Source organism: Scyliorhinus torazame, chromosome 3 (assembly GCF_047496885.1).
Source record: "Scyliorhinus torazame isolate Kashiwa2021f chromosome 3, sScyTor2.1, whole genome shotgun sequence".
NCBI lineage: Eukaryota > Metazoa > Chordata > Chondrichthyes > Carcharhiniformes > Scyliorhinidae > Scyliorhinus > Scyliorhinus torazame.
In genome coordinates this window covers 320081980-320154068 of record NC_092709.1, presented here as the reverse complement: position 1 = coordinate 320154068, position 72089 = coordinate 320081980, and positions in this window count along the sequence as shown.

Below are 72089 nucleotides of genomic sequence, written 5' to 3'. Positions count from 1 at the left end.
CTTTTTAATTGCATACTGTACCTGCATACCGACTTTCTGCGATTCATGAACAAAGACACCCAGATCCCTCTGCCCTGATGCATTTGAATCTGCTTTCCATTTAGAATATAAATAGCCTTTCTATTTTTTGGCCAAAATGGATAACATCACACTTATCCACATTAACTGCACCTGCCAAATTTTGCCCATTCGCCAACCTATCTACAACCTTCTGTACATCCTTTATCTCCTCTTCATTGCCTGCTTTCCCACCCATTTTACTATCATCCACAAATTGTGCTTTGTTACATTCTGTCCCTGCTTGCAGATCATTTATATAGACTGTAAACAGTTGAGGCCCATGGACTGACCCCTGTGGCACCCCACTAGTACCAGCCAGAGAACACATTTATCCTGACCCTCTGCTTTCTATCAGTCTGCCAATCCACAATCCAATCTAGTACTCTACCCCTAATCCCCTGCCATCTCACCTTCTGGATCAGTCTTTCATGCAGCACCTTCTGGAAATCTGGATATACCACATCCACAGGTTCTCCATTATCCACCTTGCTGATTACGTCCTCAGAGAACTCAAAAAAGTTTATCAAGCATGACTCACCCTTCAGAAAACTATGCTGATAATGGTGGATTGGACTTTGCCTTTCCAAACGTCATCTCCTCCTTAATGATTGATTCCAGCACCTTCCCCACTACAGCGAGCCATCGGATCCCAGAAACTTATCTGCCTTTAGTCCCAACAGTTTATTCAATACCTTCTCCCTCGTAATGGTTATTGCACCAAGTTTCTCTTCATTAAGTGCAGCTCTTGGAAAAAATGTATTATCCTCTCCTGTGAAGACAGAGGCAAAATATTGGTTTAGTGCCTCTGCCATCTCTGTGTTACCTCACCAATATTGTCGTCTAAAGGGCCAACATTTAATTTAGCTATCCTCTACTGCTTTATACACTTATAGAAGCTCGGTATCAGTATTTATGTTTTCTGCTAGGAAGTAAATAGATACTCACCCAGTATCCACTGTGGGCAGACCTCAGGACCCATGTCCTTGAAATGGACATGAAAAGCAAATTGAACCTATTTGAACTATCATTCGAACACACTTCATATTGAAATTACAAGAGGGAATGTCCTCAAAACACCCCTGAAGAGATCAAGCACCCCTATCCACTCATGGGAGTCCCAAGCCTGTGACTGACCATAATGGATGGATTTGGACACTTTGAGAGACGATGTCAGGAACGAGCAGAGGCAAAGCTCAGGCATTGGAGGGTGCACACGAACCTCCAAACAATTCATCCACCCAACCCTTCAACCACTACCTGCCACACTTTGGATACTTTGGGGGGGGGGGGACTTACCAGGGGTAAGCCATGGGGTACGGGCCTCTGGCACGGAGTCTGTCCCTGTTGCTCAGAAGGGAAGGGGGAGAGGAGCAGAGTACTAGTAATTGGGGACTCGATAGTCAGGGGCACAGATAGGAGATTTTGTGGGAGCGTGAGAGACTCACGTTTGGTATGTTGCCTCCCAGGTGCAAGGGTACGTGATGTCTCGGATCGTGTTTTCCGGGTCCTTAAGGGGGAGGGGGAGCAGCCCCAAGTCGTGGTCCACATTGGCACTAACGACATAGGTAGGAAAGGGGACAAGGATGTCAGGCAGGCTTTCAGGGAGCTAGGATGGAAGCTCAGAACTAGAACAAACAGAGTTGTTATCTCTGGGTTGTTGCCCGTGCCACGTGATAGTGAGATGAGGAATAGGGAGAGAGAGCAATTAAACACGTGGCTACAGGGATGGTGCAGGCGGGAGGGATTCAGATTTCTGGATAACTGGGGCTCTTTCTGGGGAAGGTGGGACCTCTACAGACAGGATGGTCTACATCTGAACCTGAGGGGCACAAATATCCTGGGGGGGAGATTTGTTAGTGCTCTTTGGGGGGGTTGAAACTAATGCAGCAGGGGCATGGGAACCTGGATTGTAGTTTTAGGGTACAGGAGAATGAGAGTATAGAGGTCAGGAGCACAGATTTGACATCGCAGGAGGGGGCCAGTGTTCAGGTAGGTGGTTTGAAGTGTGTCTACTTCAATGCCAGGAGTATACGAAATAAGGTAGGGGAACTGGCAGCATGGGTTGGTACCTGGGACTTCGATGTTGTGGCCATTTCAGAGACATGGATAGAGCAGGGACAGGAATGGATGTTGCAGGTTCCGGGGTTTAGGTGTTTTAGTAAGCTCAGAGAAGGAGGCAAAAGAGGGGGAGGTGTGGCGCTGCTAGTCAAGAGCAGTATTACGGTGGCAGAGAGGATGCTAGATGGGGACTCATCTTCCGAGGTAGTATGGGCTGAGGTTAGAAACAGGAAAGGAGAGGTCACCCTGTTGGGAGTTTTCTATAGGCCTCCAAATAGTTCTAGGGATGTAGAGGAAAGGATGGCGAGGATGATCCTGGATAAGAGCGAAAGTAACAGGGTAGTTATTATGGGAGACTTTAACTTTCCAAATATTGACTGGAAAAGATATAGTTCGAGTACATTAGATGGGTCGTTTTTTGTACAGTGTGTGCAGGAGGGTTTCCTGACACAATATGTTGACAGGCCAACAAGAGGCGAGGCCACGTTGGATTTGGTTTTGGGCAATGAACCAGGCCAGGTGTTGGATTTGGAGGTAGGAGAGCACTTTGGGGACAGTGACCACAATTCGGTGACGTTTACGTTAATGATGGAAAGGGATAAGTATACACCGCAGGGCAAGAGTTATAGCTGGGGGAAGGGCAATTATGATGCCATTAGACGTGACTTGGGGGGGATAGGTTGGAGAAGTAGGCTGCAAGTGTTGGGCACACTGGATAAGTGGAGCTTGTTCAAGGATCAGCTACTGCGTGTTCTTGATAAGTATGTACCGGTCAGGCAGGGAGGAAGGCGTAGAGCGAGGGAACTGTGGTTTACCAAAGAAGTGGAATCTCTTGCTAAGAGGAAGAAGGAGGCCTATGTGAAGATGAGGTGTGAAGTTTCAGTTGGGGCGATGGATAGTTACAAGGTAGCGAGGAAGGATCTAAAGAGAGAGCTAAGACGAGCAAGGAGGGGACATGAGAAGTATTTGGCAGGTAGGATCAAGGAAAACCCAAAAGCTTTCTATAGGTATGTCAGGAATAAGTGAATGACTAGGGTAAGAGTAGGACCAGTCAAGGACAGGGATGGGAAGTTGTGTGTGGAGTCTGAAGAGATAGGCGAGATACTAAATGAATATTTTTCGTCAGTATTCACTCAGGAAAAAGAGAATGTTGTGGAGGAGAATGCTGAGACCCAGGCTATTAGAATAGATGGCATTGAGGTAGGTAGGGAAGAGGTGTTGGCAATTCTGGACAGGCTGAAAATAGATAAGTCCCCGGGGCCTGATGGGATTTAACCTAGGATTCTCTGGGAGGCCAGGGAAGAGATTGCTGGACCTTTGGCTTTGATTTTTATGTCATTATTGGCTCCAGGAATAGTGCCAGAGGACTGGAGGATAGCAAATGTGGTCCCTTTGTTCAAGAAGGGGAGTAGAGACAACCCCGGCAACTATAGACCGGTGAGCCTCACGTCTGTAGTGGGTAAAGTCTTGGAGGGGATTATAAGAGACAAGATTTATAATCATCTAGATAGGAATAATATGATCAGGGATAGTCAGCATGGCTTTGTGAAGGGTAGGTCATGCCTTACAAACCTTATCGAGTTCTTTGAGAAGGTGACTGAACAGGTAGACGAGGGTAGAGCAGTTGATGTGGTGTATATGGATTTCAGTAAAGCGTTTGATAAGGTTCCCCACGGTAGGCTATTGCAGAAAATACGGAGGCTGGGGATTGAGGGTGATTTAGAGATGTGGATCAGAAATTGGCTAGCTGAAAGAAGACAGAGGGTGGTGGTTGATGGGAAATGTTCAGAATGGAGTTCAGTTACAAGTGGCGTACCACAAGGATCTGTTCTGGGGCCGTTGCTGTTTGTCATTTTTATCAATGACCTAGAGGAAGGCGCAGAAGGGTGGGCGAGTAGATTTGCAGACGACACTAAAGTCGGTGGTGTTGTCGACAATGTGGAAGGATGTAGCAGGTTACAGAGGGACATAGATAAGCTGCAGAGCTGGGCTGAGAGATGGCAAATGGAGTTTAATGTAGAGAAGTGTGAGGTGATTCACTTTGGAAGGAATAACAGGAATGTGGAATATTTGGCTAATGGTAAAGTTCTTGGAAGTGTGGATGAGCAGAGGGATCTAGGTGTCCTTGTTCATAGATCCCTGAAAATTGCCACCTAGGTTGATAGGGTTGTGAAGAAGGCCTATGGAGTGTTGGCCTTTATTGGTAGAGGGATTGAGTTCCGGAGTCAGGAGGTCATGTTGCAGCTGTACAAAACTCTGGTACGGCCGCATTTGGAGTATTGCGTACAGTTCTGGTCACCGCATTATAGGAAGGACGTGGAGGCTTTGGAGCGGGTGCAGAGGAGATTTACCAGGATGTTGCCTGGTATGGAGGGAAAATCTTATGAGGAAAGGCTGATGGACTTGAGGTTGTTTTCGTTGGAGAGAAGAAGATTAAGAGGAGACTTAATAGAGGCATACAAAATGATCAGGGGGTTAGATAGGGTGGACAGTGAGAGCCTTCTCCCGCAGATGGAAATGGCTGGCACGAGGGGACATAGCTTTAAACTGAGGGGTAATAGACATAGGACAGAGGTCAGAGGTAGGTTCTTTACGCAAAGAGTGGTGAGGCCGTAGAATGCCCTACCTGCAACAGTAGTGAACTCGCCAACATTGAGGGCATTTAAAAGTTTATTGGATAAGCATATGGATGATAATGGCATAGTGTAGGTTAGATGGCTTTTGTTTCGGTGCAACATCATGGGCCGAAGGGCCTGTACTGCGCTGTATCGTTCTATGTTCGATGTACATGTGGCAGAGCCTGCAGATCACACGTTGGACTTATCGGTCACCTCAGAATCCATAAAACCAAAGGTGAAGCTGACGAATGTGATATAATATAGTTACTTTAGAGATATTAGTTAATGTAATATAGAGGTAGGCCAGTCTAATTCTGGTGAGTTCACAGACAAAGGATTTCAGACCGCATGGCAAAGCAGGAAGAGGTGTGTCCAGCAAAGGAGGAGAAAAGGATGCTGGGTAATAGGGGCCAGAGGAAGGGATTGGAAGTGAGCCAATCATAATATATCAACAGGTCAGGAGGGATCTAGGATGACCTATGGGCATCGTGTATGTGAAACTTGATGCCATTTGAATGTATCAGTACAGACTCCTTTGTTCCACATCCTCACTTGATTCCAGAAGTCTACGGAGCAGGATGTGCTTCGTGCTCCTGAGAATTGAGGAAAGCTTGCAAGCTAAATAAAATAACTAATGCTGTACCTGCAAATCCATCTCGACTTTTATTGAGGCCAGACTGACGGGTAAAGAAATTTGGGATTTGTCAAAGCAGTCATCCTCACTCCCTAAGGACTTCCTCAGAAAATGATTTTTAAAAACTCTCATTCGGGCAGCATGTGGCGCAGTGGATAGCACTGGGATTGGGGCGCTGAGGACCCGGGTTCAAATCCCAGCCCTGGGTCACTGTCAATGTGGAGTTTGCACATTCTCCCCATGTCTGCGTGGGATCCACACCCACAACCCAAAGATGTGCAGGTCAGGTGGATTGGCCATGCTAAATTGTCCCTTAATTGGAAAAAAGAAATTGGGTACTCTAAATTTATATACTCTAAATTTAAACTCCAATGAGTATAAGCCCAACCTTCCCAATCCTGCCTTATATGTCAACCATTCAACCCAGGAATCAACTTAGTGAACCTTCTCTGAAATGCTCCTGTTGCAAACATATGTGTCCTCAAACTTGTCCAATCTGTACACAGTACTTCAGTGGTACGATCTTAGCACCACCTTGTACAGGTGTAGAACGATTTCTCTACTTCTGAGACTTCACTTCTCTTGCAGTGCTGCACTGGAGCTTCAGCCCAGATTACCCTCATCAAGTATGTGGAGTGGATTTGAAGACACAACTTCTTAATCAGGAGGGGAGAGTGTTTCCCTCTCAGCCATGGCCAAAAACATTTGAGTGATCAGGGTCTGATCAGAATGGAAATGGTACTGGAAAATCTATAAGGTAAAAAACCCCACAAAATCTGTCACTTGCACTGTAACTGAATATTGTCGTTGATTAACTCAAGGTGGTTGTAAATTCATCTCACATGGGTGGAATGCTCTGGTTACACCTACTCAGGCTTCAGGACAGCTTTGTACTTTTCTGTTGTTTACTCGCACATCAGGGATTTGTTTAAAATATTTATAGACTATAATAAAGTGCACACACACACACATTGCAAACTAGTCTACCCTTCATATCTTTTTATTCCTGTTGTATCCCTGTACATGTTTGATGTTCTCTATTTATGTTACAATCCATTTTGATTATTCTTTGTGAAGAATCGATCCTTGACGTTGATCCAAGTTTCACTTTTACAAGTTTGTAACTTCTATATGTTCAACCAGCTCAGGTGTTTTCATTTGGATTAACTTAATTTGGACACAAAGGGATTTTCTCACTTGTATGTATATTCTATATAACAGTATAGTGGCACAGTGGTTAGCCCTGCTGCCTCACAGCGCCAGGGACCCGGGATCGATTCCGCCATGGGTGACTCTCTGTGTCGGGTTTGCACTATCTCCCAGTGTCTGAGTGGGTTTCCCCCCGGGTGCTCCGGTTTCCTCCCACTGTCCAAAGATGTGTAGGTTAGGTGGATTGGACATGATAAATTGGCCCTTAGTGTACAAAGATGTCCAGGTTAGGTGGGTTACGGGAATAGGGCGGGCGAGTAGGCCTAGGTAAGGTGCTCTATCAGAGGGTCAGTGTAGACTCAATGGGCAGAATGGCTTCCTTCTGCACTGAGGGATTCCATGGATTCAATAGAATATATATGTATGTGTTTATGTATGAAAGACTTATTCAAAGCAATAAGCAGCTACAGGATTCCAACTTTGTAGTTGGCACTCTGCCACATCCTGTGACTTATTAAGGAAAATGGAGACATCTCTTTCTCTGTTTTTTTCATCTGACTCCTGTCCTCCCTTAGCCTCTCTCTCTACTTGTCTCTTCTACCCATATTTACAGCCTCCTCCATGACCTCACATGGCCTTTCTACTCCCATAATCTCAATCATAGACAATTATTTTGAAACATTTAAATCACCCATTTCAACCTACAACCTCCCAATCCTCTGCAAGTACCACAAGAAAGAAAGTCTCTCCCCCATGTCACCTATTGCTGCTCTTTCTAACTACTAACCTAGTGGCCTTTCCAGGTGTTGATCTGCCACTTGCTCGCTCCCACATTTTGATACACCCGTCCCCTTTATTCACTCCTTGGAATGGCCTCATCATCTTTTCCTCAAGTCTAAGAGAAGCACAATTGCCAAAATATTCATTCCTAGATTTGTGTGACGCATATCTCCTGTTACTGCCCAATGCCTAAACTATCTATTACTCCAGTTTATATTACAGTTTATATTACAGGAGAAAGGGGTTCTGATGAGTTAGCATGTTGACTCTGGCTAAAGGGTTGCAATGGAGAAAGAAACAGTTACTATATATTGTTGTGAGCATTTGTAATTTGGCATTCTTGTATTTGCCCTGATGAGTTCAAGATTGAAAGCTTCACAAGAGGCCTCTCGCAAAATTTGCGATGCTCAGGACGTCACGTGAGATCTCGTTAGATCGCGCGTGACATCGCAATCTGGATCTCGCCCTCACTGGGCAGGATCCAGATTTGCATATTTAGGTGAGCAGCTAGCCTCAATTAAATATGTCTATGCTGGAGTCCTCCAAGGCTTGTGATCAAATGTTTAGCGTAACAGCACCTGTGAGTGGGGGGGCTCCCAAACCATTAGAGGCCTCCAGGTGGTCAGGTTCTAGGCACGGTGGTACCCTGGCACTCTTGCTGCCACCTGAGGACCTTTACACTGCCACCCTGGTTCCTTGGCACTTCCAGGCTGTCAGGGGCAATGCCAGGGGGCCAGGCTGGTGGTTCCCGAATGCCAGGTTGCCCATGACGTGGATCAGGCCCATGGGTGCCCTGCCTTTATGTGGTTGCCATGATGTGGAAATGCTAGCGTTGCACTGGGGCGAGCACAGTAAGAAGTCTTACAACACCAGGTTAAAGTCCAACAGGTTTGTTTCAAGTCACTTGCTTTGAGAGTGCAGATCCTTCCTCAGATGAAAGTGGGGTGAGGGGGGCTCGAGGACCCCCGAACAAGTAAGTTGGGGATTTGGTGGGGGTCCGGAGGCCGCAGTGGGATGGGGTTGAGAAATCAGAATGGCATTTAAAAATAGCTCAGCTCGCCAGAGCAGGAAATGAAGGTAAATGCAGCCTCGGGGGTCGCCCCTCACCAAGGCCAGAAAAACAAACAGAATCCCTTTTGATAGCAGGGGCGTTCTCGGCGGTGAAGGTGCCGAGAAACACCCCGCTAAACGTGCCCAAAATGGGCCTCTGTTTCTTTCCCCGTTAAATCGTTCCCATTGTAAATGGTTCCTTCTCTTCAGGTACTGTCCCACCTCATTTCAAAATCCTGGTAATCAACCCCTTGTTCTTTCAGCCTCCCATCACCAACCTTCCTTTCTCTCCAATCTCCTTCTTGAATCTGGAACATCCCAAATCTATGCCGACTGTCACTGCAACTCTATGTCCGCATCCCTCCAATCAGATTTGCATCTTTGCTATACTCACCCCAATGATAATGGAAGCCACATGCAACGTGACCTTTGGCTCTTTGACTGCAACCATTGCTCCTCTCGCATAGCCTTTGGCCCAGTTGTTTACACCGTTATGTCTCACTTGGCTTCCCTCTCATTTATTCAATGGCAGCCAAAGCATCTCCAGCAATGACATCTTTTCACTGAGGTGATAAGAGCTGGAAGTTCTCCATTCATTCACTCACTGAATGGGAAAAATGAAATGAAAGTCGCTTATTGTCACAAGTAGGCTTCAAATGAAGTTACTGTGAAAAGCCCCTCGTCGCCACATTCCGGCGCCTGTTCAGGGAGGCTGGTAGGGAATTGAACCGTGTTGCTGGCATGCCTTGGTCTGCTTTCAAAGACCAGTGATTTAGCCCTGTGCTAAACAGCCTCTAGCCGTGTGTATGAATGAGTATGTTGCTGTCAAGACAGAAGCTATTGCCCATCCCTAATTCCCCCTGAGAAGGTCATGACGAAACGTCTTCTTAAACTGCTGCAGCTCGTGGTGAAGATTTCTTGAGTTAGGAATTGACAGGAATTTTGACCCAGTGATATATTTCTAAGTCAGTGTATGACTTGGGGATGGTGATGTTCCCATATGCCTGCTGCCCTTATTCTTCCGGGTGGCAAAGATTGCAGGTTTGAAAAAGTGCTCAGGAAGGAGCCTTGGTGAGCTGCTGCAGTGCATCTATTAGGTGGTATACACTGCTGCCATTGTGCATTGGTGATGGAGGGGGTGACTATTGAAGGTAGTGGAAGTGGTGCCAATTAAGCAGGCGGCTTTGTGCTGGATGATGTCAATCATTTTTGAGTAGTGTTACAAAGGGAAATAAACAGACAAAATGAGTGGTCCAACATATGGGGCGTGATCGAACGGCCTCGTCGCACCCGACTTGGTCATAGGACGAAACTGGTAAATCTCGCGACAGGCCTCTCTCTCTCGAGATTTATGATGCTCAGGACATCTCACGAGATCACGCGGGACGTCATGATCTGGTTCTTACCCTCACTGGGCGGGATCCAAATTTCCATATTTAAGTGAGCAGTTAGCTTCACTCAAATATGTCTGTGCCGGAGTATCCCAAGACCTGGGGTCACACTTCTGCACCTGGGCGACCTCGCCGTGGCACCGTTTAGCACTGGTTTCCACAAAAGTGGACCAGGCATAACAGCACTTGGGGAGGTCTCCCAGGCAATCGGAGGCCCCCCACGTGGTCAAGCTCTGTGCAGGATGGTACCCTGGCACCCCCAATGACACCATGGCTTAGCACCCTGACAGTGCCACCTGGGCACCCTGGCAGGGGATTGGGTTTGGTGGTGTCCTACTCTTAAGAGGTGGGGTGATGAGAGGCTTGAGGACCCCCTAATTAGTGAGTTGGAGGAGTCTGGAGGCTTGAGAGATCGGGTGGCATTTAAAAATGACCCGTTTGATAGCGGGGTGGCTCTCGGCCCTGCAGGCTCCGTGAAACACCCCTCTATTCATGCCCAAAACGGCACTCTTATTTTTGTTATATCGCACCCATGGAGTTCAAAGTGTGGACTTCATGAGGTCATTGACGTTGGCTCTGAGAAAGGCAAAACAGAACATTTTCTCAATGGCGAGCGATGGAACTACAGAGTTGTGAAGGGATTTAGATGTCCATGCACATACTCACTTCATGTTTGTCTACAGTTACAAAAGATAACCAAAAAAAGTGAATGGAATGTTACCACCAAGGGGATTGAATTCAAATTTGGGAATTTGATGTTGATCTGAAGATGTACAGACCCTTGGTCAGACTCCATCTGGCACACTGTGCTCAGTTTCGTAATTCTGCACCTCAGTAAAGGTACACGGGCCTTCGTGGATGTACATACATGATGAGACATAGCCGACTGCCAATTCACCATCATCCATTTTACTACCACATAAAGTCAAAATTACCCCCTTAATTCCTCGGGGTTCCTTCCCTAAGTACCTTTGCTGTACCCCTCTCCACCTTCAAAAGCTTTCTTGGTCACCACTTTTTGGAGCATGCTCTTGGTCACCAAGATCCAGCATCCAGTCTGGTCTTTTTTTTCCCTTTCTGAATAGTGTACTGAAGAGGCGATGTGAATACAAGCTGTAAACCAAGTGGTCATGTGAAAACGTGATGATGTGTGTACATAAGAGGTCGCGTAGCGGCAGTGTGTGAGTTATCCCTGGGATCCCGGGCAGAGCACAAATACCGTATATAGCTGTTGAACTTGAATGAACTACCTACTATCAAGGAAGCCCTTGATGTCGGTGCTTTAAAGAACCCACAACATTCCACACAACTTTATCCTTGTGATGTTGTGGAACATTTCCTCAACAGGTCCTGACCTACCTGAGGCTGACTTGCAGAAAAATCAACCTAGACCCAGGCTCATTGAGACTTCAGGAACATTCAACTTCAATATTCAACACACCCAGAAAGCACTAATCTAGCTGACGATCATCTGGGAGTTCTGGGACGGAAAAGATCGATCACCTATTTATACAGCAGAATTACTGAGAAATACAAATTTTTTTAAAAATGTGCAGTGGAATTAAGTTAAACATTAGAGTGGATCAGAATACGTGCATGCATATGGCCAGATGGTTTTAGAATGCGTGCAGGACTACTTCATTAAGTATCTAACAGTTAAAAAAACGATTGATTGTAATTCTACATGCTGAAGTGAGATAAATAATTGACATGGAAATAAGTAGATAATTGAGAAATAGCAGCCACAATCAAAACACATCAAACAGGACAATGAAACGTCCAAGATAAGGATGCTTCTGGACAAGAACAAAGACAAAATTAAAGATTAAAGGGACCTGGCCCAAGTAGGTTGACAGATCTGCAGTTAGAAATCTTCAGATATGAGATTTGGAGAATGCAAAATAAATCTGTGCTCCAGTAAGATGAAGTGTTGGCACATCCAGGTGTAGACTAAGATAGATAAATGGAGAGGTTCAAATTGAACTGGAAATGAAAATGAATCTTCTCTTATAAAAGAAAACAAATATGCATTTATATTGTGTTTTGTCACATCTCAAAAGCACTCCATATACTTTTGTTCTGTGCCAGCCATTTTGCACACAATGTAAATAAGCAGTTAAGCATCCCGTGATGATATTGGTTAAGATCCGAATACTGACAGCATACAACTGATAGTAGGCATGCAACATGTCCCCAACCTGGGAGGCCTCAGGCCTCAGGGGAAAGTTGTTGGCAGGTGTCACACCTCCAGAGGCACACATCCTCACCTCTTGGATTCCACATTATTTTTAAAACTTGCCATTTGGTGACAGACATTTTTTAAGCTGTATCCAAGGCAGCTTGGATACATAGCAAAGGGCAGTCAAGAGGCATTGGAACTGCCATTAGCACATACAAGGGGTCCAATGCTTCTTTTAGGTGGCCACCAGGGCTGCCTGAATAATTACCTGACGAAGTACGATGTTGGATGCATTTCAGGCAGCTTTAAGGCTCATGATCAAAGCCCAGAAAACACTTGGAATGGTGACAAATTTCAAACTCACCTCATCCGTAGAATGGTCTTTTCCAACAATCCAACAGTTTCTCCCTACTTTCCAGGGCTGTCTGTCTGGAGTATGAGCCACTGCCTTTGGAGTCAGCTGTGATATACTCCAATCAACTGAATGACGGTAACACATGGCAGTATCTAGTAAAGCATTGTTTGCCAGGACTGGCCTCACCTTTAAGTAACTGCCGAAGGAGTTACAACCTACGAAATCCATGCTCCAATCGCTAAGGCATCAGCTTTCCAAAAGACAGGCATGGGAATCTTTTCAGTGCTTTAAAACCCATGAGCTATAAATCTGGGGGAAGTGTAACCAAGGGGAGACAGTTGCATGCCTGACGACAGCTATGTCATGAGTGAGAGTCAATAATCGGGCCTATTTGTGAGATACTGAGCAGCTACCATGTCCAGTTCAGATCAAGAGGTCATTAAGTGGACCCTGTGTACAGTAAAAGATATTTTCATTCTTTGCCGTTACAATGTGCTACTCGGAACATTGCGTTCTGGAGAGCACTCAGGCTGATTGACTCAATGGCCTCATTAAAAGCTCGCCAATTGGGCATCGTTGATGAAAATGTATAATATTTATACAGTCTACTGTCTCTGGATAATGTGTCAGGTTCTGCCGAAAGGTTTTCGAATGATTTCTGCTGCACCGCAGAGGAATTAGAAACAGCTGCTTTGCATGGTGTAAAGTACATCCCTTATGACAATAGCCTAAAATGAAGATTTTTATTTGAATGCTGAGCTCGATTAGTTTTATTCATCACTTTACCTGCTGTTTGCAGTCCTGGCTTTCATTTGGGAGCAGCCATTTTGTTTTTTGCAAGCACTGTTCCAGCTGACTGGGAGACACAAAGGCCATTTTTGAAGACAGATTTGTCCCGGTTCTCATCTGAGGGCTCCAATGGGGTGCAACACTACTTTCCTAACTCCATGTCTGTTTCTGGGGTCAGTCCTGTTTGCCTAGTGAGAACAGCCTGCAGGCATCAAGGCATCACTGGGTAGCAGTCAGGAAATCACACATTGCTGCCGTTTAAAGGTCCTGGATTAGATTTTGTTTAGTGTCACATGTACCGACGTACAGTGCTAAGTATTTTTCTGCGAGCTGCTCAATATATCATTAAGTACATGAAAAGAAAAGAAAATACATAACAGGGCAACACAAGGTACACAGTGTAACTGCATAACAACGGGATCGGGTGAAGCATACAGGAGTGTAGTGTTAATCAGGTCAGTCCATAAGAGGGTCGTTTAGGAGTCTGGTAACAGCGGTGAAGAAGCTGTTTCTGAGCCTGTTTGTGCGTGTTCTCAGACTTTTGTATTTCCTGACTGATGGAAGAAGTTGGACGAGTGAGTAAGCTGGGTGGGAGAGGTCTTTGATTAGTTTGTCCACTTTCCCCAGGCAGCGGGAGGTGTAGATGGAGTCATCATAGATTATCATAGAATTTACAGTGCAGAAGGAGGCCATTCGGCCCATCGAGTCTGCACCGTCTCGTGGAAAGAGCACCCCACCCTATCCCCATAACCCAGTAACCCCACCCAACACTAAGGGCAATTTTGGACACTAAGCGCAATTTATCATGGCCAATCCACCTAACCTGCGCATCTTTGGACTGTGGGAGGAAACCGGAGCACCCGGAGGAAACCCATGCACACACGGGGAGGATGTGCAGACTCCGCACAGACAGTGACCCAAGCCGGAATTGAACCTGGGACCCTGGAGCTGTGAAGCAATTGTGCTATCCACAATGCTACCGTGCTGCCATGGATGGATGGGAGGCAGGTTCGTGTGATTGACTGGGTTGTGCTCACAACTCTCTGAAGTTCCTTGTGGTCTTGGGGTGAGTAATTGCCATACCAGGCTGTGATGCAGCCAGATAGGATGCTTTCTATGGTGCATCTGGAAAAGCTGGTACGAGTTAATGTGGACATGCCGAATTTCCGCAGTTCCCTGGGAAGTATAGGCGCTGTTGTGTTTTCTTGATGGTAGCGTCGATGTGGATGGACCAGGACAGATGTTTGGAGATGTGTACCCCTCGGAATTTGAAACAGCTAACCATCTCCACCTCGGCCCCGTTGATGCTGACAGTACTTTGGTTCCTGAAGTCAATGACCAGCTCTTTAGTTTTGCTGGCATTGAGGGAGAGATTGTTGTCACTGCACCACTCCACTAGGTTCTCTATCTCCTTCCTGTATTCTGATTTGTCATTATTCGAGATTCGGCCCACTGTGGTTGTATCGTCAGCAAACTTGTAGATGGAGTTCGATCCAAATTTTGCCACGCAGTCGTGTGTGTACAGGAAGTATCGTAGGGGGTTAAGTACACAGCCTTGCGGGGCCCCGGTATTGAGGACTATTGTGGAGGAGGTGTTGTTGTTTATTCTTACTGATTGTGGTCAGTGGGTCAGAAAGTCGAGGATCCAGTTGCAGAGTGGGGAGCCAAGTCCCAGGTTTTGGAGCTTTGATATGAGCTTGGCTGGGATTATGGTGTTGAAGGCGGAGCTGTAGTCAATAAATAGGAGTCTGATGTGGGAGTCCTTGTTATTGAGATGCTCGAGGGATGAGTGTAGGGCCAGGGAGATGGCGTCTGCTGTGGACAGGTTGCTGTAGGCCTTTGCTGCTTATTGATGCAAGGTAAAGTCACATGGTGGTGCTGCGTTACATAGTTCACTATTTCTTAGGGAAAATCTAATCTATTTTTTCAATCAATTTTTACGGAGTGTGGGTTTCTCTGGCTGGGCCACCATTTGTTGCCCATCCCTAATTGCCCTTGAGAAGGTGGTGGTGAGCTGTCTTCTTGAACCGCTGCAATCCCTGACGTGTAGGTACACCCACAGTGCTGTTAGGGAGGGAATTCCAGGATTTTGACCCAGCAACAGTAAAGGGACGGCGATATATTTCTATGTCAGGATGGTGAGTGACTTGGGGGAGAACGTTTAGGTGGTGGGGTTCCCAGATATCTGCTGCCCTTGTCCTTCTCGATGGTAGTGCTCGTGGGTTTGGAAGGTGCTGCTTCCAAAGCTTCAAAAATGAGTTTCTGAGTTTTGAACGGAATAATTTGTTATGCACGATGAAAAATATCCAGGAATGCAGTTATCTCCACTAACCGCCCTGTGGCTTTTTACGTTTCTTGAAACTCTCAGATCAGATTTATGTTGCTCTTGAGCTTAACAGTCCAACAAGCAATAAATCAGTTCCCTGATTGCTTGAGGAAGAAAATGGGCCACTCTCTTCATAACTTTGAGTCCTATTTATCCGTAGCTTGACAAAGAGCATCTACTTGCAGCTCTAAATCATCAGCTGCCTTATGCCCACCTCAGTCCAGCTTCCAACCTTTGCCAGGTTTGACTGTTCCAATGCTCTCCAAATTCTCATTCTCCAGGCATCAATTAATCCAGAATCTTGCTGCCCAGATCCGATCCAGCACCAGATCCTGCTCAGCCATCACTTCTATTCTTATTAATTACCAATTTTCCCAATGCCTCAAATTTTAAATATTAAGGCTGGGATTCCCCCATCCAACCCTACAACTGATCCAGCTTTAACTGCTGTTTGTCGGAGAGAGTTCCAAACCTCTGCCAGCCTTTGACTGAAGAAGTTCTTCCTAACATCTCTCCTGAATGGTCTGGCCCTAATTTTTAGACTATTGTCTCTAGTTTTAGAATCCCCAACCTGTGGAAATAATTTATCCTTATCTACCCTGTTAAATTCTTGAATGCTTTGAGCAGATCACCCCTTAAACCGTTAACCTTATAAATTCTAGCAAAAACAGGACTAATTTGAGTAATGTCTCCCTGTAACACAACTCCTGTAGTCCAGGTATCATTTTTCTAAAACTATGCTGCACTCCCTCCAAGACCAATATATCCTTCCTAAGGTGTGGTGCCCAGAATTGATCCTAGTACTCCAAGTGGTGTCTTACGAGGGTTTTGTATAGCTGCAACATAACCTCAGTGTCTTTATATTCCAATCCGCTAGATATAAATGCTGGCATTCCATTAGCCTTTTTGATTATTTTCTGCACTTCTTTATGGCATTTTAAGGACCTATGCACCTGAACCCCCAATTCTATTGGGCATCTACTGTACCTAACCTCGTTCCATTTAGAAAGTACCCTGTTCTATCCTTTTTTGGTCCAAAATGTGTAACCGCACACTTGTTGAAATTAAATTCCATCCACCACAATTTTGCCCATTCACCGAGTCTGTCAAAAACTCCTTGCAATTTTATGCCATCATCTCGGCTGACTATAATGGCACCTAATTTTGTATCATTAGCAAATTTGGACACATGGTTTTCTATGCCATCATCCAAGTCATTAATGAAGAATGTGAATAATTGAGGCCCCAACACAGATCCCTATGGTACACCACTAGTCACTTTCTGCCAATTAGAGTAATTACCCATTATTCCTATTCTCTGTCACCTGCCACAATTTCCAAACCATGTCAATAGTTTGCCCTCAACTCTGTCTGGAATTCACTGCCTGAGTTGGTGGTGGAGGCAGAGACCTGAAACTCTTTTAAAGACGACCTGAATCTGCACCTTAAGAGCTGTCAACTGCAGGGCTATGGGCCGTGTGCAGGAAGATGGAATTAGAAGGGCCCCTGGATGTCTTTGGGTGTAATAGATAAGATGGGCTGAATGGCCCCCTTCTGTGCTGTATCTTTTTTGTGGTTCTATTACACATTACCATGTCGATAATAATATGTCTAATATGTCCGCTGATTGGTTCCACAAAGTATTGTTCCAATAAATTGTCCTGAATAGAATCTACATACTCATCATCCAGGTGACTTTTGCCAATTTGATTCATCCAATCTGAATGAAAATGAAAATCTCCCATGATTACTGCAGTACATTTTTTGGAAGCTCCCATTATTTCTTGACTTACACAATCTCCAATGTAGATAAAACCAGGAGAATATAAATTACTCCCTCTGACTTCCTCCTTTGGTATTTCTTATCGCGATCCAGACTGATTCTACATTTTGATCCTCCAAACCAAGATCATTTCACACTACTGTACTGATCTCATCCTTGAAATAAAACAATTGCATACCTCCTTTTCCTTTCTTACTTTCTTCTGAACTGCCAAGTACCCTTGAATACTTAGGTCCCGGCCATGGTCACAGTGCAATCGGGGCCTAAACTTCCTGGGAGTGGCCAGGGCTACTCAGCACTCTACCTCATTATAGACTTGGTACAAACATGGACAAAAGGGCTGCACTCTGGAGGCGAGGTAAGCATAATTGCTTTTGACATCAAAACCACATTTGACTGAGTGTGGCATCAAGGAGGCCTAGCAAAATCGAGGAGAAAACCCTGCACTGGTGGAAGTCATACCTGGCATAATAAAAGGTGGTTGTGCTGTTCGATGGAATGCTTTCCCCTTGCCTGGATGAGTGCAAGTCCGACATCACTCAAGATGCTTAACACTACCTAGGTCAAAGCGGCCTGGTTGATTGGCACTCCATTTCAAACGTATGTTCCATCCACCACCGACATACAGTGACAGCAGTGTGCACCATCTGCACTGCACAAACTCACCAATGGTCCTGAGGCAGCACCTTCCAAATCCATCACTATTACCATCTAGAAGGACAAAGGCAGCAGATACCTGGGAGCACGACTGCCTGGAGGTTTATCCCAGCAACTCAAGCCCTTCACCATCCTGACTTGGAAACAGATTTCTTCAGTCACTGGGTTGAAACCTTGGAACTCCCTCCCTAATAGCACAGTGGACGTACCTCCACTACATGGACTGCAGCAGTTTAAGAAGGCAGCTCACCACAACCTCCTAAATGGCAATTTGAAATGGGCAGTAAATGCTGGCCTAACCAGCCAAGCCTACATCCCATGAATTAATTTTTAAAAACCTGCAATCTTTATTGCTGGGTCAAATCAGCCCTACCCTCAGAGCTGGCTACTCCCCCATGTTAGCAAGGCCAGTTGTCACGGACTCTGGTTAATACAACGGTTGCGGTGAGCCGAGAGTGAAATGTCTTACCTGGTGATCTCTGAATTTACTTTGAAGGGGAAATATCTGAAACCTGAAAAAGAGCCCCTTATCCACACTCACTGTTTCCTGCCCATTAGCCAATTCTCTATCCATACCAATTTACTACCTCCAACACCATGGGCTCCTATCAAAACTCGAACAAAGAAAAATCTGAACACTGAGGCTGCTTTCCCAAAGCGAGAAAATAACCCATGGGGGTGGTAACTATAAGCTGGATTTAGCCCATAGAGTTATTTGTTTTATTCGTTCAGGGGATGTGGGTGTTGCTGGCTGGACCAGCATTTATTGCCCATCCCAAATTGCACTTGAACTGAATGGTTTGCTAAGCCACTTTAGCAGACATTTAAGAATCAACCACATTGCTATATTATTGGACGTTGTTTGGGAACAAAAGGGATGTTTCTCAGAGTTCAGGGAATAGGCAGTTGGGAACAAGGAGTAACTTCATGCGATACTGCCAGTGTGTAGTCAGTAGTGTAGTTCAGTGTTTTCCAAACTTTTTTTCCAGGGACCCATTTTTACCAACTGGCCAACCTTCGCGACCCACGCCGGCCGACCTTCCCGACCCACGCCGGCCGACCTTCGCGGCCCACGCCGGCCGACCTTTGTGGCCCATGCCGGCCGACCATCACGCCCCACGCCGGCCGTCCTTCGTGACCCACCATTTTCTCTTACCTTGTTTGCTGCTGACAAAATCGCAATCGCGCCCAAAGGACTTATTGGCGACGTTCGGGGGCCGTGACCTGCTCTCTGCCTCCCTCAGGCAGGAAGATTACATAGAATTTTTTTTTTAAAATTCTGCGTCTCCGATTGCGCAAATTCGCGGTCTTCATCCACAGAAGCCGGCTTTTATATTCAATTTTTATTTATTTTTTGTAAATTGTAACAATGTTATTGCACGGCACGTTTAATCAAAGAGACCAAAGCCCATGTTATCGTCAGACTCTTCAGATTCTTCCTGTTTCTTCTCTTCCTATTTCTCTTCAGCAGCAACAGGGGCAGCGGTGGAAACAACTGCTGCAGCAGCTGGGGCACTGTCAACAGCACCAACGTTGCAGGTCAGACTATTGACCTCAATATTAGCCAATGCCTTGGCAAACAGACTAGGCCAGAAAGGTTCAATGGTCACACCAGCTGTTTTAATCAGGGCATTGAGTTTGTCTTCGGTGACGGTGACTTCGTTGTCCTGCAGGATGAGCGCGCTGTAGATACAGGCGAGTTCCAAGGTGGAGGCCATGGCGCTGGGTCTCTGCGGGTGGGTCCAAAGGTGCTAGTCGCCGGGGGGAATCTCGGCCTTAGCTTTGTTCAGAAGAACCAAGCACTTCCGAACCGGGCAGAACGAGCAGCAGCCGGCTTTTAACCATGCCGGCTGCGGGCGGCCTTTTTAACCATATAAACAAAATGCGTCCACACTGCGCATGCGTGCCTGCTCGCCGGTGCGCATGCGCAACTATACGCATGCGCACCGATGATTGGGCACGCATACGCAGTGCGGCAGCATTTTAAAAATATGTTCGTGGCCATTTTGAAGGCCGCTCGCAGCGATCCAGTTAAAAGCCGGCTGCTGCGGCTGTTGCGCGCGGATTTGCGCGATCGGGAGCGCCGTGACGGATGGCTCCGCGACCCTCCCGACACCAGCCCGCGACCCAACCGCAGGTCGCGCCCCCGACTTTGACAATGCCTGGTGTAGTTAAGTGTACTGTTGTAGTGTATTATTGTCTTTCCTGCTGTGTGCTTTCTTTTAAGTTAGTAAATATCCTTTATGAATTGATTACAAGACTGGACTGTTCCCCCCCGGTTTGCATATCTTTTCTCACATTATACCAAATAAAAAATATACATCACTGAGAACCACTGTTCGAAGTGAACTTTCTGGGTTTTGGAATACCCTCACATTGAACATCAGTGGGGTTCTTAACAGCTGTCAGCGAACGCAAAGTCCAACTGAGGCAGTGCTGCACTGTTGGAAGTGCTGTCTGTCAGATGAGACAATAAACAAACTGCCCATCTGTGTGCTTGTGTGGATAAAAAGGTCCTATGAATCTATTTCAAAGAAGGGCCAGGGGCCTTCTCACCAGTCACCTGGCCCATACTTATCCCTCAAACAATCACCAAACAAAAGAACTTCACATTGTAATAAAAGCAAAATATTGTGGATGCTGAAATTCTGAAATAAGAATAAGTGCTGAAAATACTCTGCAGGTTTGCCAGCCCTTAGTGTTGGGTGGGGTTACTGGGTTATGGGGATAGGGTGGAGGTGTGGGCTTCGGTAGGGTGCTCTTTCCAAGAGCCGGTGCAGACTTGATGGGCCGAATGGCCTCCTTCTGCACTGTAAATTCTATGAAATCTATCTGTGGAGAGAGAAGCGGAGTTAATGTTTTGAGTCAGTAACGACTCTTCTTCAGAGCTGAAGGAGGTGAAAACGCGTTGTGCTTTTGAAATGGGGGGAGAGGAAGCAAGAACAAAAGGGAAGGTCTGGGATAGGATAGAGGTTGGGAGAGATTAAACAACAGAAAATTAATGGAACAAAGGGCAAAGAGTGTGGTGATGTTTGATGGGCCGAGTGGCCTCCTTCTGCACTGTATGTTCTATGTTAAAACATTCATCCAGAGCAAATGTGAATGGTGGCACAATGAATAGCTCTGTCTGGAAGCAAAGACACGTAAGATAAGATTAAGACAAGCACATGGCAATAAACCAGAATCAATAGGACAGAGTTCACATTCTGGCATTGTTAAACTCAACGTTGACTCCAGGAGGCTGTAAAGTGCGGAATCGGAAAATGAAGTGTTGTTCCTCGAGCTCGCGTGGAACTTCAGTGGAATACTGTCGCAGATCAAGAACAGAAATGTAAGTGCGGGAGCAGCGTGGCGAATTAAAACGACTGGCAACCAAAATCTCAAGGTTGTGCTTGTGGATTTGTTCCGCAAAGTGGTCACCCAAGTTATATTTCACCCCCGATGTAGAGAAGACCATTGCAAGCAGTGAAGACAGCATGCTAAATTGAAAGAAATACAATACGAAGTCTTACAATACCAGGTTAAAGTCCAACAGGTTTGTTTCGATGTCACTAGCTTTCGGAGCGCTGCTCCTTCCTCAGGTGAATGAAGAGGTCTGTTCCAGAAACACATATATAGACAAATTCAAAGATGCCAAACAATGCTAGGAATGCGAGCATTAGCAGGTGATTAAATCTTTACAGATCCAGAGATGGGGTAACCCCAGGTTAAAGAGGTGTGAATTGTCTCAAGCCAGGACAGTTGATAGGATTTCGCAGGCCAGATGGTGGGGGATGAATGTAATGTGACATGAATCCCAGGTCCCGGTTGAGGCCGCACTCATGTGTGCGGAACTTGGCTATAAGTTTCTGCTCGGCGATTCTGCGTTGTCGGGGGTCCTGGAGGCCGCCTTGGAGAACGCTTACCCGGAGATCAGAGGCTGAATGCCCTTGACTGCTGAAGTGTTCCCCGACTGGAAAGGAACATTCCTGCCTGGTGATTGTTGCGCGATGTCCGTTCATTCGTTGTCGCAGCGTCTGCATGGTCTCGCCAATGTACCACGCTTCGGGACATCCTTTCCTGCAGCGTATGAGGTAGACAACGTTGGCCGAGTCGCACGAGTATGTACCGCGTACCTGGTGGGTGGTGTTCTCACGTGTAATAGTGGTATCCATGTCGATGATCTGGCACGTCTTGCAGAGATTACCATGACAGGGTTGTGTGGTGTCGTGGTCACTGTTCTGAAGACTGGGTAGTTTGCTGCAAACAATGGTTCGTTTGAGGTTGCGCGGTTGTTTGAAGGCAAGTAGTGCGGCTGTGGGGATGACCTTGGCAAGATGTTCATCATCATCAATGACGTGTTGAAGGCTGTGAAGAAGGTGACGTAGATTCTCCGCTCCGGGGAAGTACTGGACGACGAAGGGTATTCTGTCGGTTGTGTCCCATGTTTGTCTTCTGAGGAGGTCGGTCCGGTTTTTCGCTGTGGCACGTTGGAACTGTCGATCGATGAGTCGAGTGCCATATCCCGTTCGTACGAGGGCATCTTTCAACGTCTGTAGATGTCTGTTACGCTCCTCCTCGTCTGAGCAGATCCTGTGTATACGGAGCGCTTGTCCATAGGGGATGGCTTCTTTAATGTGTTTAGGGTGGAAGCTGGAGAAGTGGAGCATCATGAGGTTATCCGTGGGTTTGCGGTAAAGCGAAGTGCTGAGGTGACCGTCCTTGATGGAGACGAGTGTGTCCAAGAATGCAACTGATTTTGGAGAGTAGTCCATGGTGAGTCTGATGGTTGGATGGAACTTATTAATGTCATTGTGTAGTCGTTTCAGTGATTCTTCGCCGTGGGTCCAAAGGAAAAAAATGTCATCGATGTATCTGGTGTATAACATCGGTTGAAGGTCCTGTGCGGTGAGTAGGTCCTGTTCAAACTTGTGCATGAAGATGTTGGCGTATTGGGGTGCGAATTTGGTCCCCATGGCTGTTCCGTGTGTCTGAATGAAGAACTTGTTGTCGAACGTGAAGACGTTGTGATCCAGAATGAAGCGGATGAGTTGCAGAATTGCGTCTGGAGATTGGCAGTTGTCGGTGTTGAGTACCATAGTGACATCGAAACAAACCTGTTGGACTTTAACCTGGTGTTGTAAGACTTCGTACTGTGCTCACCCCAGTCCAACGCCGGCATCTCCACATCGAAAGAAATACAAGGCATTGTGGGGGTAGAAGCAGGCTGTTTGGGGCTGGGGGACTCGGAGTTGGGAAGATGTGGAGAGGAGATGAGATCCTACAAACAGCAGTGTGCTATGCAATGGTGGGGTCATGGATACATTGTTGTTTGTTGGTGCTGGCTGTCCACATTCTGGATGCCACATTTCCTACATTACAACAACAACACCTATGCTCGAAACTACTAAATTGCCTGTAAAATATTTTGGGATGCCCTGAGGTTGTGAAAGGTGCTATATAAATGCAAGGTGTTTTTTTTTTAAATGGCCGTGTTCCAGGTGTGAATCGAACAGCCTGATTCTGCTGATTTATGTTTACATTCAGGTGTCTGTCAGCAAAATCTTATTTATAAACTTCCCGCAGCAAAGCCGACGCAGTGTCCAGCACATTCTGGGAGCACTTTGTCAACACACAGACATTTAGAAGTCAGTGGATGATGTTTGCAGTGTGATAGACAGGAAATGCTTGCTCACATAAAGTTTTTCAATTATCATGCATGGATTTTGATTAGTTTAAGAAAGAGAATTTGAGGATCAATGCAACCATCTGATTTAATATTCCGGTAAACCTGTTATATGTTCCCTAATCAGCTGAGGTTGAACTGAAAGACCAGCAGCTTCACAAAGAAAGATCACTGGTGCCCTGTCAGAAATAGAGATTGCTTCATTTAATTGATATCGCATAATTCAGGAAATTAATCTGACTGCACTGATCTGCACATGCTGTATCCATGAAGGCAAAGCCCATAGATAGCTGTATACCTTCCAACGGCCAAAGTGATTAAAGTTTTATGTAAAAAGTAATAAATGCCAACTGCATATGTTTATGATGTCTTGTAAAACAAGAGTGCGGCATTTAATTTGCAGCCAACAATCAGTTGTTCCTATAAAGATTGCTAATTTTAACAATACAATTGCATTGTTTGGAAGTTTTATAAAAGACCAAATTGAACACTACCATATAAAGATGCAAAATCCAGCAGGATTGTTACCAACATGTCAGACAGACTGAATATTTTCATTTGGGCTGAAGTATTGGTGGGGGCTCAGCTGTTCTTCCGCTCGAACTCAGAGGGGAGACCAATAAAGCCCACTGCAAAACAGAGACCAGGTTTGCTTTCCATGCTTTCTGGGAGTTTCTGACTTGCTTTGTTATGTCGCATCTCCACCTGTCACGCCCGAGGCAAGTGTACGGTTGGGCAGAGCCAGTTCTCTGATGGCAGCTCCCATTTGCCTGCCTCAGTCGGAAAAAGGGCTATTCATGGAGGCTGGTACTGAGTTGAGGGGTGTTGGCCTCCAGAAGCATAGAAGTGGGCCCCACATGTGAGGTTCAAGCTGACAAAGTGGTCTGAACTGCTGAGGAAAATGCCCTCCCCCTTTCTCAGGGTTGAGGGGATCAAGGCTAGGATTGAGCAGAGGACTTGGCACCTCATCCCAAAATGGCAGGAAGGAGCAGCTACTCCAGCTGTGTCGGGCAAACGGGAACTGAAGGTCTGTCTATGGCAGTAGTGATGGCTGCAAATCCTATTTGGATTAAGTTCCCCTCTCCCTGAACTACTGACGGTTCAGAAGGACACTGGTGGGCACAATCATGGTGTAATCAGCACAATTGCACATTGAGGAATATGAAGGCAGAAAGTAGCAGCATTATCAAGTTTGCCACGATATCATAAATGTTCAGCTTTATTTGTTTTAAATTGTAATATTAAATGTGAACACATGAATAAGAGTTGACCATTTTGCCTTTCTGCCACTCAGTTAGATAATTCAATGGTGTTTGGCTTAACTACATATACCCGCTTTTACTCAATGTCCTTTAATATCTCTAGATGGCAGAAATTTATCAACCTCAGATTTAAAATTTATAACTGATTTAGCATCTGTTTTAATTTATGGAAACTATTACAACACACTGTGTGTAGAATTATTTCCTAACTTCACCCCTGATCTCTGGAATGAAGCGCTTGTCGTATGAGGAGCGGTTGAGGATTCTGTGTCTGTACTCGTTGGAGTTTAGAAGAATGAGGGGGGGATTTTATTGAAACTTACAGGATACTCTGAGGCCTGGATAGAGTGGAAGGGACGATCCTCGGAGAGAATGTTTCCATTTGTAGGAAAAACTAGAAGCAGAGGACACCATCTCTGACTAAATGGACGATCCTTTAAAACAGAGATGAGGAAGAATTTCTTCAGCCAGAGGGTGGTGAATCTGTGGAACTCTTTGCCGCAGAAGGCAGTGGAGGCCAAATCACTGAGGGTCTTTAAGACAGAGATAGATAGGTTCTTGATTAAGAAGGTGATCAGGGGTTATGGGGCGAACGCCGGAGAATGGAGATGAGAAAAATATCAGCCATGATTGAATGGTGGAGCAGACTCGATGTGCCGAGTGGCCTAATTCTGCTCCTATATATTATGGTTTTGTGAATGGACTTGTCAGTCATCAGCAACATGGTTTTGTGTGGGGAAGGTCATGTCTTACCAACTTGATAGAGTTTTTTCAGGAGGTGACAAAATTGATTGATGAAGGAAAGGCTGTGGATGTTGTCTCCATGGACGTTAGTAAGGCATTTGACAAGGTCTCACATGGCAGACTGGTACAAAAGGTAAAGTCACATGGGATTCGGGGTGTGCTAGCTAGATGGATAAAGAACTGCCTTGGCAACTGGAGACAGAGAGTAACAGTGGAAGGAGGTTTTTCAAAATGGAGATCTGTAACTAATGGTGTTCCACAGGATCAGTGTTGGGACCACTGTTTGTGATATAAATAAATGATCTGGAGGAAAATGTAGATGGTCTGATTAATAAGTTTGCAGATGACACTAAGATAGGTGGAGTTGTAGATAGTGAAGGGGACTGTCAGAGAGTACAGCAGAATCAAGATAGATTGGAGAGTTGGGCAGAGAAACAGCAGATGGAATTCAATCCCAACAAATGCGAGGTGATGCATTTTGGAAGATCAAATTCAGGTGTGAATTATACAGTAAATGGAAGAAGCTTTTGGAGCATTGCCATACAGAGGGATCTGGGCGTTCAGGTTCATAGTTCCAGTGCAGGTGGATAAGGTGGTCAAGAAGGCATATGGCATGCTTGTCTTCATCAGCTAGGGCATTGAGTACAAGAGTTGGCAGGTCATGTTACAGTTGTAAAAAACTTTAGTTAGGCCACAATTGGAAGATTACGTACAGATCTGTTCGCCACACTACCAGAAGGAGGTGGATGCTTTGGAGAGAGTGCAAAGAAGGTTTACCTTACGTTGCCTGGTCTGGAGGGTGTTAGCTATGGGGAGAGGTTGAATAAACATGCACTGTTTTTGTTGGAAAGACGGAGGCTGAATGGAGACATGATTGAGGTCTACAAAATTACGAGAGGTATAGACAGAGTGAATAGTCAGAAGCTTTTTCCCAGGGTGGAAGACTCAATTACAAATGGGCACAGTGTCATGGTGAGAGAGGGAAAGTTTAGCAGAGATGTGTGGAGAAAGTGTTTCACGTAGAGAGTGCTGGGTGCCTGGAACGTGTTGCAGTGGAGGTGGTGGAGGCAGGCACGATAGCAACATTTAAGATGTATCTTTATAGACACATGAATGGGTGGGAAATGTGGGGATACAGATCATTTGGGCAATAAGTAGTCGGTCTAAATAAGGAATCTGGATCAGTGCAGGCTTGATGTGCAGAAAAGCATGTTCCTGTGGTGTAATATTCTTTGTTCTTTATACATCCATCACACTCTGGGGTAGCGAATTCCACAGATTCACAACACTTTGGGAGAAATAGTTTCTTCTCAACTCCATCTTAAATTTACTATGCCTTAACCTGAGACTATGACCTCTTGTTTGAGAATGCCCCAGAAGAGGAAGCACCCCTCCACGTCTACTTTATCCATACCTTTTATCATCTTGAATAACTCAATTTGATCTCCCCTCATTCTTCTAAACTTTAGAGAATATAGGCCTTGGGCCAATAGTAATTCTGCAAGCTCAGAAACTCAGTAGTATGGATCAAATTGAGGTATACAAGATGATAAAAGGATAACATAGACGTGGAGCAGATGCTTCCTCTTGTGGGACATTCTAAAAGGAGTGGTCGTAATCTTAGAATAAGAGGTAACAAATTTAAAACAGATTTGAGGAGAAACTTCTTCTCCCAAAGGGTTGTGAATCTGTGGAATTCGCTACCCCAGAGTGCAGTGGATGCTGGGACAGTGAGTAAATTTAAGGAGGAGTTAGGCAGATTTTTAATTGGTAAGGAGTTAAAGGGTTATGGAGAATGGGCTGGACAGTGGAGCTGAGGCCAGGATGAGATCAGCCATGATCACATTGAAGGTTTTTAGGCTCGGGAGGCTAAATTGCCTACTCCTGCTCCGAGGTCATGTGTTCGAGGGAGGAGATGCTCTGGCTGATTTCGCCTTCCAGCTCTTGGTCTGTAACATTGTGGATAGCAGATGAGGAATATATTAGCCATGATAGAATGGCGGAGCAGACTCGATGGGCCGAATGGCCTAATTCTGCTCCTTTATCTTGTGAACTTATGAACTTATGTCCATAATGGTATATGATGGGTCCAATCGAATGGCCTCGATTCACCCGACGTGGGACTGGGGAAGACCCAGATTTGCATATTCCAGCTTCGCATAAATAAGTCTACACTGCAGTATCCCAAGGATCGAACGGCCTCACCTGGGAGACCCTGCCATTTAGCACTAGGGAGGCAGTGGCATAGTCACTGGACTAGTAAATCAGTGACCTAGCGTAATGCTCTTGGAATCCAGGTTCAAATTCCAAGTGATCAGAGGTCCCCAGGTGGTCAGCTTCTGGGCAGGTGGTACCTGGACACCTTGGCACTGCCAGCCTGGTACTGCCAGCCATGCCCAGGTGACACTACCAGGCTGGTAGGGGCCCTGCCTGGGTGCCAGGCTGGCAGTGCCAATTTGTCCTGCTGGGGATTGGGCCCGGTGGTGCCCTGGTCTTTTGAGGTGTGGTGCGGTGGGCTCGAGGACCCACTAATTGGTAAGTTGGGGCGTTGGGGGATTTGGAAGCCACGGTGGTGGGTGAAGAGATCGGGGTGACAGTACAAAATGCTAAGTGCTGCCCTGGCGGGAGTTCCTTGCAGAGTCCCCCCCAAAAAGCAAAGTCCTGTTTAATAGTGAGGTTGTTCTTGGTGCTGCAGGCATCGAGAAACACTCAACTATTTGCACCGAAAACAAGACTTTTTCTCTTGTTAAATCGCGCCCTAAATGTCCTCAACTAAAGTGGTCTCTTCGAAAAGTCTCTACTTGGATATTGGGTGGTGATAGTAGTTTATATCATTCCAAAGTGGGTGCAGGAGCAGAGGGAGATGGGCAATATCTGTGCACAGAACGTTGAAGATGATAAATAGGTTGAGAAAGCAGTTAATGGACATATGGGATTGTGGACTTTATAAATAGAGGCACAGAGTGGAAAAGCAAGGAAGTTATGGCGCACCTGATTATAATTCTGTTTTCGTTTCATGTAGCACATTGTGTCCAGTTCAATACCATGAGGGGTCTGGTCAGAGTAGATAAGGAGAAACTGTTCATTGGTGGAAGGGGTCAAGAACCCGTGGACTTACTGTGATTGGCAAAACAAACAGAAGTGACATAAGGAAAAGCATTTTTATGGAGCAAATGGTTGGGATCTGGAATGGGTGGCTGTAAATGTGGAGGCAGGCTCAACTGAGGCCCTCAAAAGAGAATCGAGTATTTACCTGAAGAGAAAATATTTGCAGGGCTACGGGGAAAAGGCATATGGGACCAGATAAGAGAGCCAACACAGACACAATAGTCCAAATGACCTAATCTGTGCTGTGACCATTGTCCTGACTGGGTTTCACGCTGTCCCACAATTGGGAGGCATTCCTGTCACCAACACATCTGTCCCCGACATGTCTAAAAGTTTACAGGGGTAGGCATCAGGTAGCCTATGGAAGCTCTAGTGGCCATTTACGGGCCTTAACCCACCGCCACCAGTATTTTATCTGCAGCTGGGGGAGGTCCCATGCCATGCAAGATGTTTGGCAGTTTTGCTATGAGGGATAGTATCCGACAGAATACACAGGAATGAAAAATCCTTTGTGGGTCCCCTGGGCCCACTGGAGGCATTTGCTTCCCAAAAGGTTGATTCCCTTCACCGAGACCTGTGACCCTCGGCTTCTCAGTATGGCGGGATTACCTGCAATTCCACCAGTGGCCACTGCTCTCATTGGTGCTGCTGGGACTACAGAGCTGCTGCTGTCCAATTGGTTGGCAGCTTTACAGGACTTCCTCTCAAAGAAGGGGCGGAAGTCTTGCCTTTTCGCAATTAATGTTGTTCCCAGCTTCAACTTGCTGTAGGGATTGTGGGAGGGATCATCCCTGACATTTTAGCTGGGGGTGGGAATTTTATAGAATTCCTACAGTCCCTATATATCGGATATGGCAGAAGGAAGTGCTGAGGGTTTTGGCAAAGGTTGGTATCATGGCCAGTACAGGCTTGGAGGGCAGAAGGGCCTGTTCCTGTGCTGTATTATTCTTTGTTCTTTGGCAACACGGTAGCACAAGTAGAAAGCACCATGGCTTCACAGCGCCAGGGTCCCAGGTTCGATTCCCCGCTGGGTCACTGTCTGTGTGGAGTCTGCACGTTCTCCCCACGTCTGCGTGGGTTTTCTCCGGGTGCTCCGGTTTCCTCCCACAATCCAAAGACATGCAAGTTAGGTGGATTGGCCATGATAAAAAGCCCCTAGTGGCCTAAAAGGTTAGGAGGGGTTATTTTGTTACGGGGATAGGGTGGAAGTGAGGGCTTAAGTGGGTCGGTGCAGACCCGATGGGCCGAATGGCCTCCATCTGCACTGTATGTTCTATGTTCTTTAGTGCAATAAGAGGTCATTCAGCCCATCAAGTCAACACCGACCCACTTAAGCCCTCACTTCCACCCTATCCCCGTAACCCTTCGAAAGAGCAACCTACCTGGGCCCACTCTCCTGCCCTATCCGTAACCCCACCTAACCTGCTCACCTTGGGACACTAAGGGGCAGTTTAGCATGGCCAACCCAACTCACCTTCACATCTTTGGACTGTGGGAGGAAACCGGAGCACCCGGAGGAAACCCACGCGGACACTGGGAGAACGTGCAAGCTCCAAACAGACAGCCATCCAAGGTCAGCATTGAACCCGGGTCCCTGGTGCTGTGAGGCAGCAGTGCTAACCACTGTGCCATGACGCAGTGCAACATAGGATTCAGCACTATGATTCTACAACAGTTCATGTCAGATGTATTAATATTTCGAAGGATATACCCTATTGATATTACTAATATTTCACAGTATTTATCATATTATATTGTGCAATCCCAACCAAGTTATTAATAAAATATAATTCTGAAAATGTAAGTGGCTTTCAAAGGAACAAGTTCTATGTTCTGACTGTACTGTAATGGTGGTTATTTCGCAATGTTTGCACTATATATCTTGTATATTGCTGACCCTGTACATCGTGGGGCTTGTACAGCTGATTTATGTGGGCTGTGTACAGGAACAATGGGGCTGCATCCTTAAACTTTGCCCTCACTTCAGAAGCTGACAGCAGCAACGTGCAGTCTCTCTGTGGTTTGGCATCAGCCCATCTTGTTCGAAACTCAGTAGCTACTTCTGGTACTTCGACTTACATTTTATTTTCTGTTGCAGGTCACCCCCTGACCCTCCTTGGCTGCTGTCGGGAGGTGAACAGCAATCTGTTTGTGGAGACTCCTTCAACCTGCTAGCTGCGGACAGTGAGATTTCTGTAATCTGATTGTTTGACCTGCTACGAAAATTCATCAGATTTCACTGAAGGGATCAGTAAAGTGAGGTGGGACGGGCACGGCAATTAGGGAGGGGCAGTTACAGGTGAGGTGGGCAAGGGTGTTGAAAGCCAAAAGTGATGGAAAGTGTAGAGTTATAAGACACAAAAGGTGTCCATTCGGCCCATTGCTCCCGTTCTGTCTCGTTGATGGAGCTATCCAATTAATCTCACTCTCTGGTTCACCCAAAAAGAAACAAAAAGTGTGGGGAAAATCCAGTCTGTGGAGAGGGAAACAGAATAAACAATTTGAGTCCCATCTGATTCTTCTTTTTGATCGAGAATTCCTGACATCCCCCCCGTATCATTGTTCCTCTATTTGTTGCAAAAGCAGGAGGCATGGATAGATTTGATTGTGAATGGAATTTTATCCGACGTGAGTCAAAAAGAGCACGAGGATGAATTTCAGCCATGCAGAGCTAACATTTGTCAAGAAATCAATTCATTGAAAGGATAGACGTGACACATAAGCAGCAGTGTGTCAGAAAAAGATATTCAGGTCTATGAGAGGAATGTTCTGTGGATCTCCCATCAGGATTGACTGGTGAATGGATTCCGGAATGAAAATCCATTGTTTTTGTGGTCAGGGGGAGGCATCTTCCTTTCCGGCCAATAAAGATTGGGGCTGTTTAGCACACCTCACACCTTCTTCTGTTTAGCACAGGGCTAAATCGCTGGCTTTGAAAGCAAACCAAGGCAGGCCAGCAGCACGGTTCGATTCCCGTAACAGCCTCCCCGAACAGGCGCCGGAATGTGGCGACTAGGGGCTTTTCACAGTAACTTCATTGAAGCCTACGTGTGACAATAAGCGATTTTCATTTCATTTCATAAAGGAAGTTGAATCCTCTCCAGACCTAGACTCCTGGCATACCCGTTGTTCAATTCTGACATTTTCTGTTGCTTTAATTAGAAATATCAATCCTGGGAACATAGGAATGGGACAAAGGCCATCCAGCCCTTCAAACTTATTTTCCCCTTAACTTGGATCATGGCTAGTCTGTACTTCAACTCCCTTCACAATGGAACCCTCTGTTGACTGATTGTCGTCAGAATCAGGGCAATACAAATATTATGAATGATTCATTTCCTTAGAATCACCAAACTCTTTGATGAATCTAATAAAGACATGAAAAGGCGATCCTAATTCAGCTGAGATAACAGCAACTTGCATTATAGAACATAGAACATAGAACATTACAGCGCAGTACAGGCCCTTCGGCCCTCAATGTTGCGCCGACCTGTGAAACCACTCTAAAGCCCATCTACACTATTCCCTTATCGTCCATATGTCTATCCAATGAACATTTGAATGCCCTTAGTATTGGCGAGTCCACTACTGTTGCAGGCAGGGCATTCCACGCCCTTACTACTCTCTGAGTAAAGAACATACCTCTGACGTCTGTCTTATATCTATCTTCCCTCAATTTAAAGCTATGTCCTCTCGTGCTAGCCATCACCATCCGAGGAAAAAGGCTCTCACTGTCCACCCTATCCAATCCTCTGATCATCTTGTATGCCTCAATTAAACCACCTCTTAACCTTCTTCTCTCTAACGAAAACAGCCTCAAATCCCTCAGCCTTTCCTCACAAGATCTTCCCTCCCTACCAGGCAACATTCTGGTAAATCTCCTCTGCACCCTTTCCAATGCTTCCATATCCTTCCTATAATGCGGCGACAAGAATTGCATACAATACTCGAAATGCGGCTGCACCAGAGTTTTGTACAGCTGCAACATGACCTCATGGCTCTGAAACTCAATCCCTCTACCAATAAAAACTAACACACCGTACGCCTTCTTAACAACCCTCTCAACCTGGGTGGCAATTTTCAGGGATCTATGTACGTGGACACCGAGATCTCTCTGCTCATCCACACTGCCAAGAATCTTACCATTAGCCCAGTACTCTGTCTTCCTGTTATTCCTTCCAAAATGAATCACCTCACACTTTTCTGCATTAAACTCCATTTGCCACCTCTCAGCCCAGCGCTGCAGCTTATCTATGTCCCTCTGTAACTTGTAACATCCTTCTGTACTGTCCACAACTCCATCGACTTTAGTGTCATCGACAAATTTACTCACCCATCCTTCTACGCCTGCCTCCAGGTCATTTATAAAAATGACAAACAGCAGTATAGGAAGGATGTGGAAATATTGGAAAGAGTGCAGAGGAGATTTACCAGAATGTTGCCTGGTATGGAGGGAAGATCATATGAGGAAAGGCTGAGGGATTTGAGGCTGTTTTTGTTAGAGAGAAGAAGGTTAAGAGGTGACTTAATTGAGGCATACAAGATGATCAGAGATTGGAGAGTGTGGACAGTGAGAGCCTTTTTCCTCGGAAGGTGATGTCTAGCACGAGAGGACATAGCTTTAAATTGAGGGGAGATAGATATAAGACAGGTGTCAGAGGTAGATTCTTTACTCAGAAAGTAGTAAGGGCTTGGAATGCCCTGCCTGCAACAGTCGTGGACTCGCCAACACTGAGGGCATTCAAATAGTCATTGGATAGACATATGGACGATAAGGGAATAGTGTAGATGGGCTTTAGAGTGGTTTCACAGGTCGGCGCAACATCGAGGGCCGAAGGGCCTGCTCTGCGCTGTAATGTTCTATGTTCTCTGTTCTCTGCAGTGGACCCAAAACAGATCCTTGTGGTACACCACTAGTAACTGGACTCCAGTCTGAACATTTCCCATCAACCACCAGCCTTTGTCTTCTTCCAGCTAGCCAATTTCTGATCCAAACTGTTAAATCACCCTGAATCCCATGCCTCCGAATTTTCTGCAGGAGCCGACCGTGGGGAACCTTATCAAACGCTTTACTGAAATCCATATACACCACATCAACTACTTTACCCTCATCCACCTGTTTGGTCATCTTCTCAAAGAACTCAATAAGGTTTGTGAGGCATGACCTACCCTTCACAAAACCGTGTTGACTATCTCTAATCAAATTATTCCTTTCCAGATGATTGTACATCCTATCTCTTCAAAACTTTCCAAGATTTTGCCCACAACAGAAGTAAGGCTCACTGGTCTATAGTTACCGGGGTTGTCTCTACTCCCCTTCTTGAACAAGGGGACAACATTTGCTATCCTCCAGTCTTCTGGCACCATTCCTGAAGACAAAGATGACTTAAAGATCAAAGCCAAAGGCTCAACAATCTCCTCCCTAGCTTCCCAGAGAATCCTAGGATAAATCCCATCCGGCCCAGGGGACTTATCTATTTTCACACTTACCAGAATTGCTAACACCTTCTCCTTATGAACCTCAAGCCCCTCTAGTCTAGTAGCCTGAATCTCAGTATTCCCCTCGACAACATTGTTCCTGTGTGAATACTGACGAAAAATATTCATTTAGCACCTCTCCTATCTCCTCGGATTCCAAGCACAACTTCCCACTACCGTCCTTGACTGGCCCTACTCTTACCCTAGTCATTCTTTTAACCCTGACATCTCTATAGAAAGCTTTAGGGTTATCCTTGATCCTACCTGCCAAAGATTTCTCATGTCCCCTCCTGGCTCTTCTTAGCTCTCTCTTTAGGTCCTTCCTAGCTAACTTGTAACTCTCGAGCGCCCTAACTGAACCTTCATGTCTCATCTTTACATAAGCCTCCTTCTTCCTCTTGACAAGTGTTTTGACTGCTTTAGTAAACCATGGTTCCCTTGCTCGACCACTTCCTCCCTGCCTGACAGGTACATACTTATCAAGGACACACTGTAGCTGTCCCTTGAACAAGCTCCACATTTCCATTGTGCCCATCCCCTGCAGTTTTCCTCTCCATCCGATGCATCCTAAGTCTTGCCTCATCGCATCATAATTGCCTTTCCCCCAGATATAACTCTTGCCCTGCGGTATATCACTATCCCTTTCCATCGCTAAACATTTTCAAAAGTGACGTCAGAGGGAAGCTGGGATCTGATTGGTTGATAGCAAATCTGCCCCAAATTTTAAAAAAACACAGCTAAACTCGTAAACTTCAATTAAACTAATTAATTAATTAGAGATGGCTGGTCAGGTGATGTGCTTGAGCTGCTTGATGTGGGAGCTGGCAGATCCCATTGCGAGCTGCAGCGACCGCATCTGCAGTAAGTGTTAGCTGCTCGAAGAGCTCCCGCTCAGAGTTGATGAGCTGGAATCTGAGCTTCAAACACTGAGACACATCTGGGAGGGGGAGATTTACCTGGACACCGTGTTTCAGGAGGCAGTCACACCTGTCAGAGTAAGTAGTTTAAATCCTGCCAGTGGCCAGGGACAGCAGGGTGCGACTGCAAGTCAGTCAGGTAAAGGGAACCAGCAGTCAGGAACTCAGGAGCCTCAGCCCTTGACCTTGTCCAACAGGTATGAGGCACTTGCTCCCTGTGTGGATGGCGAACAGGGCTGCAGGAAGGACGAGTCAGCTGACCAAGGCACCATGGTTCAGCAGGCCATTCAAGGGGAGGGAGTAAATAGGCAAGTTGTAGTTGTAGGGGATTCTATTATCAGGGGGATAAATAGTATCCTTTGTGAGCAGGATAGAGTCCCGCATGGTATGTTGCCTGCCCGGTGCTAGGGTGCGGGACATCTCTGACCGGCTTGAAAGGATACTGGAGAGGGAGGTGGAGGATCTAGTTGTTGTGGTCCATGTCGGTACCAACAACATAGGCAAGTCTAGGAAAGAGGACCTGTTTAGAGATTATAAAGAGCTAGGATTCAAATTAAAAGACAGGTCCTCAAGGGTCATAATCTCCGGATTACTGCCCGAGCCACGTGCAAATTGGCATAGGGAGGCAAGAATAAGGGAAGTTAACATGTGGCTGAAAGAGTGGTGTGGGAAAGAGGGGTTCCTTTTCATGGGACACTGGCATCAGTTTTGGGACAGGGGATGTTGCAATGCTGTTGAGGGGCTGTTTAGCACAGGGCTAAATCGCTGGCTTTGAAAGCAGACCAAGGCAGGCCAGCAGCACGGTTCAATTCCCGTAACAGCCTTCCCGAACAGGCGCTGGAATGTGGCGACTAGGGGCTTTTCACAGTAACTTCATTTGAAGCCTACTTGCGACAATAAGCGATTTTCATTTCATTTCATTTCGTAGATGACCAGGACTGGGGGCATTCTGGCTAAGTTTGCTGATGATACATAGATAGGTAGAGGGGCAGGTAGTATTGAGGAGGTGGGGAGGCTGCAGAAAGATTTAGACAGTTCAGGAGAGTGGTCCAAGAAATGGCTGATGAAATTCAACGTGGGCAAGTGCGAGGTCTTGCACTTTGGAAAAAAGAATAGAGGCATGGACTATTTTCTAAACGGTGACAAAATTCATAATGCTGAAGTGCAAAGGGACTTGGGAGTCCTAGTCCAGGATTCTCTAAAGGTAAACTTGCAGGTTGAGTCCGTAATTAAGAAAGCAAATGCAATGTTGTCATTCATCTCAAGAGGCTTGGAATATAAAAGCAGGGATGTACTTCTGAAGCTTTATAAAGCATTAGTTAGGCCCCATTTAGAATACTGTGAGCAATTTTGGGCTGCACACCTCAGGAAGGACATACTGGCACTGGAGCGGGTCCAGCGGAGATTCACAGGGATGATCCCAGGAATGGAAGGCCTAACATACGATGAACGTCATTGGCGTTTAGGAGGTTGAGGGGAGATCTAATAGAAACTTACAAGATAATGAATGGCTTAGATAGGGCTGACGTAGGGAAGTTGTTTCCATTAGTAGGGGAGACTAGGACCCGGGGGCACAGCCTTAGAATAAAAGGGAGTCACTTTAGAACAGAGATGAGGAGAAATTTCTTCAGAGAGAGTGGTGGGTCTGTGGAATTCATTGCCACAGAGGGCGGTGGAGGCCGGGACGTTGAGTGTCTTTAAGACAGAAGTTGATAAATTCTTGATTTCTCGAGGAATTAAGGGCTATGGAGAGAGAGCGGGTCAATGAAGTTGAAATCAGCCATGATTGAATGGTGGAGTGGACTTGATGGGCCGAATGGCCTTACTTCTGCTCCTATGTCTTATGGTCTTATGGTCTAAACGTAATCGAATTGTGGCCACTATCACCAAAGTGCTCACCTACCTCCAAATCTAACACCTGTCCTGGTTCATTACCCAGTACCAAATCCAATATGGCCACGCCTCTCGTTGGCCTATCTACATACTGTGTCAGGAAACCCTCCTGCACACATTGGACAAAAACGGACCCATCTAAACTGCTCAAACTAGAGCGTTTCCAGTCAATATTTGGAAAGTTAAAGTCCCCCATAACAACTACCCTGTTGCTTTCGCTCCTATCCAGAATCATCTTTGCAATCCTTTCCTCTACATCTCTGGAACTTTTTGGAGGCCTATAGAAAACCCCTAACAGGGTGACCTCTCCTTTCCTGTTTCTAACCGCAGCCCATACTACCTCAGTAGACGAGTCCTCATCAAACGTCCTTTCTGCCACCGTGATACTGTCCTTGACTAACAATGTCACCCCCCCCCCCCTCTTTTACCACCTTCCCTGAGCTTACTGAAATATCTAAACCCCGGCACCTGCAACAACCATTCCTGTCCCTGCTCCATCCATGTCTCCGAAATGGCCACAGCATCGAAGTCCCAGGTACCAACCCATGCCGGAAGTTCACCCACCTTATTCCGGATGGTCCTGGCATTGAAGAAGACGCACTTTAAACAACCTTCCTGCCTGCCAGTACACTCCTGCAACTTTGAAACCTTACTCATGACCTCACTACTCTCAACCTCCTGTATACTGGAGCTACAATTCAGGTTCCCAAGCCCCTGCTGAACTAGTTTAAACCCTCCCGAAGAGCATTAGCAAATTTCCCCCCCCCCAGGATATTGGTACCACTCTGGTCCAGGTGTAGACTATCCCATTTGTAGAGGTCCCACCGACCCTAGAATGAGCCCCAATTATCCAGAAATCTGAAACCCTCCCTCTTGCACCATCCCTGTAGCCACGTGTTCAACTCCTCTCTCTCCCTATTCCACGTCTCGCTATCATGTGGCACGGGTAACAACCCAGAGATGTTTGTCCTAGATCTAAGTTTCCACCCTAGCTCCCTGAATTCCTGCCTTACACCCCTATCCCTTTTCCTACCTATGTCATTGGTACTTATGTGGACCACGACTTGGGGCTGCTCCCCCTCCCCTTAAGGATCCCGAAAACACGATCCGAGACATCACGCACCCTGGCACCTGGGAGGCAACACACCAAACGCGAGTCTCTCTCGTTCCCACAGAATCTCCTATCTCTCCCCCTAACTAGGGAGTCTCCAATGACTAATGCTGTACTCCTCACCCCCCTTCCCTTCTGAGCAACAGGGACAGACTCTGTGCCAGAGACCTGTATCCCATGGCTTACCCCTGGTAAGTCCCCCCCCCAACAGTATCCAAAGCGGTATGCTTGTTACTAAGGGGAATGACCACAGGGGATCCCTGTACTGACTGCTTTCTCCCAGCCCCTCTGACCGTCACCCATCTATCTTTATTCTTCGGAGTAACTACATCCCTGAAGCTTCTATCTATGACCAACTCTGCCTCCCGAATGATCCAAAGTTCATCCAGCTCCAGTTCCCTAATGCGGTTTCTGAGGAGATGGAGATGGGTGCACTTCCCACAGATGAAATCAGTAGGGACACTGACGGCGTCCCTCCCCTCAAACATTCTGCAGGAGGAACATTGCACTACCATCCCTGCCATCCCCTCTAGATTAAAAAAAGGGAAAAAAAGAAAGAGCTTACCTGTTATTCACTCCCCTTCTCAGCAAGCACTCACTCAGCAACTTCTGTGCCCCACACAATAACACCTGAGGGAAAATAAAAGAAAAACTACTTACCAGTCACCAGCCAATCCCTTACCTGCAGGCTGTGACATCACGGTTCAACTTCTTTCTACTTCTACCTGCTCTTGAACCTTCCTCTTGATCTTTTTTGGTAAGAGGAGGGTGTAGGGAGGGAAACACTGAAGAAGTGTTTCAGGTTTAAGTGTCACTTGACAACAGCTCCTCCACAAACCACCTTCAAGTTAGGGTGAGCACACAGACGTATGCAAATTTCCCCTGCAACAGCCAATCAGCAGCTCTGCTCTACTGCCCTCTGCTGAATGCTTGTCTTCACTTGCTGGATGCGTGTCTTCACTTGAAAAGCTCGGGTCTCTTGCTCAGGTACACCTTCAAGTTAGGGTGAGCACATGGACGTATGCAAATTTCCCCCGCAACAGTCAATCAGCATCTCTTCTCTACTGCCCTCTGCTGGATGCCTATCTTCACTTGAACAGCTAGGGTCACTTGCTCAGCTACACCTTCAAGTTAGGGTGAGCACACGGATGTATGCAAATTTTCCCCACAACAGCCAATCAGCAGCTCCGCTCTGCTGCCCTCTGCTGGATCTATATTGGACCTTTAACATAATAATACATCCCAAGGTTCTTGACAGGAGCATTCTCAGACAAAAACAATGACAGCGAGGCAAGGGACACGTTAGGGCAGGTGAGTAAAATCTTTCTCAAAAACATAGGTTTAAAGAAGGGTCTTAAAAGAGAGAGTGAGAAGTTAAGAGGCAGAGAGGTTCGGGGAGGGCAGTCCAGATAAAAGCAAAGTATAAACAAAGCCAAAAAGGAGCGGCACGGTGGCGCAAGGGGTTAGCATTGCTGCCTCACGGCTCCAATAACCCAGGTTCAATCCCACCCCATGCCACCGTCCATGTAAAGTTTGCACATTCTCCCCATGTCTGATTGGGTCTCACCCCCACAATCCAAAGATATGCAGGATAGGTAGGTTGGCCATGCTAAAATGCCCCTTAATTGGAAGAAAAATGGCAAAAAGGAAGGTGCAAATGAGGATATTTCAACTCCATTGTACACCAATAAGCTTTTATGTCTTTTTAATCGGATTTCATGTTCTTTTCTTTTTATCACTCTTTTTATTAAATTACTCTTCTTCAAAGGTGGGTTGAATCAGAAATGTTACGTATAACGTTGAAGACTATGTGTTAGTTTATGTCTTTATATGACACTACAGCAAACAAACCTTGAGGTTATCTTGACCGCATCCCATTGTGGGAGGCAGTTATAATAACATTCCACAAGAGCAAATGAGGACATTTGCAATCTGTATAGTAACACATTTTTTTTTGTTGCCTTTTCCTAATTGTCTAATGTGAATGTCTAGATGTGCCGATGGTTCGATTGAGCAGCTGGATCAGTTCACTGCTGAATGAAGGCTGTTAACTCTGCTGAGAATGGACCTTTGAGCAGCTGAGATAGTGCCACGTAGTGACTCGAGCACTGGCCTTCAGATTAAGCTGCAGCTTCAGTGAAGCTTAGTTGGGTTTGATTGCCGAGGTTACGTTCCACTCGGGCTTGGACAGCATCATCTGGGCGAAGCAAGGATATCACACCTTTTCCATTCTTTATGCTGACGAGAGCACTGTTTCCAAGGCAACAACGAAAAACTTTAACGAGCATTGACCTGATATTAAAACACTTTGTTTTCTCCACAGTTTCATTTTGGCTCAACAACACTTTACCAGCAGGAGGAAGGAGAAGAAGGGAGGGTGGCAGTAAGACATTAATAGATCATTAAGTACATGAAAAGAAAAGCAAAGAAACTACACAATAGGGTAACACAAGATACACAATGTAACTGCATAGACACCGACATCGGGTGAAGCATACAGGGGTGTAGTGTGTCATGTGAGAGTACCTTTAAGAAATGGGTGTTTAAGAAATGTAGCTTTAAGAAATGGAGCTGCTCATGTTACTGGAGTGATGTCAGAGTGAGGGTGGAGCTGAGCTCCACTTCTGCTTTTTAGTTTCAATTTGAGAAAAAGCTTGGGGGTGTCTGTGTTTTTTTCAGTGAGCTGAATCTGCAGTTTAAACAAAGAGATGTGATGGTGATCTCTGCCATCCAAAGACTATCTATGGATCATTTGGTGAATTCAGAAGAATTATAAATGTTTTCAGCAGTGACTGTAAACTCTGATGTGCTTATGTTTAAAGGTTTGTGAAGTCTTTTGGGTGTAAAAGGACAGCATACAGGTTACTTAGTGCTGTATTCATTGGGGGTTATCTTTGAATTAATGGTTGCTAAGATATTCACTGTTTGTTTTAAAAAGATTAACTTGAGTTCATAGAATAAACATTGTTTTGCTTTAAAAAAGAACTTTTCCCTTTCTGAAGTGCCACTCTTGTAGAGTGGGTCATGTGCTCTCCATACCACAATCTAGTGAACGTTCTGGGTCAGGTAAACTCCATGGTACACTTTGGGGTTCTCTAAACACTGACCCATAACAAGTGTTAATGAGGTCAGTCCATAAGTGGGTCATTTAAGAGTTTGGTAGCAGCGGGAAAAAAATTATTTTTGAGTCTGTTTGTGCGTGTTTTCAGACTTTTGTATCTCCTGCCCGATGGAAGAAGTTGGAAGAGTGAGTAAGCAGGGTGGGAGGGGTCTTTGATTATGCTGCCTGCTTTCCCCAGGCAGCGGGAGGTGTAGATGGAGTCAATGGATGGGGGGCAGGTTCGGTGATGGACTGGGCGGTGTTCACGACTCTCTGAAGTTTCTTGCGGTCCTGGGCCGAGCAGTTGCCATACAGGCTGTGATGCAGCCTGATAGGATGCTTTCTATGGTGCATCTGTAAAAGTTGGTAAGAGTCAATGTGGACAATGAGGAAGTATAAGTGCTGTTGTACTTTCTTGGTTCTAGCGTCGACGTGGGTGGACCAGGACAAATTTTTGGTGATGTTTACCCCTCGGAATTTGAATATGCTAACCATCTCCACCTTGGCACCGTTGATGCTGACAGGGGTGGGTACAGTACTTTGCTTCCTGAAGTCAATGACCAGCTCTTTAGTTTTGCTGGCATTGAGGGATAGATTGTTGTTGCTGCACCACTCCACTAGGTTCTCTATCTCCCTCCTGTATTCTCTTCTCTCTCATTGTTATTCGAGATCCGGCCCACTATGATCGTATCGTCAGCAAACTTATAGATCGTGTTGGAACCAAATTTTGCCACGCAGTCGTGTGTGTACAGGGAGTATAGTAGGGGGCTAAGTATGCAGCCTTGCGGGGCCCCGGTATTCAGGCCCATTGTGGAGGAGGTGTTGTTGGTTATTCTCACAGATTGTGGTCTGTGGGTCAGAAAGTCGAGGATCCAATTGCAGAGTGAGGAGCAAAGTCCTAGGTTTTGGAGCTTTGATTTGAGCTAGGCTGGGATTATGGTGTTGAAGGCGGAGCTGTAGTCAATAAATAGGAGTCTGATGTAGGAATCTTTGTTGTCGAGTTGCTCAAGGGATGAGTGTAGGGCCAGGGAGATGGCGTCTGCTATGGACCGGTTGTGATGGTATGCGAATTGCAGTGGATCAAGGCGTACCAGGAGTATGGAGGTGATGCACCAATTTTCCCAAGTATTAGCTATTGATTGACTTTTAAAAATGTAATGCATGCAATTAATTTAGTTTTCTATGGAAATGGAAATATTTTTAACATTGACAACTGGCAGTTGAGGATCAGTTGTCCTACATTCTGCCCAATTGCCACTTGTTCTTAAAGTTATTAGAAAGACAACTGGTGCCCGATCTGCAACTACTACTTTCCATCCCATCGAAGTTCACAATTATTGCCATAATGTGATATCTCAGGAAGATCTGACTTGAACGTGCTTCTGTGTGAACAGTCTCCAACAGCAGTTGACACAGTGGGATGTTGTCAACATTCCCTCACTATTCAAAGTGATGGATCACGCAGCCTTAGAACTTATCCCACCCACGCTGCAGTAATTAATGCTTCAGAGCATGCACATCAGGAAGAAAATTACTGCAATACCATCAAAAGAAAGCTTTGTGGAGGAATACATTTGCAACCAATTGGAAGTTTTATTTATCACATTTTTGCGATTGCAATCAGACCTTAACCTATGCATTTTACACTCAATCTCCTGTGGGAATAAATTAGATGAAACACTGCACAGCTTCAATCCGCCTCCTGTATTTGTGTATTTCCTGCAGTGAAGACCCCTTGGTTCACTGTTGTGCCAAACACATAGGGGTCAAGAAGACATTTGGGCAACAGCTCTATTTCCAATTATCCCTGCCTGACGACCGCCATTTCCTGCTACTGCCCAATATCCACGGATGGTACAAGTTACCGGCCACTCCCAGCGATTGCCAGAGATTCCCAATTGCTGTCACATAAAGCTGGATGCAGCCTCCAGAGATGTTTTTTTCTGACAGTTGAGAGTGGGTTTTCCATGCTGACACTTTCTTAACTGCTGCTGTAGCTGTACCCTTGTTTGCTGCTCCGTGATGTCACTTCCATTCAACTCACTTGTCAGGTAATGATACAGCAGATTCAAAACCTCAGGGGGTGTTCTTGGGTTGACCATTGAGTGGTTGTGGGCGTGCACTGCAGTTCAATTACCAAGCATAGACAGAAATCTTTCTTAGTTAAGGGAATGAAGGATTGTGGAGCCGAGGCGGGCAGTTGCAGTTTAGATTCAGAGCTGCCACTATCTGGTTAAATGGTGGAACATGTGGAAAGGACTGAACAATCTACTCCTGTTTCTATATTCCCTGCACCACCACACCACTCCCCCCCCACTCCCCCTAACAGACCCCCCAACAAGTCAGCGCTCCCTCAGTAAGACACCAAACACTTGTTCTGAATTTCTGCCGGAGTCCTCTTTATGTCTGATAAGTTTTGGTGAAAAATCTGGATAGAAGTTTATATTCCAAAATAAAAGCCCAATTCTGCCATTTCTCCAGTTTCCATCAATTTTCCACTGAACTTACATATCTCATAGAAAGTCGGAGCAGGAGGAGGTCATTCAGCTCTCCCAGCCTGCTCGACCATTCATCACGATCATGGCTGATCATCTAACTCAAGAGCCTGATCCCGCCTTCCCCCCATATCCTTTGATCCCCTTTTCCCCAAGTGCTATATATAACTGCTCTTGAAACATACAGGGCGAAATTCCCCATCGGCAGGACGCCCGATCCACTGTCACCACACCCACACCCGCCGGTTTCCCAGTGGCGCAGGGTGACCACAACGGAAAACCCCATTGGCCGACTGCAGGAACGGAGAATACTGTTGGCGACGGGGGGTGCACTGCTCAGGAAAACGCAGCTGGCAGACCAGAAAATCCTGCTTGCAATGTTTTGACCACAACTGCTTTCTGTGGTGGCGAATTCCACAGGCTCAACACTCTCTGGGTGAAGACATTTCTCCTCACCTCTATCCTAAACGGTCTACCCCATATCCTCAGATTGTAACCCCTGATTATGGACACCCCCACCATCAGGAGCATCCTTCTTCCATCTACCCTGTCTAGTCCTGTTAGAAATTTATAGCTTTCTATTCTTCTGAACTCCAGTAAATACAATCCTAACCGACTCAATCTCTCCACACGCGTCAGTCCTGCCATCCCAGGAATCAATCCATAAGCCTTCGCTGAACTCCCTCCAGAGCAAGAACATTCTTCCTCAGATAAGGAGATCAAAACTGTACACAGTATTCCAGCTATGCTCTCATCAAGTCAGCAAGAAATCCCTGCTCCTGCACTCGAAACATCTCGCTCTGAAGGCCAACATACCATTTGCCTTCTTTACTGCAACTGCACTTGTATGCCTACCTTCAGTGACTGGTGTACGAGGACACCCAGGTATTGTTGCATATTCCCCTCTCCTAATTTATGACCATTCAGATAATAGTCTGCCTTCCTGCTTTTGCTACCAAAGTGGATAACCTCACATTTGTCCAAATTATACTGCATCTGCCATTCATTTGCCCACTCACTCAACTTGTCCAAATCACATTGAAGGATCTCTGCATCCTCTTCATAGCTCACCCTCCCGCCCAGCTTTGTGTTAGCGACAAATTTGGAGATATTACACTTAGTTATAGAATCATAGAATCTATGGCACAGAGACAGGCCCTTCGGCTCAAACCTGTCCATATCAGCCAAAAAGCCCATCGAAGCTAACCCTATTTGCCTGCATTTGGCCCATATCCCTCTCAAACTTTCCTATCCATTCCTTCAACTAAATCATTAATATATATTGTGAATAGCTGGGGTCCCAGCACTGATCCATGTGGATCCCACTAGTTACACCTGCCAATTTGAAAAGGGCCCGTTAATTCCTACCCTTTGTTTCCTCGCTGCCAACCAGTTTCCTATCCATCTCAACACTGCTACTGTTTTCTAAATGTTCCGCTGTAAAGTCCTTGGTAATGGATTTGAGAATTTTCCCCACGACTGACATTAGGCTTATTGGTCTATAATTCCATGTTTTCTCTCTACCTCTCTTTTTGAATATTGGAGTGACATTAGCTACCCTCCAATCTACAGGGACTGCTCCAGAGCCTATAGAATCCCGGAAGATGACCACCACGATCGAATTTGGGGCTTCCAAACTGGGGTCCGCAGACCTTCGGGTGTCTGCAAGGGGTCACGAGGGGCCATCGAAACTGGTGGCCACCACATGACTGACAAATGGTGTTTCAAATGCACAAAGTTGAAAAATAATTGGAGAAAACAAATAGGCCAATAAGAGCTTGACTTCTTGGAACACTGGACAGCCCATCTATATCCAGTGCTCCAAGAGGCCTTTGGCCCATTTGATTTTTTCGATCTCCTTGTTGCTGGGCATAAAAGCCCGCAGAGAACAGCGAAGATCGAGGGTGAGGCAGAAGCCGGCAGGAGCCAAATCAGCCAGAAGCAGAGAAGAGGCGGCGAGAAGCAGAAGAGAGGCGGTGGCGAGGAGAGGCAGCTGTGCGGCCCACAGGCAGCAGGGAAGCCCAGAGGCACGACAATGAAGATGAGCCAGTGAGGAGGTGGCAAAGCAGCAAGGAGACAACGGCAGTGCGGTGAGGAGCAGAGGAATGGCAAGGACCAAAGGAACGGCGATATTATCAGCGGAGGAGCGTTGTAGGTGAGTACTATTTCAAAGTAGAGGGGTTACTGTTAAGGAGCTTGGCCAGGGCGGTTAATGTGAAGGGGCCATGGGATGGAGTTTTTGGCCACTGCAGTTGATGTTCAGGGCTCTGTGAATATATTTGTGACTGTGTACCTCTTCCTAATTCCAGAGGTCACAGTCTCGGAGAGCTTAACTGTGTGTTGTAGTAAGATGAAGGTAAAATCGCCATAATCGCAGATGACCATAGGCTGCTTTCACCTTTGAGGGGGAGAACTGACTGCTGGTGATTTAACCTGAGTCAAGGAGCAAGGTTGTGAAAGCAGGGCCTTCATGAATAACTTCAGCCGGTAGGGGGATTGAACCCACGCTGCTGCCCTTGCTCTGCATCGCGAACCAGCTGTCTCGCCGAGGATGCTAAAACGGTCCCCTAAAACAGCCCCCTAAAACAGCCCCTGTGAGTTATAGTATCTTATTACTCACTAGTGCTAATCTATTTGTGCTACTCTATTTGTGCTACTCAGTAATGGATCAGTAGCTAAAGGAAGGCAGCCCAAAGAAACAGAAAGCAAATGCTGAAGGTGGTCCAGTCCATTCAGGCAGTCACTGGCAGACAATCAGGGATGTACCACACACTGCCCACATCAACTGAAGCAGTGGCAGCAAATCAGAAGCACAGGTTCAACGAGAGCTATCTAAATAAATAAATAATCTTTATTGACACAAGTAGGCTTACATTTACACGACAATGAGGTTACTGTGTAAAGCCCCTAGTCGCCACATTCCGGCGCCTGTTCGGTAACACTGAGGGAGAATTCAGGGTTCTCAGCTGGTATGGGAATTGAACCCGGGCTGCTGACCTTGTTCTGTATCACAAACCAGCTGTCTAGCCCACTGAGCTAAACCAGCCCTGGGATTCATGTGCTCTGGAGACCAAGACACCCCTGAACCACAGTGTGTCGTGTGCAACAAAATATTATCCAACAGTTCCATGGTACCAGCTAAACTGCGAAGACATTTGAAAACAAATCATGCTGAATATAACAACTAGGAGATAAGTTTCTTCAGGAGAAAACTGAATTCACTGACGAGCAGTAAATCAATGATGGTTGGATCTGCCAGGACTGAAAATGAGGCGTCGCCACATTGCCCTCGTGGCAAAAGCTCGCACGATTGACCCAAACATGAGAAAACTTTGCGCCAAAGTCATTGTAACTTGTAATGATAGATGAGGCAGCAGGTGGAAAGATTGAGGTGCTACAGCTCTCCAACAACACTGTCGCCCACCAAATTCACCTTGCTGATGACTGTCATAATATACACCAGTATATCATGGTGCAGACACACACACTGATGGACACACAGTGGGACCAATCAACACACACAACACCGCAGCCAATCACCAGTTAGAGCACACTCACTATATAGACAGAGGGCATCAGAGTTCCCGCTCATTCGGGATGCAGCCTCCTACAAGGACAGAGCTTACAGCTTACAGCACAGATCTTCACCATGTGCTGAGTGCATTCACTGGTTCGGACAGGCATAGGTCTTTAGTTTAATCTAACATCATGTTAACCCACAGTGAAAGTATGTTCAACAGTTTCTAACTTAATAAAATAGTGTTGTACTATTTTAAGTGTTGGTGGCCTGTATGTGTTCCATGGATCCTGAGCACCCAACACATCATGGTACCAGTAATTGAGGGATGTTTGAACTTCTTAGACCTACCTGCAAGTGATCTGCCTTCCACCAGCATACAGCCATCCTGCAAAATGGACAGCGTCCGCCCACCGCCGCCGCTCCGCATCACCGGTAACCTAGGGGCCAACTGGAAGATATTCAAACAATGCTTCCAGGGGCTGTTTAGCACAGGGCTAAATCGCTGGCCAAGGCAGGCCAGCAGCACGGTTCAATTCCCGTAACGGCCTCCATGAACAGGCGCCGGAATGTGCCGACTAGGGGCTTTTCACAGTAACTTCATTTGAAGCCTACTTGTGACAATAAGCGATTTTCATTTTTCATTTCAGATCTACCTTGAAGCCACAGACCGGAAAGCTGCCTCAGACACCAGGAAGATTGCTCGCTTCCTATCCACGGCTGGGGAACATGCCATCCACATTTTCAATTCTCTCACCTTTGCTGATGGTGAAGATAAACCAAAATTCAAGACGGTCCTCCTTAAGTTTGACAGTCACTGCGACATCGAGGTGAATGAAAGTTTTGAGCGCTATGTATTCCAACAGCGTTTGCAGGGTAAGGATGAACCTTTCCAGTCCTTTCTCACCCACCTCCGCATGTTTGCGCAGTCCTGTGATTACAGGCCCACCTCCGACTCCATGATACGCGACCAGATCGTTTTCGGTGTTCAGTCGAACCCCCTACGCCAGCAGCTCCTCAAGGTAAAGCAGCTCACCCTAGCGACTGCCATCGAGACCTGCGTGCTACATGAACACGCCACTAGTCGGTATTCCCACATCCAAGCGGCTGAAATGGCGCGGCAAGGACCCCACAAGGCAGAACGGGTCCAAGCAATCGAGCAACTCCAGGGCCTCAGCCTGGATGAGGGCGGCCATTTTGTGCGCTTTTCGCGGACTCCCGCGCTTGTGCGCACCAAACGAGGGGACGGCGACGTCGACGAATGCACTGCGCAGGCGCACACCACGTATGACCGCACCACGCATGCACGGTGGCGCAGCGAACGTACTGACGCTACAACGTGCGGCAACTGTGGCTCTGCCCACTTAAAGCGGGAATGTCCTGCCAAATCCCGACGATGCCTGCGATGTGGCAAACCTGGCCACTATGCTGCTTTATGATGATCAGCGCAGCCTGCCAACTCTCGTCGCTCCAGCCAGCCCCGCAGGAATGTCCGGGCCATTCAACCGATGGTCACCGTGCCCGATTCGGACCTGCTACCCGATATTGACACCAAGGACCCGAAGGCGCCTTTTCGAGTCGGTATCATTACAAAAAACAGGGTGTCCCCGAAGCAAAGAATCCAGCCTCTATTGGTATACAGCATCGATCCATACGATGAGTGGTGTGCCACCCTTACAGTCAACCGGTCCCAAATACGATTCCGCCTGGACACCGGTGCCTCCGCCAATCTCAATGCGCGATCTGACCTTCAAAGCCTTTGTGTCAAACCAGCCATCCTCCCATCAGCCTGCCAGCTATTAGATTATAATGGCAATGCCATTGCTGCCAGCAGCTCATGCCAACTTGAAGTGATGCACAGGTCACGCAAAGCTGTCCTTCCCTTTGAAATTGTGGGCTCCTCGAAAGCCTCCCTGCTTGGCACACAGGCATGCAAGTTGTTGAACCTAGTTCAGAGAGTTCACTCTCTCTCTAATGCTGACATGTCTGCCTTTCAGGACACTGACTTCAGGGCGCAGCTCGACGCCATTAACAACACGTCTTCGAGGGCATGGGCATGCTCCCGTACATCTACAAGATTTTATTGAAACCGACTGCCACGCCTGTGATGCACGCACCTCGCAGGGTCCCAGCACCCCTAAAGGACTGCCTCAAGCAGCAGCTGCATGACCTCCAGAACCAAGGAGTGATTTCCAAAGTCACGGAACCGACCGACTGCGTCAGTTCCATGGTATGTGTAAAAAAGCCTTCCGGCGAATTGAGAATTTGCATTGATCCCAAGGATCTAAATCGCAATATTATGAGAGAGCACTATCCAATTCCCAAGCGTGAAGAGCTCACATGTGAGATGGCTCGCGCCAAGCTCTTTACCAAACTCGACGCCTCAAAAGGATTCTGGCAAATCCAGCTCGATAAATCCAGCAGGAAACTGTGCACATTTAATCCCCCCTTTGGAAGATATTGTTGCAACAGGATGCCATTTGGGATCATCTCTGCATCAGAAATGGAACAAATGATGGAAGGTATTGAAGGTGTTCGCGTCTATGTCGATGACATAGTCATTTGGTCCACCACCCCGCAGGAGCATGTTCGTCGCCTCCAACGCGTATTCAGAGGTATACATGAGCATGGCCTCCGCCTCAACAGGGCCAAATGCTCTTTTGGTCAGACAGAACTTAAGTTCCTCGGGGCCCACATCTCCCAATTGGGTGTGCAGCCGGATGCGGACAAGGTAGCTGCCATCACAGCTGTGAAAACACCAGAGGATAAGAAGGCGGTCCTCCGATTTCTGGGCATGGTCAATGTTTTAGGGAAATTCATCCCTAACCCCGCCTCTCATACCACGGCTCTCAGGAACCTGGTCAGGAAGACAACAGACTTCCAATGGCTCCCTGCCCACAAGCGTGAATGGAGAGAACTCAAGGCAAAACTGACCACGGCCCCGGTCTTAGCTTTCTTTGATCCAGCAAAGGAGACCAAAATTTCGACCGATGCCAGTCAATCCGGCATTGGGGCAGTGCTCCTTCGACGTGATGAGGCCTCATCATGGGCCCCCATGATGCGTCACGTGCGATGACCCCCACGGAGCAGCCCTACGCGCAGATAGAAAAGGAGTGCATGGGCCTTCTGACTGGTGTTGTTAAGTTTCACGATTTTGTCTACGGACTTCCTCAATTCACCGTCGAGACCGACCATCGCCCGCTGGTCAATATAATATAGAAAGACTTGAACGACATGACGCCTCGCCTCCAGCGTATTCTTCTCAAGCTCCGGCGATACGACTTCCAGCTGGTATACACCCCAGGCAAGGACCTCATCATTGCTGACGTTCTCTCCAGGGCAGTCAACACTCCATGTGACCCAGCGGGATTTGTCTGCCAGGTTGACGCCCATGTGGCAGTCCCGGCCTCCAATCTACCTGCCTCGGATGAACGCCTCGTCGAAATTTGCCGTAAGATGGTGGCTGACCCCTTGCTACAGCGTGTCATGTGCCACCTAACGGACGGGTGGCTCGAGGGCCAATGCCCTCAATTCTATAATGTCAGAGATGATCTGGCGGTAGTGGACGGGGTTCTACTAAAACTAGACCGCATTGTCATCCCGCATAGCATGCGCCAGCTTGTCCTGGAACAACTACACGAGGGCCACCTTGGCGTGGAAAAGTGCCGCTGACGGGCCCGAGAGGCAGTGTACTGGCCCGGCATTAATGAGGACATAGCCAACACAGTGCTCAACTGCCCCACTTGTCTGCGCTTCCAGCAGGCCCAACCATGTGAGACCCTGCAGCCCCGTGAGTTGGTCACATCACCATGGACCAAGGTGGGCATCGACCTGTTCCACGCGCTGGGTAGAGACTATGTCCTGATCATGGACTACTTTTCGAATTACCCGGAGGTGATACAGTTGCACGACCTCACCTCGTTTGCAGTCATTCATGAATGTAAAGAAACCTTTGCTCGACACAGCATCCCGCTCACGATTATGTCGGAAAATGGTCCTTGTTTCACCAGCCAGGAATGGTCCAGCTTTGCCAGGCGTTACAATTTTGCCCATGTGACGTCCAGTCCCCTGTACCCCCAATCCAACGGCAAAGCAGAGAAGGGAGTCCGTATCGTCAAACGGCTCCTATGCAAGGCCGCCGATGCTGGTTGTGATATCTACCTCGCCTTGCTGGCCTATCGCTCCGCCCCACTGTCGACTGGCCTGTCGCCAGCCCAGTTACTCATGAGTCGCATCCTGAGGACGACGGCGCCGTCCATCCATGTCCCAGACCCCGACCACGTTCCGGTCCTTCGCCGGATGCAGCTGTCTCACGCACAGCACAAGGCGGCTCATGACTCCCGTGCAGCTGATCTCCCTGCTCTGGCTCCAGATGACAACGTCTGCGTCCATCTTCCGGATGGTGGCTGGTCTGCAACTGCTGTTGTCCTTCGGCAGGTGGCCCCCCGCTCGTTCCTGGTTCGTCTACCGGATGGCTCTATTCTGCGCCGTAATCAACGTGCCCTTCGTCTCGTTCCACGCTCGCCACGTGATCCTCCACTGTCGCCTCCTGCTGACCCTGCCACGGACTTTGCAGAGCTCCCTGTCACTCTGCATCCCCCTGACTTTGACACAGTCCAGCCCGCTCCTGAACCGGCGACTCTCGACTCACCCTTGAGGCGGTCAACCAGAATTCGTCGCCCACCTCAGAGACTAAATTTATGAATTTTCAAATTTATGGACTCTCTGAATTGTTTTGTTGCTTTGTTTGATTGTTTCCCTGGTTTGTATATAGTGTTGATCTCGTTACTCTTGTTGCATACTGCTTCTCTGCACCAGGCACCTTCCCATGTAAATAGCTTGGTTCTCATGTACGTAGTCCTGTAAATATGTCTTCGCACCCCACAGGTATTTAGGAACATTCTCACCACACCTTATTTATTGCCACACACATACATTTTTTTTATAAAAGGGGGGGGATGTCATAATATACACCAGTATATCATCCTACACACACTGATGGACACACAGCAAGACCAATCAACACACACAACACCACAGCCAATCACCAGTTAGAGCACACTCACTATAAAGACAGGGGGCATCAGAGTTCCTGCTCATTCAGGATGCAGCCTCCTACAAGGACAGAGCTTACAGCTTACAGCACAGATCTTCACCATGTGCTGAGTGCATAGACTGGTTAGGTCAGGCATAGGTCTTTAGTTTAATCTAACATCGTGTTAACCCACAGTGAAAGTATGTTCAACAGTTTCTAACATAGTAAAATAGTGTTGTACTATTTTAAGTGTTGGTGGCCTGTATGTGTTCCACGGATCCAGAGCACCCAACACATCAATGACAGGGAGAGTCATTGATGTTAATTAAATGTTATTCATTGCAGCTTGATGAGTCCACTGACATGTCGGGGTTTACAATATTGCATGTTACATCGTCAGTGACTTAACTGAGGAGGACTGGCCGCTATGTGATCCTCTGCACAGCAACATCGCTGGCAAACAAATATCCAACTTCACCAACAACCTCAAGGAAAGACAGTTGGGAGAAATGTGTTGATGTGTGCTCTGGTGGCGCCTGGGCAATGGTCGGGAAGACAGCAGCTGTGCTAGCATGGGTCGAAGCTGTAGCACTGCGCTGTATGAGCAGTCACTGTGTCCTCCAGAGACATACGCTTGCTGTTAAAAGGATGCCTAAAGCTCTGAAAATGTGCTGGGCGGAGTAGTTTAAATTATCAATAGCCTTTGCACTGATATCGAGACTGTTTAAATCCTGTGTGATGAAGTGCGCAGACAGCGCTGCTCCTTCATAAGGAAGTGAGGTGGCTGTCACGAGGCAAAGAGCTCGTGAGACTTTTTCAGCTTCGTCAAGAAGTCTTGGCATTTTTTGTGAATCAGAAATGTCACCTTTCAGAGTCGCTGACAAGTACGAAATGCTTTTGAAACTAACATATCTTGCAGATATTTTTTACAAAGCTAAATGAAGCCATTCCAAGGCAACGATATGACCGTCTTCACGGCAAGAGAACAAGGATTCTAGAGACTAAGTGTTGCCGCCGGTGTAGAGTCGCAGGAACTGGACACTCCTGCGAAGAGCGGCGGCCTGGAGAAATTCAGGTCATGTTAAAGGGCCAGCTCACTGCCCACGTGCAGCCTGCCCAATTCCCAGCCCCACTGGCGTCTGATTCGCTAGCGTCGTGGTTCACATTCAGAGCCTGATAAGCTAGAGCAGCTTTTAAGCACCTCACTCAGCACAGACTGTCCTTCCAGCCAAGCTGATAGCTGCTGAAAGACCAGCTCCATGGTACCTTGTTGTTGTCATCCACTAGTCAACCCCTCACCTGAGGGAGCGCCTCGAAGGTGTCGGGAACTGATGAATGAGTGGGGATGCATGCGTCGTGCACGCTGCCTGGATATCAGCCGCTGACGTGCATGATGTGCAGCTGGTTGTCGCGCACAAACTGCACATTAATGGAGTAGAAACCCTTCCTATTGATGAATCATGTTGAGCTGGGGCATGCCAGCAATGGCGACAAATCCTGCCGCCCGGACAACTTGTTGGGCCTGGTCCAGGTTGAAGGTGATTTGGGCATCCAAGGCAGCGCAGATGCACCTGTACATAGACATTTACGAGATCCCACACAGATCCCCACGCGAGCCCTGGAATGAAAGGTTCTGGGCGACCGTCACCTTGTTGGCCAGTGTCCTCCTCCATACCTCAGCAGTGCCAGGTGCACCACCATCTGGCACAGGTGGCACATGGTCTGCTGGGTCAGCTGGAATCGTAGGTAGTACGTACAGTCCAGGAGATCCTCGAGGCACAGGCACTGATAGTATGCACACGGCCTGATGCAGCACCTCCTTCCCACTGCCTCCTTGACCTGTTAGACTGCCGGCACTTGAGCCTCACTGTCTGACCCCTGCTCTTCTGGGGCAGGCCCCTCTTGTGCAGGGTCCTCCCCCGGGTTGACCCTGGCACTTTCTCCGCCGTAAATCCGCAACGGCAGCAGTGGCCAAATGCACAGCTGGCTGTTGTCCAAAGTCTATGCCTCTGCAGGGGAGGGGGAGGGAGAGACAGAGAATGTCAGCAAGGTGAGGATTCCCTTGACCATCCAATGCCACCAGGTGACATGGACACCCTGGGTTGTACTGCTGAGCCACCCTCAGCAAGTCCCCCCCCCCCCCACCCCCCCGCCTCCCCCTCCCCCTCCAATTCCCCCCAGGCACCTCCCCAGGACTGTTCGAGATTATGTAGTCCGCAATGCATCCCTGCCTCCATCAGTGACTGGTACCCGGCCTGTGATGTGGGAGCCTTTATCCTCAGCACCCACCTCTGCCAACAGGGATACTGGCCGCAACCAATGTTAACGATAGGCTCTGTGGCCGCTGACGTGTTTCCCCCAGTGGGGTCTACTGTGGGTCTCCTCACTGGGTGAGCTTTGTGCTCTCCCGCCACCCCCCCCCCCACCCCCCCCAGGAGGGTGACAACTGGTTATGTGGTGGAGATGTTCATGCTGTGCAGACACATGACTCCATGCTAATATTGGTATGCAGGCAGGTCTGAGAGGTGGGAGTGAGCGAGGGATGTGTGCGTTTACTGGGACCTTAGCTGCAGTGTTGATGCGGAGACCGGGTTTACACACAGGTTGTGCCAGGGAAGTGGGCACGTGTCCTGGCCGGGGGAGGGATGGATGGGATCAGGGGCGCGATGGACAGGCAGGGCTTGGAGACATCGTGTGATTATGAGGGGCGGGCTAGCTGATAGTGTCACTGGTGAGGCTTTTACTCTCAGAGGGGCGATGTGCCAGGAAGAGTTCTAGCGACAACGCTGCATCTATCCCATGTCTGGGGTGAGCTCTTCTAATCCCCTGCCTCTTCTGTTGTAGGGCTGGGCTTCTGAGGAGTGCACTGAGGAGTGTTAACACCCGGTGGGACAGCGATTGAGCTTGGCCTCATCCATCCCCTAGATGATAGTGCAGGGGCAGGGGGCTTTCAGAGGTGTGGGCTGGGCGTACACTAAGCCAGCAGTGTGAACAGCCAGGAGATTGTAAGTAGAACCAAAAGGGTGCATTCAAATGCATTTATGCAGCAATAGGAGTCGCAGCCAGGGCACCTCGATCCCAAGGGGGACACCCAGGGTCCACGGACTTGCCACCAACTCGTTCCCTGCCACTCCCAAGCTTGCTGCCCCTCAATGGCCATGGTGTCTTGGCCCCACTTGTAAATATTTGCACCATCCACGCCCGTGTGACTTCCGGCTGACAGGGCTGGAGCATCACGGGGGGTGGTTTCAGGCTCCAGACGGTTAATCATTTTAAAATGCATGCAAATCGTGGTTTTGCACGGTGCCACCGGCTCAGGGCGTGCGACTTGCTGCCGCCGCTGGCAGGGAACCGGATCATCGCAACAGGATTGGCGCCAGGCGCCGCTCCCGTTTTCCGGACGACGCTCCATTCACCACCCGATCGGGAAACCCGCTACCGGCGTCGAGCATTGGAGAATCCCTAGGAATTCACCACTGTTGAGGAATTATGCTTCCGGACTTGGTGCATGGAAAATATCCAGCGGGATTCTCTGTCAGCCAACATCACCCCTGGCATTGAGCGGGTTTTATGCACAAAGGAGGAAGCATCACTCCTCTCAGTGAAGGCAGCAGGAAGGTCAGCCTTCAGCTCTTGATAATCATGTTTTAGTGGTGAAAAATGCATAGGTGTAGCTGGAAGAAAACTTGTTAAAATTTGATTTCTGTGTTTGCAGCTATTTTGTGGCAAAAAAGCGGGTATCGAAATTATGAGAATGTTTGGGGTTCCGAAATATTCTTGGGAGGTCGCTAGAGGTTCCACAACTCCCCCTATCTCATGTGTTTTCATTTTTCCCACTAACCTCTTATGAGGGACCTTATCAAGAGCCTTTTTAAAATCCAAATACACCACATCCACTGGTTCTCCCTTATCTATCCAACTAGTTACTCCCTCAAAACAAATTGTGGATTTGTTGAGCATGTGGGAAGTTGTGGGCCTAGTAATATTAAAAATGTACATTGGAAACCTTTTGAACTTGGCTTCACAGCAAACAGAATTATACTGCAGCCCATCTGAAATCAAGCATTGTGAAATAATTAAGGAAGGCGCTGTCAGAATTATTTTTGATTTCTGTGCCCTCAAAGTCAGGTTGCTCATACAATTCTAAACTGCTCTCATTTCTCTGTTGTTACACGACAAAATTCATGGAGCCCAATTCTACTGTGTGACAGGATTCCTGCTCCACCCCCAATGGAAAATACGATGGTGAGCTCGCCTGACTGCCATTTAATACTCCGAGGGGCATTAATTGGTTCAGGGCAGTACTTCGACCCCCATCCAGGGAGTAAGTCCCTCTTCTGGTCTCTGCAATGTCATTTGGGAGCAGTAGCCACAGCTGAGACTGTGTCCAGGCTCCATCAGAGACCTTCGCTGGAACCAGTTGGGGAGGTATGTTTTGGAGTGGGGAGGCGGGGGTGGTGATGATGGGGAGGGATGCGTGGGGGGGGGGGGGATGTTTATGTTTCGATAGAGACAGGCTTTCTGGACCCAGCCAAGGATGTGAGGGCTGGTTTGCACAAATCGGGCAAGGGTATGGGGAGATGATGGGAGGGGAGACCTAGAGGGACCAGGGCTTGCAGGATAAGCACCTTTGATGCACCCAGGTGGGCAGTAACTGAGGAAGCCCTTCTCACCAGTATCCTCAAGAATGACACCTGGCAAGCTTAAAACATGGCTTGGGTCTCCACCACAATGGGAAAAATTGCAAAGGAGTTGGGCGAGGCCTTTAAATGGCCATTAATTGGCCATTTAAGGGTTTCAATTATCTCAAAGATTCCCGATACCCCCCTGTCATGCATAAAACTGTGCTGTGTTTGCCGACAGGTGGGTGGGCTCCAGGAATGATGTTGCACCCAGTTTTATGCCAACCCCTTCATCCCCTGCCAACTTAATGACAGGGGAGTGTCAAATTCTGCTCATAGGAACAGTCGTGGAGCATTTAACTTAACTTCTCGAGCCTTATCCAACATTCAGTGAGATTACGGTAGGTCTGTGACCGAATTCCATACACCCACCTTTGCCCCATAAATTCAAAATTCAAAAAGTAGTAACAAAACAACATGCTAAGATGACAAAAGGCTGCAAGCTCCTGTTGCTGATAAGTTGATTAACATAATATTGATGTGGGGAAATGAGATACAAATATATTGAACATACATACAGCTGAAAAGTAAACTCCATTTTTAAATCCATTGGAAATGTTTCTTTTCCTTCTCATGCACCACCACTGATGTGCAATTTTATCTTGTATTCTTTTTCGACCTCTTCTCAAATGGCACAAACATGTTTCCTCTTTACACTGTTGTTAATGTCGACTGAAGCACAGCCAGTTGAGTGAATGAAAGTCTAAAGCTGGAGTTGCTTTCTCTCTTGGGGTTGCAGATCTACAGAATATACAGGAGTAACAGCAACAGTTTGCTCACAGCGATACAATGAAGAAGGCCTTTGGAATTCTGTGCCATTTGTAATCCCTCCAGAGGTGGGAAAGAAATCTTAATTAAAAGCATCAAGAACACTTTCTGAGCACTTTGCGTTCCAGAGTCCACACTCTACTCAAAATAACAATCCCTGAGGTCCGACTGCAATATTTGGCAATGATTATCAGTTGACACGCTCTGTATTGTTTTAAGTGATTGCGATCAGACGTAATACAAACTGCATGTTATCTGTAGTTTGATACAGATGCCCCCTGCCCACTATAAATCTGCTGACTTTACATTCTGATCTGGCACAATAGGAAGGATATAGTGCACGGTAGCAGGATATCCACGACTCAAACTCTTAGTCCAACTTCCTCTTACAATCTACAGTGGTGGGATAAACTAGGTGTTGTGCATGAATTTTGGATGTAAAATGAGTGTGAAGTGCACAGATTCAGAACCTGTGTGCCCAAGTTGCCTCCTGGATCAAAATCTAGCTCATGGACTTGTAAAACCAAATATTTGCATCACATCATCCTTCATTCCTGATTTAACTTGTGTTACTCCCCGAGTTTTTAACCATGATGGCATCTAGTGTCATGGGATTTGGTCCTGCTCATTTAGTCCATGGGCTGGATTCTCCGCAGCCCCGCGGCCAAATCGCGTTTGGCGCGGGGACGGAGAATCAATGTTCCCGACCGAATCAGGCCCGGCACCGCTCTGCCGATTCTCCGGGCCCCGAAGAATCGCCACCTCCGCGAATTAAACCGTGCGGCTGAGGGTCGTTTCCAGAGGCCCATCCAGCGATACTCCACTCCCAGCAGGCCGAGTTCCCGACGGCGTGGTTCTAACCACGTGTGGCCTGTCGGGAACCTCGCGTGGCGGCTGCAGACTCAGTCCGCGGCCGCCCTGGTGGGGTGTGGGTGGGGATCGAGCACCTTATGTGCGACCAGGGCAATGATCGGGCCAGAAGGATCCTCGGGCCCGCGGCAGATCAGGGCGGGACCTAGTTTGTTGGTGTTGGTCCGTGGTACGAATCCGCATTGGCGCTCAGCGCGGCCGCTGAAGCCCGCCGGCGTGTGCATGCGTGGACTAGGAACCGGAAGTGTGGGGGCCCGTATCCGCAGCCAAAGCTGCGTGAATTACTCTAGGTCCCTGCCAGCCCCCTGAAGGTAAATGAATCGGGATGTTTTTTTCCAGGAAGCTTGGGAGTGCAATGCCTGCGTTTTTATGCCGGCATGGGGACATAGCCCCATTTTCGAAGAATCCAGCCCCATGTGTTCTCAGTCACTTTACCAGGAAAGTGAAGGAAGGCCAATCCATCAGAACCTCATTCAGTTAACCCAACAGGTCGATGCCTTCAACCATGCGCACAAGTCAACAGAACGAGTTTCTGCCTGTGTCAAGTCTCAAAATGAACTCTTCACTCATTGTCATTCCTCTAACTTGCTTCCACAACAGTTTAACATTTTGCAATATTTATATCTTCCATTTCTTTACCAATTATGTTACTTTTGGCCATCGCCAATTATCAGATAACTAATGTCACCGACTATGACTCTATTATTCTCATTTTATTCTTCATGAAAATTCCAGAGGATTTATTTTAATCCAATCTGTCCATGGGGTTAAAATAAAATCTGAGGGTTCCCTCCACTCTTAGTATTCATTCCTCAGATGAAGAAGCCATGTTCCACCATCTGACAGTGCTTCACATTTATAGAAGTTGTGTTTAAGGACATCCAGAGCTTTTGGGCTGATTCCCTTAGTAGGAAATGATACATTATTTTTTTCATTCATGTGATGTGGACATGATTGGCGAGGTCAGCAATATTGCCCATTCCTAATTGTCCTAATTGAAAGTGGTTGCAGCCATCTTCTTGAACTGCTGTGGTCCAGGTGGTACAGATATAACTGAGAGTGATTTTCTCCATATTTGTAACACCTCCTGTCTTCATCCCTACCATGAAGATGCCCTCATCCATGCCTTTGTTACCTCTGGACTTGACTACTCCAATAATCTCCCATATTCTGCCCTGCAGGAACGTCAGCTCATTCGAACTTCTGCAAAACTATCATAACTTACACCAAGTCCCCATCACCCTCCGTAGCTTTGCTTTCTGACCTACATTGTTTTTGCAGTTTGCTTACCCTTTGAATTTAAAATTCTCATCATTATTGCCACATCGCTCTCTGGCCTTTTTGAAATCATTGAAAATTGTTGCTAACCGATCAGAAAAAAGTTACAGGACTTCCGGGTGCGGCGATGACCAGCTGAGTCACACGTTTCGGCAGCTCCCGGTGGAACGGACTTTTGGGCTCTTGATAGGAGCCCCAACGGCAATTTTAACGGCTAAAAACACCGTGCGGTAAACCAGAAGGGTGTTCCCCCTGGACACGGATGGAAAAAGGAGAGGAAAGTGGCCGGATTGCAGCGGATCCTTTGGAACAACGGCAAGGAAGGCAAGCAGAAACCAAGATGGCGTCGGAAGGTGGCAGGTTCATATGGGGCCCTGAACAACAAGAGTTCTTGAAATGCTGCGTGGAGGAGATTAAAAAGGAAATGAAGAAAGAGTTGTTGGCCCCGATATTACAGGCGATCGAAGGGCTGAAAGAGGAACAAAAGACCCAGGAGCAGGAGCTTCGGGTCGTGAAGGCGAAAGCAGCTGAGAATGAGAACGATATACAGGGCCTGGTGGTGAAGTCGGAGATACAGGAGGCACACCAGAAACGATGTGTGGAGAGGTTGGAGGCACTGGAAAACAACGCAAAGAACAACAAAGAACAAAGAAATGTACAGCACAGGAACAGGCCCTTCGGCCCTCCAAGCCCGCGCCGACCATACTGCCCGACTAAACTACAATCTTCTACACTTCCTGGGTCCGTATCCTTCTATTCCCATCCTATTCATATATTTGTCAAGATGCCCCTTAAATGTCCCTATCGTCCCTGCTTCCACTACCTCCTCCGGTAGCGAGTTCCAGGCACCCACTACCCTCTGCGTAAAAAACTTGCCTCGTACATCTACTCTAAACCTTGCCCCTCTCACCTTAAACCTATGCCCCCTAGTAATTGACCCCTCTACCCTGGGGAAAAGCCTCTGACTATCCACTCTGTCTATGCCCCTCATAATTTTGTAGACCTCTATCAGGTCGCCCCTCAACCTCCTTCGTTCCAGAGAGAACAAACCGAGTTTATTCAATCGCTCCTCATAGCTTATGCCCTCCATACCAGGCAACATTCTGGTAAATCTCTTCTGCACCCTCTCTAAAGCCTCCACATCCTTCTGGTAGTGTGGCGACCAGAATTGAACACTATACTCCAAGTGTGGCCTAACTAAGGTTCTATACAGCTGCAACATGACTTGCCAATTCTTATACTCAATGCCCCGTCCAATGAAGGCAAGCATGCCGTATGTCTTCTTGACTACCTTCTCCACCTGTGTTGCCCCTTTCAATGACCTGTGGACCTGTACTCCTAGATCTCTTTGACTTTCAATACTCTTGAGGGTTCTACCATTCACTGTATATTCCCTACCTGCATTAGCCCTTCCAAAATGCATTACCTCACATTTGTCCGGATTAAACTCCATCTGCCATCTCTCCGCCCAAGTCTCCAGACAACCTAAATCCTGCTGTATCCTCAGACAGTCCTCATCGCTATCCGCAATTCCACCAACCTTTGTGTCGTCTGCAAACTTACTAATCAGACCAGTTACATTTTCCTCCAAATCATTTATATATACTACAAACAGCAAAGGTCCCAGCACTGATCCCTGTGGAACACCACTGTGGAACACCACGCAAGGAGGAACAACTTGAGGATTCTTGGCCTTCCTGAAGGTGTGGAGGGGGCGGACGTCGGGGCATATGTGAGCACGATGCTGCACTCGTTAATGGGAGCGGAGGCCCCGACGGGTCCGTTGGAGGTGGAGGGAGCATACCGAGTTATGGTGCGAGGATCGAGAGCAGGAGAAACTCCCAGAGCCATAGTGGTGAGATTCCTCCGTTTTAAGGATAGAGAAATGGTCCTTAGATGGGCGAAGAAAACTCGGTGCAGTAAATGGGAGAACGCGGTGATCCGCGTTTATCAAGATTGGAGTGCGGAGGTGGCGAGAAGGAGGGCGAGCTTTAATCGGGCCAAGGCGGTACTTCACAAAAGGAAGATAAAATTTGGAATGCTGCAACCGGCAAGACTGTGGGTCACATATCAAGGGAGGCACCACTACTTTGAGACGGCGGATGAAGCGTGGACTTTTATTGTAGAAGAAAAATTGGAATGAGTGGATTATGAAAAAGAACGTTTGGACAAAGTGGTGGGGCGAATGGGGGGGGGCGAAGAGGGGTTTTATGTTCTAATCCTGTGGTATGGTAACTTTTCTTTCTCCCACAGGTGGTGATGGGGGGAGGTGGGGAGGGAGAGGAGATGGGGCGTTGGCCATGGGAGGCGGGGCCGAGGGAGAGGCGCGGGCTTGGTTCCCGCGCTATGATAATTATGGCGGGAATAGAGAAGCAGGAAGGAGGGGGCGTCGCACGGTGCGAGCCGTGGTCACGAGGGGAAGCCGAGGTCAGCCAGAGTTTGCTGACTTCTGGGAGCAACATGGGGGGAGTAATTACGCTAGCGGGGGGTCTAGTGGGGGGGGGGAGGGGGGAATTACTGGGTTGCTGCTGCTGGGGAAAGGGGGGAGTGGGTACGGGAGAGGATGGGCGGGGGGGGGGCACCACCTGGGGGAGATGCAGCTGCGTGGGAACTGGGTGAGAAGCTGGAAAAAGATGATGGTTAACCGGCAAGGGGGGGGGGGGGGGGTGGGAAGCCCCCCAACTCGGCTGATCACGTGGAACGTGAGAGGGCTTAACGGGCCGATAAAGAGGGCACGAGTACTCGCACACCTGAAGAAACTTAAAGCAGATGTGGTTATGTTACAGGAAACGCACCTGAAACTGATAGACCAGGTTAGGCTGCGCAAAGGATGGGTGGGGCAGGTGTTCCATTCGGGGCTGGATGCGAAAAACAGGGGGGTGGCTATATTATTAGTGGGGAAGCGGGTAATGTTCGAGGCAAAGACTATAGTGGCGGATAACGGGGGCAGATACGTGATGGTGAGCGGCAAATTACAGGGAGAGATGGTGGTTTTGGTAAACGTGTATGCCCCGAACTGGGACGATGCCAACTTTATGAGGCGAATGCTAGGACGCATCCCGGACCTAGAGACGGGAAAGCTGATAATGGGGGGAGACTTTAACACGGTGTTGGAACCAAGGCTGGATAGGTCGAAGTCCAGGACTGGTAGGAGGCCGGCAGCAGCCAAGGTGCTTAAGGATTTTATGGAGCAGATGGGAGGGGTGGACCCGTGGAGATTCAGTAGACCTAGGAGTAAGGAGTTCTCGTTTTTCTCCTATGTCCATAAAGTCTATTCGCGCATAGACTTTTTTGTGTTGGGTAGGGCATTGATCCCGAGGGTGAGGGGAACGGAATATACGGCTATAGCCATTTCGGATCATGCCCCACACTGGGTAGACTTGGAGATAGGGGAGGAAACAGGAGGGCGCCCACCCTGGAGAATGGACATGGGACTAATGGCGGATGAGGGGGTGTGCCTAAGGGTGAGGGGATGTATTGAAAAGTATTTGGAACTCAATGACAATGGGGAGGTTCAGGTGGGAGTGGTCTGGGAGGCGTTGAAGGCGGTGGTTAGGGGGGAGCTGATATCAATAAGGACACATAAAGGGAAGCAGGAGAGTAAGGAACGGGAGCGGTTGCTGCAAGAACTTTTGAGGGTGGACAGACAATATGCGGAAGCACCGGAGGAGGGACTGTACAGGGAAAGGCAAAGGCTGCATGTGGAATTTGACTTGCTGACTACAGGCACTGCAGAGGCACAATGGAGGAAGGCGCAGGGTGTACAGTATGAATATGGAGAGAAGGCGAGTAGATTGCTGGCACACCAATTGAGGAAAAGGGGAGCAGCGAGGGAAATAGGGGGAGTGAGGGACGAGGAAGGAGAGACGGAGCGGGGAGCGGAGAGAGTGAATGAAGTGTTCAAGACATTTTATAAAAAATTGTATGAAGCTCAACCCCCGGATGGGAGGGAGAGAATGATGGATTTTTTGGATCGGCTGGAAATTCCCAAGGTGGAAGAGCAGGAAAGGGTGGGACTGGGAGCACAGATCACGGTAGAAGAAGTGGTGAAAGGAATTAGGAACATGCAGACGGGAAAGGCCCCGGGACCGGACGGATTCCCAGTTGAATTTTACAGAAAATATTTGGACTTGCTCGCCCCGCTACTGACAAGGACCTTTAACGAGGCAAAGGAAAGGGGACAACTGCCCCCGACTATGTCTGAAGCAACGATATCGCTTCTCTTAAAGAAGGAAAAGGATCCGCTACAATGCGGGTCCTACAGACCAATTTCTCTCCTAAATGTGGATGCCAAGGTCCTGGCCAAGGTAATGGCAATGAGAATAGAGGAATGTGTCCCGGGGGTGGTTCATGAGGACCAAACTGGGTTTGTGAAGGGGAGACAGCTGAACACGAATATACGGAGGCTGTTAGGGGTAATGATGATGGCCCCACCAGAGGGTGAAACGGAGATAGTAGTGGCGATGGATGCCGAGAAAGCATTTGATAGAGTGGAATGGGATTATCTGTGGGAGGTGTTGAGGAGATTTGGTTTTGGAGAGGGGTATGTTAGATGGGTGCAGCTGTTGTATAGGGCCCCAGTGGCGAGTGTGGTCACGAATGGACGGGGATCGGCATATTTTCGGCTCCATAGAGGGACAAGGCAGGGATGTCCTCTGTCCCCATTACTGTTTGCACTGGCGATTGAGCCCCTGGCGATAGCGCTGAGAGGTTCCAAGAGATGGAGGGGAATACTTAGGGGAGGAGAAGAACACCGGGTATCTTTATATGCGGATGATATGCTACTATATGTGGCGGATCCGGCGGAGGGGATGCCAGAAATAATGCGGATACTTGGGGAGTTTGGGGATTTTTCAGGGTATAAATTGAACATGGGGAAGAGTGAGCTGTTTGTGGTGCATCCAGGGGAGCAGAGTAGAGAAATAGAAGACCTACCGTTGAGGAAGGTAACAAGAGACTTTCGTTACCTGGGGATCCAGATAGCTAAGAATTGGGGCACATTGCACAGGCTAAATTTAACGCGGTTGGTGGAACAGATGGAGGAAGACTTCAAGAGATGGGATATGGTAGCACTGTCAATGGCAGGGAGGGTGCAGGCGGTTAAGATGGTGGTCCTCCCGAGATTCCTCTTTGTGTTTCAGTGCCTCCCGGTGGTGATCACGAAGGCTTTTTTTAAAAGGATAGAAAAGAGCATCATGGGTTTTGTTTGGGCCGGGAAGACTCCGAGAGTGAGGAAGGGATTCTTACAGCGTAGTAGGGATAGGGGGGGCTGGCACTACCGAGCCTAAGTGAGTATTATTGGGCCGCTAATATTTCAATGGTGAGTAAGTGGATGGGAGAGGAGGAAGGAGCGGCGTGGAAGAGATTAGAGAGGGCGTCCTGTAGGGGGACAAGCCTGCAGGCTATGGTGACAGCCCCATTGCCGTTCTCACCGAGGAACTATACCACGAGTCCGGTGGTGGTAGCTACACTGAAGATTTGGGGACAGTGGAGACGACATAGGGGAAAGACCGGAGCATTGGGGGGGTCCCCGATAAGAAACAACCATAGGTTTGCCCCGGGGGGAATGGATGGGGGATATGGAATGTGGCAAAGAGCAGGAATAACGCAACTGAAAGATCTATTTGTGGACGGGAAGTTCGCGAGTCTGGGAGCGCTGACCAAGAAATATGGGTTGCCCCAAGGGAATGCATTCAGGTACATGCAATTGAGGGCTTTTGCGAGGCAACAGGTGAGGGAATTCCCGCAGCTCCCGACACAAGAGGTGCAGGACAGAGTCATCTCAAAGAAATGGGTGGGGGATGGTAAGGTGTCGGATATATATAGGGAAATGAGGGACGAAGGGGAGACTATGGTGGACGAACTAAAAGGGAAATGGGAAGAAGAGCTAGGGGAGGAGATCGAGGAGGGGCTGTGGGCAGATGCCCTAAACAGGGTAAACTCGTCGTCCTCGTGCGCCAGGCTAAGCCTGATTCAGTTTAAGGTATTACACAGGGCACATATGACTGGAACACGGCTCAGTAAATTTTTTGGGGTGGAGGATAGGTGTGCGAGGTGCTCGAGAAGCCCAGCGAATCATACCCATATGTTTTGGTCATGCCCGGCACTACAGGGGTTTTGGATGGGGGTGACAAAGGTGCTTTCGAAAGTAGTAGGAGTCCGGGTCGAACCAAGCTGGGGGTTGGCTATATTTGGGGTTGCACAAGAGCCGGGAGTGCAGGAGGCGAGAGAGGCCGATGTTTTGGCCTTTGCGTCCCTAGTAGCCCGGCGCAGGATATTGCTAATGTGGAAAGAAGCCAAGCCCCCGGGGGTGGAGACCTGGATAAATGACATGGCGGGGTTCATAAAGTTAGAGCGGATTAAGTTCGTCCTAAGGGGGTCGGCTCAAGGGTTCACCAGGCGGTGGCAACCGTTCGTCGAATATCTTGCGGAAAGATAGATGGGGGAAAAAAGAAGGCAGCAGTAGCAGCCCAGGGCTTGGGGGGGGGGGGGGGAGGGATGGGGGTGGGGGGGGGGTGGGGGGGGGTGGCCTGAGACAAGGCAGTTGCCAATTAGGGCTAGTTTTTATTTTTGTTATTTAATATTTATTTATTTGTTGTTGTTTTTTTTTTGTTTAAATAAAAAAGGTCATTATTATCTGTATTGTTATAATGTTGTGTAAAGGATGCACAATGTACTGTGTTGGTTGACCAAAAATTTTCAATAAAATATTTATTTAAAAAAAAAGAAAAAAGTTACAGTTTAGTCATAGTTAGTTTTCTTCAATTAATTTACAGGATGTGGGTGTCGCTGGTTAGGGCAGCATTTATTGCCCATCCCGAGTTGCCCTTCAGAAGGTGGTGGTGAGTTGTCTTCTTGAACTGCTGCAGTGCTTGAGGTGTAGGTACACCCACTGTGCAGTTAGGGACGGAGATCCAGGAAGGAGCGGTGCCGTATTTCCAAGTTGGGATGGTGAGTCACTTGGAGGGGAACTTCTAGGTGGTGGGGTTCCCAGGTATCTGCTGCTCTTGTCCTTTTGGATGGTAGTGGCCGTGAATTTAAAGGCCCTTTGTAAAATGGCATTGAATTGGACAGCTCCCCAAATGAGCATTATTTTCATGTTGAACACACCTGTTTACAGTTATTTTCTAAATTTAAGTATGCAAATTAATTTATTTGGCATTGAATTCTAGAATAATTTGGCTAATTTTACAGTTCTTAAACGCAATAAAGGTTGATTTTTAACTTGTTAAATTGGGTATTAATGAGCAGCAATTGCTTCAACATGGGGTTAGTAGATTGACTTAATCTGAGAGCCTGGCTGTTGCCATTTAGAGATTGGCAGCCAAGGTGCCTCCCAGTTTCAGGCTGTGGGCCATTTCTAACATGCAGACATGGGTCCCATGAAGTGTATAGGGTTTTAATTGAGATTTTAAGACAGAACTGGATCGGAGCACCCTGCATGAGCACAACCAGATTCTCCGCCAATGCAGCAGAAGAGGCTCCCCCCCACCCCAGCACCCGAAAAGAAAATGTTTAAAATGACTTGTGTAGGGCTATGAAGAGCAGGAGTATTTCTGCAGGCACTCCAAATCAGTGTGGGGTACTGCTGCTCCAGCTATACCTATTCCGCAAACATAGCAACCTCCTCCCTCATTCCTAGAAGGACAAAACTTACCAGCCCAAGGGCAACCTGTACATCACCCAAAAGTCAGGCAAGTGGCGTTCGGTTGCCAGTTTAATACCTGCAGCTCGCTGGTTCTACTTAAATGAGATCTAGGGCCTCAAAATGTCTCTGTCCTCTTCAATGTTAGGAATGGGTGGGCAGCTTCCCAAACTCTTTTCCAGATGCTGTGTCTGTATTTTTCTGCGAAAGCTCAAATTGCTTGGCGTGTTTACCAATCACGCGGACATCTGCTCCTCGCTCCTGCCTCTTGAGAATCAGGGAGGCAGAAACGCGGATTTAAGGGCAGAGATCAGCTGCAGTGATAAACAAAGAATAGCAGATCCTCTGATTTCAACATCAGTGGAAATATTTGCATATCGAGCATTTGAAAGTTGGCGTGTAAACGAGATCTCTCCTTGTATTCATTCAAAATGATGAAGTAGTTTCAAATACATTTTAGTGCCCACCTGGCTCAGTGTTAGCATTTGAATTTCTGAGTTCGGAGCTTATGGGTTCAAAATTTGAGCACAAACCTGGACGTCACTTTCAGTGCAGTACGGAAGGGATGCTGTACTGTCTGGTCTTTTTTTCTATTTTATTGGTTGAAGAAATTTGGAACGTGCAGACGTGACAGACACTATAGCTGGAATTCTTCGGCCTTTGGGATTATCTGTTACCCCCGGCAACGTAACCATGCCCACGTGTTTCCCGGCGGCGTGTGGTGGCTTCGATGGGAAATCCCATTGACAAGCGTCAGGAAGATAGAATCCCACCGCCAGTGAATGGCGCGCCGCCGAGACACACATGCCTGGGGGACGGAAGAATCCCGTCCTTGTTGTGAAATTATCCAGATAAGTGGAAGAGGAAAGATAAATGTCATGCTTGTACAAAGCGGAGAATAAATCTACGGATAAGCTCAGTCGCTATTCAACAAAATCCTGTCTCGAACAGAATTCTATATTATATTTTATATTATTGGCAACCCTCTCTGCAGTGCGATATCAGCCCAAGCCTTGTTGGTAATCCTGTGACTATGTCCATGCTGCAGGTCAGGGGAGTTGAATGTCAGTTCTGGCTTGTGGACAATCTTGAGTACACGTCACCAATTCCAGGGAGGTGATCTGAGCTTCAGGAGAGGATACGCGATGGGGCTGACGTTTACAATTCTAAAACAAACATAACCTTTGAAGTTCCCTTCCATTTCGAAATGGCAGAAAACCTCTCTCCCTTGCAGTGCTAATGACGATTGCTACTCAACTGGTACGAGATTTATACTGCCTTTTTTAAGAAACAAGATAGATCTCGCTCCGCCACCTGATCGATCAGATTCAGCCATCAATATTCCTTCTGAATCACTCAAGGTTTTTGCAGTAAGCTGTAAATTATTGAAAATGTCAGTGGCGGCCACAGAGTGTCTCAAGAAATTCTCAGAAGTGTAGAAAATTATGAGGGGAAGAGATAGGGTGTTCAGCATCAAATTCTTTCTCCTGGTTGAGAATTCTAGAAGCAGGAGACATAGATTCAAGATAAGAGGCAGAAGGTATAGAGGGGACATGAGGAAAAATTCTGTTACGCAGAGGGTAGTGTGAATCTGGAATTCGCTGCCCGAGTTGGTGGTGGGGGCAGAGACCCTAAACTCTTTTAAAAGGTCCCTGGATCTGCACCTTAAGTGCTCTAAGCTACAGGGCTATGGGCCGGGTGCAGGAAGGTGGGATTAGAAAGGGCACCTTGGTGTCCTCGGGCTGGCAAGGACAAGATGGGCTGAATGGTCTCCTTTTGTGCTGTAACTTTTCTATGAAGACTACGTAATTAATAGGTTTCCACAATCATAATGCTTTAATTTAATTGGGTACCTTATCTCAAAAGCGCTCTGATAGAAAGAGAATTGAGGGACAAAATTAAAGGTGATGTGAAATAATCCTTCCATTCATTGACACAATGGACCTTGATGGAAGCTTGAAATTACAAATAGTTGTTAATGGATTGTGAATAGATAAAACTATGGCAAACGGATTTCAGGATAGGCAAGCACGTGGTCATACACTTTGGAACTGAAAAGAACAGAGCAAGATGCTTTTAACTGGTGAAAAACTAGAAAGAGTGGGAGGTCCAGCTACATAGACCATTAAAGTGCCATGGACAGGTACTGAAAATGATCAAAAAGGCCTTGATATCCATCAGACTAGAATACAAGAGGTTAGAAGTCATGTTGCAACTGTACAAGGCCTGGTTGGACCAACCTGGAATATCATTGTCAGTTCTGGGCACCACATCTTAGGAGGAATATATTGGCCTTGGAGGGGGTGCTGTGCAGATTTGTCAGAACATTAACGTACAATTTAGGAACAGGAGGAGACCATTTGGCCCCTTGACCTTGCTCCACTACTCAGTAAGGTAGGATTATGCAAACTAGAATGGCATTTCCTGGAAGTTAGAAGATGAAAGGGTGATTTGATCCAAGTTTACAGGGTTTTAAGGGGAACTGATGGGTTAGACAGAATGAACTATTTATCTACCCGGTAAATCTCGGATGAGTGCACAAACTCTAACTATTCGGCCAAGCATTTCAGGTGCAGAGGTGAACAGTTCCACATGCAAAACACGAGAAGTTTGGAAATCTCTACCACAAATAAAAATTGATGCTGGGGCTGCGATCTATTGGCCTGACTCACGACGCGACGAGGCCAGTAAATCTTGCAAGAGACCTCTCGAGATCCGACGAGATTTTGCGAGGCATCGTGATCTGGATCCCGCCCATTGAGGGCAGGATCCAGATTTGTATATTGAAGTAAGTAGTTATTCTCACTTGAATATGTCTACTCCAGATCTACCCAACGGCCCGTACGGAACTACCTCGCCTCGGAGACCCCGAGCGGGCACCATTTAGAATGGGTTTCCGCAAACGTGGACCAGGCGTACTGGCACTTGGGGGGGGGGCCTTCCAGGTAATCGGGGGGGGGGCCTGGATGATCGGGTTATGGGCGGGGTGGTACCCTGTCACCCCCAATGCCCCCCAGGCACGATAGAAGTACCAGATTGGCACCCTGGCAGTGGCACCCGGGTGCCGTCCAAGTAATGCCAGGGTGCCCAGGATGGCAGGAGCACTGCCAGGGTGCCAAACTGGCAGTGCCAGAGTGCACATGTGACATCTTTCCCATGCCTGGGATTGGGCCCGGGGGTCCCCTGGCCTTATGACATCGGGTGCTGGGGGCTCGATGACTCCCTAATTGGTGCAGTGAGGCATCCAGAGGCCGCGGTGGGGTGTCCAGAGAGCGGGGCGCCATTTCGCCAATGCAGGAAATGGGATGAAGTGCGGCCGCAGCGGGGCATTCCTCGCCAAGGCTCAGAAATGATACCGTTTAATAGCGGGGTCGTTCTTGGCACTACCAGCGCCGGGAAACACCCGGTTAAACCCGGTCAACACAGACTGAGTTTCATTTTCGTTAAAACGCCCGGGATTAATTGTTAATTTTAAATCTGATTGTTGTTAACCAGAGGCATTAAGGGTCACGGGGCCCCTGGCATTAGAGTACAGTGATCTCACTGAATGGCAGAACAGGTTCAATGGGTCAACTCCTGTTCCCATATTTCCCTTAAAGTAACTTGAGAAAGCCAGCAGTAGTAGTTTATTTAACTACAATATTTAAATACAATATTCTGCTCAAGGCAGAATGGCACTTGCTCCTACTCCAGTGCTTGCTGGGAGAACTAACCACTTCAGGCCCTGCTTTGGGCCGGCTTTTATTGCCGGGAACTCAGTCCCTGACCTGACACCGTCCGTAGACACGGACACTTCCGTGTCCATTTCTGAACCGGAGTCATCCTGCTTCTGCTGGACCGGGCGCTGGAATCTCGGCGGTCAGTTCCCTCGGACAGTAGAGGTTCTGGCATGGAGGAAATGTTTGATGGCGTGAAGTGTGGACTCCTGCTTCTTTAGGTGGTCCAAATGCTTCTGTTGAACTTCCCTCTGAATCCCAATTTTGTAGTCAACAGGTCCCGTTCTGTCCAACGTGACACCTGGGAGCCAAAGTGCCCCGTCTCCGAAGTTGCGGGCAAAGACCGCATCCCCTGAGTGAAATTGCCACCCAAGCCGGGAATCGAACCTGGGATCCTGGAGCTGTGAAGCAACTGTGCTAATCACTGTGCTACCGTGCTGCATACGGAATTGACACTTAGCCTCCTGAGTGTCAATCCTGACCCCAGTGAATCCGGCACCATTTCTCATTGGAATCAATTGTGTTTCATGTGGTGCCGGTGCTAGCCCCTCTACGCTCGTTGAATCGGTCCAGGTGCGACACCAGTTTTGCTGTCGCGGAAGTCCACGAATCCTGCCCCAGCATCAACACTAGTCTCAGGAACAGAGAATCCTACCAATTGTCTCCAGTTTCCGGAAGAAGGCCTTGGGAAGAAAGATCGGGTGGGTCAGGAAAACAATCTGGAATCTTGGCAGCACATTCATCTTTACCACCTGCACCCTCCCTGACAGTATCAGATGCAATGTATCCCATGTCTTAAAATCCCCCAATCTTCTCCACCAACATTGTCAAATTCCACCTGTGCACCATCGCCATTCCCTCATCACCTGAATCCCCATATACCTGAACCTTTCCCTAGTTGCCTAGAATGGTAACACCCTACGTTGCACCCCCCACCCCACCCTGTCCCATTGCATTCACAGGAAACACCTCACTC